We start from the raw sequence: 67,735 nt of genomic DNA on the forward strand, positions 1-67,735 counted from the left end.
TAGATATGTATTATTTTTGGCAATGGCTTTGCATTGGAATACACGAATAAAGATTTAGCTTGTGTTGGTATTTCCCCTTGTAATAACAAATATCGCATATCTGGATAGTTTTGTTGTGCATGATTTCTATGAAAGGGTTTAAATATGCTAGTTATGGAGATTACTGTAGAGCCACTGCAATACATTGAAAATACTCAGTGGGTTTAAATCTTTATGATACGCCTTGAACATAAAATATTAAATATTAAAATGTGAGCCTTCACAAGTTTTTTTTTTTTCATATTTTTATTGACAGAAATAAGCTGAAAGACTACTATGCACAGCTTATTTTAATAGAGGTGCATTATTATTTGAACAGATCGGCCAGCATTTAGGTCAATTGATTGACCCCACTTGGTCCTATAAGAGGGATCTTAATGGATGTGTTGCAGTAATGCCATAGGGTCCCAATAACACTAATCTGCACTACAGAAGCAGTCAGTAAAGAATAATGGGATAGCGGGATACACTATCTAAGGTAGCGGAAGAATAGCCACTTAAGACATTCTTGACATTGGTGGTTTAGAAATTCTAAATTAGGACAATCCCTATCTCGGTGATTCCAGATTAGATAAGAATCTAAATCAGGAGATTGTTCTGTAAAGTGGCCCAGGATCTCTCACCTCCCTGCCCAGAATAGGGGGTCACTGTGTGGGGAACTGTGACCCTATGCTGTAAGGGTTAAAGATATAAAATAGCTTTGCTTTCTAGAATAATTGAGGTCATGTTTGTTTCTATGTAAAAAGGGCATTGATCTGTGTGTGTATGTGTTGCATGTGTGCTTGCATACATTTCACAGAAATGATCTAGGCATGTGTATAGTTTAAATACTTTACATATTTATAGGAGTGAAGGGGTTTTTATAAAAATAAATATACTATATACTTCCTTAACTGCTTGGGCATGACTGAGTGGCCACTGCTGGTGTACTGCAGTGCCTTTGTAGTACCTTTGTGGACGTGGATAACTCTTAGGGGTTAACAGCACAGACGGAGTGACTCATAATGGCAGAGCAGAGGTATCCACACACTGCTTGCTGAAGTGAGGATCGTGTTTCAGAGGGGGGCATTGCTTTATGGAGAATGTCAGTCAGACCCTGAACGGTTTTCACTGGGCCATCGCAGTACCGGCTCCAGCACAGTCTCTGAAATGGAACTCCAGGTGTTTCCGTCTGACAGACATGCGAGTCAGACGATGTCTGGAATTAATTCATTTGGGGGAAAATTCTACAGCAAGACTGTCCAATCACAGTCCTGGAGAGCCATTCCAATTCAGATTTAACAGGTAAAATGATATAATTAAGTACTTCAGGGCTGGAGGTGTAGTCTTAAATCTGAAGCTACCGGAACGCTACTAAAATATAGATTTTCTTAAACAAGAACCTTTATACAAATTCACATTTTATTTGTATACAGGACTTCTAGTAACACATATACAGTAATAGGTAATACGTTTATCTAATTTCTACAAGTATTTTGTAATAGAAGTTCCTAATGCTCTTTTCATTGCGTCAAGAGGACTCCTGTCCGAATCAGACAGTCGTGTGGGAGATGTGAGTCATGTGACTTTACTTGCCTATTATGCGTCTCGACTACTGCACTGCCGCCTATAGGAAATAGTACTGGAATGGCGTTCCGGCGTATTCCAGCTTGGTTACACCACTGAGTGGAACCAGCTTTGGACCCCCATGTTCTGCAGGGTTGTCATGGCAAAATGCAACATCTCCTTTCCTGTGATGTCCACATTAATGGAAAGCTTTATGAATGAATTTATCCAAGGAAGTGTCAGACTCAGGCAGGTCTGAATTGTCTACGTTCATCATTCGTCCAGGAGATCAGCTGAAACGGTAACAAGGGGGGCTTTTTTCATTTTCATAATTATTTCATGCAAAAGAAAAGCGCCAGGCTAAGCTGTTGAGTCATTAAAGAAGAGTGTGTCACGGAACGCCGTTCCAGTCGCTGTGTCTCCCATGATTCCAGACAAGTGATTGGTTTAGAAAGCCTGCTTGTTCAATGCAATGTTTTGGCAGAGTTTTGTTTTTACATGGAAATGATTTAACATCCTCCCATGTGTAAATGAAATGGCCTGAGCTGTTGGCACATTGCCATGTGCTAATGAGGTCAAGAGATTCTGCACAGTGGAGGGTAAGCTATTCTTGCAGGGGGAATGAAAAGCAATTTTGCGACCTTATAAATTTAAATTGCATATAACTTTATTTCCTTGTCAAATTAGCCACAGAAATTTATGTATATACACACACAAACACACACACACACACACACACCCCCAACAATTCTCTGTAAGGCCTCCCTTTATGTACTGGGATTAAGATAGAAATGCTATATATGGTAGGGTGTCAACCCCTTCCTGGTATTCAACCATGAGCATATATGTATTTACAACATTATTCATATTATTGTTCCTATTTATAGTCATATCCAAATTATTATTATTATTATTATTATTATTATTATTATTATTATTATTATTTATAGGAATTTGTTGTACAAATGGGATGATATGCTTTTATTCATAGTGCTAAGCTAAAACTATAAGGAACTAACTGAAGCAGACGACTATTGAGACTTGTGCCTTCTACTGTACTGTACAGTGCACGAGTTCAACTGCCTGCCATTTTAACTTTAAAAAGTACATTTTATTTTCAGATAATGAGTCACTGAAGGGGAAAATTGAAACAAGCTTGACCTACTAAAAAGAAAAATATAATAAATAAACCTGCTTGGCCTCCTACAGCCACGTAATGAAAGGCTTTTTTGTGGTGACTAAACCCCCGCCCTTCCTGGACTGGATGCCTTGATCCTGACAGCAGCTCTTAAACTGGACCAGAGCTTTCATTGGCTGCCCTGCTCTCTGCTGCATATCCAAGACCCTCCAACAGACTGTGAACTGCGACCTTACGACCTTTGCCCCACTTGCCCATGCCAAACCTCCATCAGATTACAGCCCTGAGAAAGGATACCCACCCCCCACCCCCCTCTGTAAACAGGGCCCAGCCTCTCTCCCAGAGGAGAAAACTGCTCCCACACAGAAATTGGACTGTGACCTCATCAGAACTTCAGAGGAGGGCGGAGCTGGGCCTGGTTGGTGGGTCAATGTTGCAGAGTAGGGTGGTATTGGGAGACACTGTGCCTCATACAGACACATACACTGTATCTCATACAGACACACACTGTACCTCATACAGACACATACACTGTATCTCATACAGACACACACATTGTATCTCACAGTTGCTTCTGGGTGGCCAGCAGACCTTCAGCTGTCATTACAGCTCCTCCTGAAAGAAACAGGGAACAAGACCTGGGTGCAGTCCCTCTCTCTGTATGTTGGTATACCTTCACACACAAAAAACCCTTGATTTCATAAAACATTTGACCAATGAACTGATTTATGGGTTATTATATTGGATTGTGTGCAGACCTAGTATTTTTTAAAAACATGTATTGGTACAGATAAACATCTAGAATCATCTACCAAAAAGACAAAATCTCTCTTCTCCATGGGTGTCCCATAAGTCAAGCATCGTAAGCCACATGTCACATGATGCCGATCAGGATGTTCTCTGTTAAACCAGATGGCCACACCCTGTTGACTATCTGCACCACACATTAAAATGATCTGAACTCGTTCCTCTCTGCTTAAAGACATTTCACACCTGAAATAGAGAGAGCAGGACCAATTTAATCAGTTATGACTGTGATTCCTGGCTTATGGGACTCTCTGTAGAAAGAAAGAAAGAAAGCAAGCTCTTGTGCTCTCCGTCTTTCTCTCCCTCTCGGCTCCCCTGTTTGTTTTAGATTAACAGGTGTGATCTTGTTGGTTCCTTGCTGCAGTTGGGTGTCACTTGTCTGAATCCCTCCTGGCCTCTTTGAAGTGTCTCCTGTGATGTGTGTGGAGCGGAGCGATCCCTCCGTAAACGAGAGGGGCTCCTGGTGTCTGAGATGGCCAGGTTTGTTGCAGCTGTTGGTCAGCGAGGCAGAGGTGTCACCTGGACCCCATGTGAACAGGATGCACTTGTGTCAATATTTGTCATGGCACCCCTGTCTGTGCGTGCCCCTCCGAGACTCGGAGTCAATCACAGGCCTCTATTAACATTCAATCCAAAGATGTTCACTGGAACGTAAAAGAAACTTAGTCACATACAAGTTAATATGCTAGTTAATTCACTCTCTGTTTGGATTGGTCTTCCCTGTCTCATTGATTTAAGACCCCTGGGCTTACTGCTACAACACTACCTCTATTATATTTCAAAGGCCCATTCATGTATAAAGCTCTCTTTAAAATGTTTCCACATTCCAAAAACATTTGGTATTAATCAACAGGTCATTAAACTATGACATCAGAAAGGTCTGCAGTTATTGTGTTCAGCATGTGTGGAGTGTGACAAGTAGACTGAGGGGCATGCAAACAGACACGATCAGCGCTCTGTCTATTAATTACTAAGCAAGCGCTCAGCCAGCATCATTCTCATCATGCTTGGATTGAAGGACCACACAACGCTCTACCCCATTGTGTGAAAACAAGGCCTCCATTTGGTTTAAACAAACAGGGATCCTGAAGAATGGGTGCACGAGGATTGCAAGTCCAGGAGCCAGGGATTGGGGCTCACAAAATCCGTTTTCACTTTTGGGAGAAAGCTGACTTTTATCCCCAAGCTTTTACTTAGTCTTAGCAGAGCCCCAGACAACAGGTCAAACACGATGCAGACTGTGAATCGGATTCTTAAAACAGCGACAACTTGAAAAGTAACTAAGTGGCAGCATAAAAAATGATAACACAATGTCATTTAAACAGCTTTAAGTTATTCGATTGCCTAGTTTAAACACCAAACACAAATCTGTTGCTGGAAAGGACCATGTCAGATATTAATATTGCTGACCCAATGTGTTATATTTGGAAAGTTTTTGTATGGTTGTTAAAAAAAAAAAAAAAAAAATAAAAACCAGCTAATAAACACACATTATTTGGTTGTGTTTTGCATTTTCCACGTGGGGAATTACTATAAACTTTTATAACAGAAGGTTATGAAAATATTGTTCTTGTTGCTGCACATTTTATGACACTACAAAGATAACATATGGCTATATACCCCTGTAGTGTTTTTAAAGTTTCGGCGCAGAAAATGAGTTCCCCATTACTGCTAGTTCTGAAGTGCGCCCTGTCAAACACACTGCAATCCATTATGCTATTAACAATTAAAACTCAAAGAGATTTAGGACAGATCAACGCTATAGCTGCTAAAAATCAGCATTTTATAAATAAAATTCCAAACATTAATTTATGGAAGAGCGGTAGCATTCCAGAATGTTTTATTATATTGTGATATTCATTGAGGCTGTTTTTTATAAGTGCAATTAAACACATGCTCTAGGTATTGTTCTGCCTTTACAGATCATGGGCTGCACATGTTGTAAACGCTGCTGTCCGGAGTTTGCAGGCTCACAATGTGCATTGATGATACCTATGTGTTAATCAACAGTGGAGGACAATACCGTTTACAGTGTTTGCTGTGCTGCAAACACTTTGAAAAAGGTTTGCAAATGTTTACAGACGGCGAGTAAACCATAACACAAACAGACAGCAGAGAATCGTTTTGCACGCTTGAGTAAACTCGACACCTTGGGCTGTGTGATTGGAAGGACGCGTTGGGCTTGAGCCTCGTTAATCATTCCTTCATTTAAAAATCTGCGGACCGTCAACCTTTACCAAGCCTGGTACCTTGCTTGCCCTTGCTTTGCTGTGCTTTGCTATAATTTTACCCTGGCACACTGCAGAAACGACAGGCATGTTGCCATTTTCTTCTTCTGAAGAAGGATTTCGTCAGTTTTCAGCACACACTCTACCTTGAAATTGAACTGTCCAAATCAGAGGGTGAGAAACTGGAGCATTCCTAAGAATCGCCTTCACTATTGTTACAGAAATGTCTAAACCTCCTTCAGGGGTCTAATTCGGTTCGTTTTGAAAGTGCATCTATTAAACCTGGAATGGGATTGCCCTGAGGACCAGAGGTGCACAGCCCTGATCTAAATACTGTCATTGCATTTACTGTTGTCATGTACTGCTATGGCCAAACGTTTTGAAATTGGATTGTCTAAATCAATTTCAAAACTTCCCAGCCTCCTGGGCTTTGATTTAAGACCCAGAGGCTTACTGCTACAATATTCCAAAGACCCCTCTCCTCTCCTTCCTTATTTCAAGGCTACAGTGTCGTAAAACAAGCCATGGATTAAGAGGACAGCTTTATTATAACCGGGTCCCTGCTTCTGACAGGCTGGGCTGGCCCTCACGTTTCTATCAGTCTTTACTTGTTTTCACAGGTCCTTCAAAGAGAACAGAGAATCTCGTGAGGAACGAGCTTGTTTGATGATCTCAGTATCCAATCCCTCGTGTTGCCCAGTGCAACAGGGCATTATCTATCTAACACAGAAAAGACTGTGTGTTTGGCTACAGTTTTTTACTGCAGGATAACTGATGCAACCCTACCCTAACACAAATATGAATGGACAACATACTAGTTATGCAAAAGAAAAATAGTGTATGTCCATTGAGAATGACATAGTCCTTAATTGTATATTCAATGCAAATAAATCAGTTAACACTTTCAACTCTTCAAATGTGCCCCCCATCCCCACAGTATTAACCCTTTATTGATTCACACCAGGCACTTATTTGAAAGTGTGACTGAAGAAACAACACACTACACTTAACTCATTGTAGTCTGGCAATACACATACAGTAATTGACATTATAGCTGATGTAAAGCAAGGATACATTTGGCTTTGCAAGGGCCTGTTAATGAGCATTTTTTTGAATGGGGAGCTGTGAGAGAAGAGGCCTGTTAATAATGCACAGATATCAGCTGTCCCAGTGCTCTCTACAGACCACACACACACCTTGCTGCCTGCAAGAGTCACTCCCCCTGCAGCTTGAGAACCGCAAGGCCAACAGCTGGACCAGCTGCTACCCCCAAAAAAGGCCCTACAACCCAGGCAGGGAGTCTGCCATTACATGGGTCTCCTTTCCTGCTTGAAGCATTTTTCATTTTAAAACGCGAAATCTGATCCCGATTAAAGAGAGTTCTCAGTTGTTTATCTTTCCAGGAAATCTGTCATTACTTCACTTCCTAGGTCAGTATCTTGGGGGTCAAAGCGTCTCAATGGCTGAAAAGACTGTAGGTTTTTGGAGCTGGGGGATTGTGAGTTCAAATGTTCTCAAGAGCCGCTGTGCATGCAGAAGACCTCTGTTCAGTCTCAGTATGTAACACTATATTGCCTGTCAACACTTCAAATACAAGCGAATATTACAGGATGCATCTTTAAATGCACTTACTCATATTTTTCTTATTTTTAATCACTCCAGTATAATAGCATAAGGAGAACCATGGAGGATCTATAACAGCCCTGGTGCCAATTCTGCCTCTGGAAAAGTCCAAAAGGATTTACAGCAATTGACGACTATATGCCTTCCTACCAATCTGGGGTTATGCACAGCAATACCATAACGTAGTTACTGGATGACCTAACCATTACAGGGGGGGAAGTAACAAAGAAACACAGAATTCAGGCTGAGCTGTATAAGACAAGGGCTCACCCTGCTGGCTGATAATGGTATTGCTTAATGTGAGTTTGTTTGGTAGAAGGCCCAGAGATGTAAAGGAAGACAAACTTTAGATCTGTATACCTTTTATGGACCAATCAGGTGGAAGTGGATTTTACAATGTGTCTGTGAGGTGAGGGACTGGGAGGAAGGCAGTGTAGTCTAGTGGTTTGAGCAGAGTGTCCTTGTGTGTCCTTGGTCCAGCAACGTAGTATTAGTTAACAGTTAACTTCAATGATTTTGTTTTGCAATTCTAACATCTAACGTCAGATTATGTCATCGCTTTGAACCAGACCACTTAGAATAAAGAGCTAGTCAGCTTCATACAATAACCAAGGACATGAATGGACCTGCTGGCTGCTCCTAGGCCTGCCCCGGCTTTGACCGGTCCTCGATGCTCTCACCCAGGGATTGACTGGGACCTCAGCGGGGCCCGGGGGTCCCGTGAGAATGGGTCTGTGATATCCGGAGCCCTCAGCATAAACGTGCCTGTGTCGTGGTTAAAGGAGAACACGATGTGAAAGATTGGTTTCCTGTCCACATTCCCTACCTCCCCAGCTCTGTTATTGTTGGCTGTAACAGCACTGCCAGGCTGTGAGACTGCAGCCAGACAGGCTCCCCTGGGATCCAGCAGACAGGCTGGGATATAGGTTAGCCTAGAGATTGAATGCACTCTTAAAGAGACAGGAATCCACCTGCCTGCTGCGTGCTTGCAAATATGGGAATCCTGCACTGGAAGCCAAATAACTCCAAAAGAAAAGAAACCAGGCGATTGATTACAGGCAAGTCAGGCCAATTTCATAACAGCAACAGACTCCAAGCAGAACACGAGTGATCTCACAAGGGCTGAAAGGGACACAGTGTCAAACAGGCCCCCAGGGCTCAGTGCTTACCTTTTGTGTCTTTAACAGCTGCCACTCACCTGATCCAATAGCGCTTTTGTAACATCAGACATGAATAATTAATCAAACCGAATGGAAGCAGGGACGGGGCTCCTCCTCCTCGCATGCTGGGTAGTAAATTCTTGGTGTTGTGTCAAGGCCCCAGCAGTCTTACTTATGGCAGATCTCACCCCCCGCCCCCTGATTCAGTAACTGCACTTTACAGTTCTTGTTTTGCAGATTTGTTTTTTGTTTTGGGATTAGACCAATTCAAAAACAAATAAGAAAACTAAACTCAAAATCAAGAAATGTTATCCGCCACCTTTTATCTTCGAAGATTGCCTGTTACAAAAGAGGGTTGATTTTCTATTCAATAAGCAAAAAATAATAATTGAAACTTCGAAAACAGTGAATTAGTGATGGGCCCCCCCTTATACCCCCCAAGTAGAGTACAATCTACAATTCACAACGTAGGCTTAATGATCCCAGCCCAGGACTCTGGAAAAGCAAAACACTGGCAGCAGCACTGTGTATAAACCCGTGCACAGTATAAGCACATGGGTCTTCAAACAAGCGACCATTGTAGCTGTTCGATGCTGCCCTGAATAGTTGCCAAGTCCGCTTATAATAAACGGGATTGGGCTTGTTTTGTCCTTGACGTCAACGGTTAAAAGTGGTTGTAGGCGTGGTTTTGGTGATTGACTGGTGTCACTGTATGCACGCCATTAGAGAAACAATATTGAATTTGTATAAACAGCCTCACCCTCCCTCTGGGCTTGTTTTGGGCTTGTTTCGAAAGGCAGAGCCGCTTTTTTTTTTCTCGTGAGAGTTGGCAACACGGCTGACCAGTTAATGAGATCGTATTTGTTTTCCTTTATTCATCTCTCCCTGCAAATTGGTTTCAGTCTGTAATTAACCATACACATCTCATCGCCGAGCTGTGAACAGGCACAGGAAAGAACACAATGTGCCTGGTACATTAGTGAGTGCACGTCCTGAGATAGTGTTTCCACCGCGTATATAACCGGTACTGGAGAGATGCCAAAGGAGGGAGAGGCATTCTAGGTAACAACAAACTGGTACCTGACACACGTTCTTCAAGAAACTCAGCAGCCCGTGTCGCAAACTGTAATCCTGTCCATGCTGAAACACAGCTGGAAAAGCTGGGTACGAGTCTTGGAATACGCGTGGAGCTGTCTGAGAGATCAGCTGCTGGTTTAGCACTGCAGATAATGGTTTGACATTAGATATGGCCATTGTTTGTGGACTTGCTCAACATTATACTCCTGGTCATACTTAAAAATATCCACCAGGGGGCGGGCCATCTTCACTCTGGAAAGAACAAATGAATTACTCCTGGTTTGTTTTGCTTTTAACCACGACCTTTGCTTTGAGGAAGATTGAATACTAAAACCAACAGATCCAGGCTTGGTAAAGTAGATAGCAAAAATAAATAAATAAATAAATAAAGAAATAATATAGCTAAAATGACAGTGTTCTACTTTTTTGTTTATGTGCTCAAGCCCTCATATTAATCGATAGAGAAATCCACACTTCTCATTTTCTAAGCAAATAAGCGTTTTGCATTGTTTAGTCTGTGATGTAAATGGTATTACACTGTGCTGTTTTAGCAGCATGTGTATAAAATTAAACGCATCCTCTGTATCGTGTGTGTCCTCATAAATACCACATCGCAATGGCAAGGTAATTGCTCTGCAGCAATGGGAAGCTACAATGAACCAAGTGTTTTTTTCTGTGTGTCTTGCTGGAAACAAAAGAAAACAACTAGGTGACAGTCTGTTTCGCGACACCAGGGTTTGATTTCCATATATTTAAAATGTTGCAAATGGCGGTGATGGTGTTTTTTAAAAAAAAAAGGTTAACACGCTACCTCAGAATTGAACTGTGCTGCAGATGTCTATTAGCTATGAAAAGCCATCTAAACACTAACAGGTTTTTTTTTTTTTTTTTTTTTTTTAAATATCAAAAAATAATATTTAGAATTGTTTTTGAAATCACCAGAACATTACTGATAAGAGCTATCGGCAATGCAATTGCAGATACCAGGATACTGAGCATTAACTGTTGTAAAAGCTTGCCATGACCGTGCAGGGAGCAGAGAGGTGTGTTTGAATGGATACAGTACCAGGGGCAGCAGCCCATGATAAATTCCCCTGCGAAGGCGGCGCTTGTCGGTTCAGCTGTTTGTTTGAGCTGAGCGTTTGGTCGAGAAGCACGCCGCGTCACCTTAGTTCCACGTCCGTGTCTCTCCGGTGTTTGGAGCAGGACAGGTACGCGCAGGTGAGCAGAACTTTCCATAAAAAAAAAAAAAAAAAAAAAAAAATCAGTATTTTCACTTTTTGTTTGTTTTTTTCGCTGTATAACATATGAACAAGTTAACGTTCCAAAGTAGTGTTCGTTTGAGTAGGAGAAACTTTTTTTTGTTTGTGTTTTTGTGTTGTTTGTTTTTGTAGAGAAAACGAATTCACTGAGAGTGATAGTCACCTGTGCTGGTCGTGGTGTTGTATAACTAACGAAGGAGGTAGCTGTAATGATACAGTGTAGTGTAAAAAACACGCAAACGCTGGATTTGGGACTCCATTTAACAACGTTTTAGCTTTTAAATAAATATATACCGTTTTTTTTTGTATACGGTAACAACTAAGATATAGTTTTCGCTTATTTTCAATCCTCATCTCGATACACTTAGTAATCAATATGTAAATACAATAAAGATGTTGTAAGGACAGCGGGGATTCGTGTAAAATATACGCCGCGGGTTTTTTTCTAAACATTTAAGTTTATGCTTGACAGGTGAATTGTATCTACATTAAATTTGAAAACAACATGTATTGATTTTCTAACAAAAAAGTGATATACATGATAAAATGAGAAACATAACGGTCCGGTAAGTACATGTATGCGCGAATAACAAGAACTCTCTTTTTGAAATGTATTTATTTATTTATTTTTTTTTTGGAGGGGGGGGGGGTACAAAGGTAATACGTTTTCAAGTCTGTTTGAGAAAGGTCGGATATTGGGGTGTATGACTGACTTTGGAATCCCCTTCATCCAGCCAGGAAATATTAGACTGGTTTTATTGTTTTGTTTACTCAACCTTTGTGGTGAGCCACATGAGATGCGACAGGTTGGTTCCCGTTCCGTGCTATTGATTTTTCAGTCTCACAAAAGGTGCTTTTAAGGTGGAATATGATTTTAAGGTATATTTCTGTAATTCCGTTAACTTCATGTAGCAGATCCCCCATTTAAGCATCTTTAATTCAGTGATCCCTAACCAGAAATTTCTTTCACCTGTACCGTAGGTCTGTAATGTCTGTGTGGGCCAGCCATTGCGAGTTTACATTTACAAAGCACAATCCCTTTAAATAGATGTCTTCCTTCTGATGCACTTAAATGGTCCTTGAACCTTGAATCTGTACTTTTCATAGGGATGGTAAAAAGACTCCCATTGCATAGCGGTTTCACCCATTCCAGGTTTTACTACGAACTTGATTAGCCACAGTGCATAGGTAATCAGCTGTGTCCTCTTAATAAATGTGTCAAACTGCTGCCCAAGTCCTTATTAACATCCCTGTTTCAGTGTTTGTTCAGGGTATAGTGGAGAGCTGCCGCTCACAGATGGAGTCTCTCTTGGACCGCTGGCTGTGGCGTCAGGAGTACTGGCTCCCGCCAGGCGTCACGTGGGCTGACATGGTAGAGACAGAGAGCGTCCAGTACCCGCAGCCTCGCGACCTGCTCATCACACTCCCCCTCTCCCTGGTCTTCATCGCTGCTCGCTACGGCTTTGAGAGGTAAGGATCTGCTGGATGTGACCGCCTCCCTCTGTGTTTGAGAGGCACCGCAGCAGAGGCCAAAAGCGTTCGACCCACAGGATGGGAATAAGACTCCTGTTGCATATCAGCTCGATCCATTCCTGGTTTTACTTCGAGTTTGAAAAGACACACCTGAGCTTGTTGCCCATACACCAGGGGCTAATCAGGCACGTATTAAAACCTGGAATGGGTGAAACTGTTGTTCGATAGGAGTTGCATTTCCATCCCTGATCCCTCAAACCACCTGTATTGCCTTGGTACACTGTAGAAGCATTGCAGAGTGTTGACCGGAATGTGTGTTGCACAGGAAGGATGCAGGTCAGCTGTATGTAGATGGGTTTCCGTCTGTCTTTTTGAATGCGATTTGGAATCGGATTAGTTAATTTCATCTACACCAGATCTTGATCAAATAGTTTTTCATTGGGACTCTCAGCTACTATTACTGGCTGGTAGAACACAAGCTCACCAAGTCGCAAGAAGGAATGAGGTAGGTTTTAAATTTACTTTAAAAAAAAAATCTGTGAGATTTTATTACAAGCAATGCAGTTTCTGTTCTGATTCAATGCAAGTGACTTTGTCAGACTCCTTTCTAGCAAAGAGCTGTTCAGTGTCATGCCTCGTCATGCAATACAGTATAATGTCTTCGTCTGCCAGTGCTATAAAATAGAAGTGCTTCTGTGTTTTTTTTTTTTTTTTTTTTTTTTTTTAGTTTTTTAAAATAAAATCCTATATGACTGTCTGCACCTTTTCCCAGTGTATCTAAGGCACTGACTCTGTCTTATTATTATTATTATTGTTATCATCTGTAAGTATATGTGTTAAATGAGTGCTAACAGTTTTCAAAAATCACATTTCTGATCTCTCATTAGCACCAACAACATTGTCCGTTGAGGAGATTAGATTTTGTACTTTTAATTTAGAACATGCAGGTATTAACAATAAGGACATGCACTATAGGAAGTAAAAGTTGCTGCTACTTCCTGATACTGGATCACTTCCTTTGCAGTAGGTCAACTTCACTTCAGTGGTCGAGCTGGCCAGGGAATCTGCTGTTGGGTTTTGGTTTTTTTTTTTTTGGTTTTTTTTAAATATCCAGAGTAACATCTTCAGCCAAAGTACAATTGTGAGTCATTTCAAAACCTGTGTTGGCTCTCCGTTCCGCAGCATGAGCCATGGGTACAGGAGGGAGTGATCACCTCCGGACTATGCATTAAAAACAAAAACAGAAATAAACAATAAGGAAGCTAAAATAGGGGGAGGGGGGTATTTGCATGGGGAAATATCCTGGGCACTGTATTGTCTAATTTCTATCTACCTGTAGTTCTAGTACACAAAAAAAAAGTTAAGTGTTTTCAAACATGAAAAACACTTGTTCGCCCCAGCACTGTCGCCTCAAAGGTTGTCCTGCAGTGTGTGTTGACAGATATTCAGATCGTAGGGCTTGCTGCTATTGTTTACTTCTGGTTGCCTCAGGTGTGTGTGTTGGAGATAGTGGAGTCCACTGGGAGTGGAGGAGCGGTTGGTGGAAACCACAGGCAGACCCAGCCAGCCCCTCTATCTGTAACCTGCAGCCAGGACCCCTGCTTGAGGCTGCTTTGGTCCACACAGTCCCTGTTTACACAGGCAGGGCTGATTAGTGCACTCGGCAGCTTTGGGATTCAGTTACACCAGCTCTCGCTCTCTCTCTCTCTCTCTCTCTCTCTCTCTCTCTCTCTCTCTCTCTCTCTCTCTCTCTCCCTCCTTTTTTTTTCTTTCTTTCTTTCTCTCTCTCTGGCCAGTGTGTGCAGCACAATCTTTGGAACAAATGCTGTGTACCATTGCAGGTTTTACTGTGAGCTTGATTAGCCCCAGTGTGTAGGTAACAAGCTCAGGTGTCTTGTCTTAAACTTGTAGTAAAACCAGGGAATGGATTAAACTGCTATGCAACAGGAGTCTTATTTCCATCCCTGAGTAACGCTGTGTCCCTCCCTTCTCCCGCAGGCTGGTGGCGCTGCCTCTGAGCCGGAAAATGGGAGTGAGGGACACCACCCGGCCGGTTCTGGCGGTCCAGAATGTGACCTTGGAGGTGTTTTACAAGCAGCAAAGCAGGAGCCCATCACAGGTCAGCATCGAACCCAGTTTGGGTACCAGGCACTGCTTCATCTCCCCACTGCACTGCTGCGCAGGGTGGTGTCTGCTGCAGGAGCCTGGATAGGACACTGTAGAAAAGGATGTGGTGTGCATTCTAGGATGTGGTGGTATTCTAGGAATCTGTGGTCTAGCCCCTAAGAGATTTTTGTAATCGCTCAGATAACCAACGCTAGCCCTTGCTGGGTTTTTCAAACTTGGTTTGGTCCCTGAGCATGAAGGGGTTAGCTTCTCAGTGCTGCTTAAGATCAAGCCTGACTTCAACTCTTTTTGCAAACCTCAGATTTGCATCAGGGGAGGACACAGGTCAGTACTGGCTTTGTGATGCGCAGACAGAGTGAATTTGCTTCAGTAGGATACTGTTTTCTTATTTAAACACCTTGGATCGCATCACTGTGAATCTGTGCACTCCTGGCTGCCCATGGTGTTCCTACACCTGGTTGAGAGTCAGTGTGCTGATTGGAGAAGCAGGGAGAGAGGAATAATAACAAACGTTGTCTTTTTAATCTGCCATGCTACTCATCCAGAACTAAACAGTCACACCACATCCTCTAGCATTCCAAATCAGGCATCTAACAGTTATCTACTGACATCAGATACAACTTGTGCCTACTGATCTCTGTAGAGTAATTAGTCGTGACAAAATGCAGAAGTGCTCTAAAGTAACGTGAGGAACTCTTTTGAAAAACTATATCTGAAGGTGATACCAGCTTTTGTTTTCCAAGGAGGTCATGAATCAAATATAGGACAAAAGCGATACAGCGAGTTAGAGAAGATCAAGCAGTTCAGTATTCGAGAAATGAGTACACGGCACTACAGTGCATCCGTTAAGGCATACATTTTGAATTGCTTTCTTGATTTGTAGAATGTATTTAGTGTGTACTTGTACAGAACTTGTGTAGGTTTATGTTCAGTGTTTTTACTATTGCGGAAGATTTGATACTATGTGTACACGTTTCACCTGTGTGTCTTTCCCAAACCCAAGTTTGTTTTGCCACAACCGAGTCCTCTAAGTGAAGTTTGTGTCTCCATTCAGAGTCAGTTCCACAGCCTATCTAAACAGTGTGACCTCTCCCAGAGACAAATCGAGAGGTGGTTCCGTCTCCGTAGAAACCAAGACAGGCCCAGCAACAGCAAGAAGTTCTGCGAGGCCTGGTGAGTTGCCCAAGAGTTTCTGAAATGACTCCAACACTGCAGGCTTGCACGTTAACCCTCGTCAAACTGGGAGATAAATTAGTCTTCATAATCTTCACAACTGTTCCTGCAGTTTTGTAATTGAGGACTACTTATTTCTTCCAACATAATGAAAACTGTATATTGGGTATGGTGTGGACTTCTTGCCTTCACATACATAACACAAGTTGTAACTCATTTGAAGTGCTGGCACGTTGAAGCAGGGATGAAAATAAGATGTCTTATTAAATTCATAGTAAACCCAAGAATGGATCAAACTGCTATGCAATGAGTCATATTTCCATCCCTGTTGGCGGTGGGGGAGAGCATTGGCTTTAGACTTCAAAAAAGAGCAGACTGTGATGCCTCTGTGAAGCATTTGTCCTTTTTCAGTCTCCTCAGTAGAACAGAAAGCAGTACGCTGAGCTGAGGCCTCTCTCAATGGAATTAGGGCTCTGCAATTCACTTGCCAGAGGGCAGCTTCAGGCTGAAGTGGTCTGTTAAAATAACAAGCTGCTTTAGAATCTGGGGGGGGAGGTTCAGTTCAGCAATGTGGGTTAAGGTTCAAACACACACCTGGGCTGCTTTTGTGTGCAAGTCTCTGTATTCTGCTTGACCTTGTCACTTTGTTTCCAGCTGGAGGTTTACCTTCTATATGATAGCCTTCCTCGCTGGCCTGGCTGTTTTGGTTGATGTGAGTATTCAAAAGCGTTATCAGCGCTGCGCAGAAGGAATCGGTTCAGTTTTTTTTCTAATTCTTTTAATTCGCATGCTCTAGTCAAATATTCAGAGATGTAGAGGTATGAGGTTCTGATTTACGTACAGACTCGGGGGTATTGGAGCTTACAGGCTCGCTTCCAGTCAGCTTTTGAAACGCTCAATGCCGAAGTTAATTGCCACTTGTAAAGGTGAGGGAAGGACACTGTATCTTGTTTTGAAATCGACACATTAATGAATGGCTTTATTTAATACCTGTCAGTGATAAATACTGCTTAAAGGCAGTTAGGAATATCAGCACAAACACCTACTGTTTTAACTGAAGCGAGTGCTTATAAATGTTCTTCAAACAGTCCCTAAAAATCAGTCCTTATAGCATGGTGAATTAGGCCCTGCATCCCAGTGGCATTCCAGCCCATTGCACACTGTGCCACAGTGCAAGCGTCAACTACATTAATGAAGCTGCTGCATTGGATCTCATTTCTCCTTTTGCATAATTCATGTGAAGTTAAATCTCCCTCTATTGAAGTGTTTTCTTAGACATGCACTCTGCTACTGTTTTATATATGGCACAGTCGGACTCGTTGCTCGGTATGTATTTGAAGGATCATATTCAGAACATTTCCAAACGCATCCTGCTTTTGCCTTGCAGAAACCCTGGTTTTGGGACCCAAGTGAATGCTGGGTTGGCTATCCGCAGCAAGTGAGTATTTGGATTGATTTATATTTAAATGTATTCCGTTTTTAAAATTAAAAAAAAAAAAAAAAACGAAAAAATCAATTGGCAAGGCTTTTTAATTTGTTGTGCTGAGTTGTCACTTGAGAACCAAGTTTTTTTTTTTTTTGTCCTGTAGGAATGATCATTAACACGGTTTCATAAGCATCTTCTGTTTGTAGCAGGTGTGTGTGTGTGTGTGTGTGTGTGTGTGTATGTATGTTATTTTTTTTTTATATGTAAAGGCCCCCTCTGGGGCCACATCTTGTTGTTTAGCTCCGAGGGATGATGCCTCCTCTGGTACAGCAGTGACTGGTCGGTGTCTCTTATCTCCCACGTTAGCTGAACTCAAATCCAAAGGAACCTCATGAGCACAAAATGTCAAGCCAGGCTCCACAAGACTCCGCATTGTTCTCACACAATGTGCTGTCCTCGCACAATGTGCTGTCCTCACACAATGCAAAAGCACTACAAAACCAGACGATGCATAAGAATACAGAACTTTGACTAGGTTCCCAAAGTGCTTCTAGCCCTAGCAGCCTGCCAGCTTCCAAGCTGTGATCTGCCTGTTTCTAGAGGCAGCGGTATAGCTTTGTAGAAATTGGCTCTGCTCGTCTAAATGGGTTAAAGATAAGTGCTTTTTCCATTCCCTGAATATTAGCTAGACTGCTACCAGGAAGTGTAATGTGATTTAGCGTATCATTTTTTTTTTTGTTTCGTTATTGATCTCCAGCCCCTACAGACCTCCCAGTACTGGTACTACATGACTGAACTGGCCTTTTACTGGTCTTTGCTGCTCAGAGTCTCGTTCGATGTCAAACGAAAGGTAAGTTCACATTTCTGTCATCCCCAATAAAACAAAGCCAGGAGATTTAAAGGCAGTCACAGGGAGGAAGGGGCGATTTAGAATTAGTCTCCGAGCTGTCGCGGGACTGAGCAAGCCAATGGAGCCAGGCTAAATTGGCCACTCTGGGATTGCTGTCGGTTCACTTCCATGCACGCAAGGGGAACCCCCAGCTTTTAAACCCCAACTGTTAAACATTGACAATGTTTAACAAACTATCTGTAGAGAAGATTAATGCATGCCATAAAAAAAAGAAATGTAGCCCTGGTTTATCACAGCTACTGCAGTATGAATTATCGGTTTGTTTTTACTCCCCCTGGAGTAAATGGAAGTGATGAGTGAGACTCCTGCTGTATTCTGCTGAACCCTGCACGGCTAGCTTTGGTTTCTTTTACTGTTTCAGTGCAGTAACTGTTTTCGCAGGATTTTAAGGAGCAGGTCATCCATCACATCGCCACCATTTTCCTGATGGGATTCTCGTACTGTGCTAATTACATCAGAGTGGGAACACTGGTGCTGCTGGTGCACGATGCCTCTGACTATCTCTTGGAAGTGAGTTGATATTTTTTATGCTGGGGAAATTGGCCTGTACACTAAGTATGAGGGTTGGGGAAGCAAAGGGTTTAGAGGTTATTGGGACCTGATTATACAGTAACTTGCTCCTGTTCAGCTCATCTTGCTGCACGGTCCGTCCAATCTTGAATCAAATGAAACCTGTAACTTGTTTCATTTTCATGGATTCCAGCCCCTGCTATTAAGAGAAGTTTTAAAACAACGAACCTCCTTCACAGGCACAGTTTGATCTTATTGTATGGTTTGCATTGTCTTGTTTCGGCAGCTGCAGAATGAAAAATTCATAGCGACATCTGTGACATTTTCTAAACATCAGACGTTCCAGTCCCCAGGCAACACCAGAACAGACTTCATACTTGGTGCATGCATTAACTCCTTTGAAACTAGTCCAGAAATAAAAGAACTCGCTGCAAAACGAATGCCTTGTGAATGCAAATTTTAAAAAAATTTATATAAATAATATCTCATTAAAATGCCTCTGTGTGCTTTAACTCAGTCAGCCAAGATGTTTAACTACGCCGGCTGGAGGAGGGTGTGTGACTCCCTGTTTTTCGTTTTCACTGCTGTCTTTCTGGTGACCCGGCTTGTGGTGTTTCCAGTCAAGTGAGTACCCAGCCCTCCCTGCCCCTCCAAGGTTGACTGGGATTTCCCCACCCTTGTTGCTGGCAGTGGTGTGTATATCTGGTGCTAGCAGACCATCACCCCTTCCTTACCCTTCCCCCCCCCTCTCTCTCTCTCTCTCTCTCTTTCTCTCTTTCTCAGAGTGCTCTACACCACTTGGTATCTCTCCATGGAGAACTTCCAGCCCTTCTTTGGCTATTACTTCTTCAACGCCCTGCTCCTGGTCCTGCAGCTCCTCCATGTTTTCTGGGCCTTGCTCATCCTACGCATGGTCTGGAAGTTTGTCGTCCAGGGCAGGGTGAGTACCAGTAGCACCCACCAGGGGGCAGTGCCCTACCTAGCATGGAGGCAACCACTGGGGAGAGGACAGGGGAGGGCTGGGGGTTCTAGAAAGTTTGGTGTGTATTTTTATTTTTTGTCTCCATTGTGTGTTGCCCTGCCTGATTCATGCAGCAGGGGGCAGGGCTTGTTCTTGCCCTGCTGTCCTGAGGGTCTGCTCTCTGATCCTGTAGGTTGAGCGAGATGAGAGGAGTGATGAGGAGGAGAATCACACAGAGGAGGAGGAGGAGGAGGAGGAGGAGACTCGCTGGGAGAGGAGGAAGTGCACCTTCGACTCCAAACTCCCCTCGCTGGCCAACAACTGCGTGCTCAACAACTTGACCAACCAGAGGAACGGTGCACCCAGCAGGCAGCCAAAAGCCCGGTAGTGCTAGAGCCCTCTTCTGGTGGGAGGCTGAATTGCTCCCATTCTTTTGTATTCATTTATTTTGTTGGCTTTTTACAAATTAAGGGGTTTTTTTGTGGCTAAATGCTGCAAAGGTATTAGGATTGCACAAGATATTTTAGTTATTATTATTATTATTGCTATTTACATTTTTGTCTTAGGTAAGGGTGTCCAAGATTATCACAGATCAAGATCTGTGAAATCAGCTGCCGAAAGCGCTAGAACTAGAGTAAGATACCCATTTATCATTTTGCAACAGTTACTGTATTATGCGTACTCGCCTGTCTGTCGTTTTATTAAATAAACATTGAAAAGGTTTTAATGCCATTCTCAACTGCAGATTTTTACAACAAAACTTTATAGCCCCCTGCACACTGCTGTATTGGCTATCTCGGTGCCTCCAAGAATGAGAATAGTGCACCCCCTTGTGTACATTCTGAGGAATTACAAGCACAGCCACCACAGGTCACTATGACCTGCTTCACAATGGCAGGGTTTTGTTCAATGAGATAATATTGAGCTCCACAGTTTCGTGTAGACTTGACTTTCCCGTTAAATGTAGGAAGTGATTACTAAATACGGCGATACAGTAAGATGAAAAGTGGCCGTCAGTTAAAATTCTAAGCAGCAGCCAACAGGAACTGGGCCGGAAGCATAAAACAGCTAGCATATGGTATTGATTTTAAATGCTTTTTTTTTATTATGATGTGTGTTTTTTTTGTTTTTTTTTTATAAAGCTAACAAATCACGAAAATGCACCAACAGAAAAATACAGCAGATGAACTGCATATCTAGTACATCATTTGAAACCCTTTTCTCTAATGCCTCCCATTGACACATGGCTTGATGACGATGGTGATGATTGCACTCCACACCAGCAGAGATCCTCTTGCTGATAATAAAGCTGACACTTGGCAATTGGTCTCAGGAGAGCCATGGAGTCTCCAACTGTGGAACTACTAGGGTGAGGCAGGGGGTGAAACTGATTAAACTTTTTGACTATGTGACTCACAACTTTTATAATTATAATAATAATAATAAATTATTTGATTCAGATATCTTTTGCATTGTTTTCTAATGAGCCCAAAAAGGGGAGTCTGCACCCAACAGAATATTAAGAGTTCATGCTATGTAATGTGTTTAACTTATTGCACGTGCTTGTGTCTGAACAATGCTCCACTTTCAACTGTTGCCCTCCCACATGTATGCTAATACAGCCTCGTGGATTTACTGAGACTGAATGACTGTGTTGTAACAGGGGGGCAATGATATTACTGTGATGGTACTCCCAATTGTACAAGCCTTTCTTTCCAAACCAAAACGAATGCAGAGCCTCATCACTCTAAATACACTGTTTAAACTGTAAAGCACCTTGCTCTATTAAGTGTACCGACGCACAGTCGCAGAGCTGCTGTACCACTCACCCGCCTGTAGTTGCTGGAGCTGTCTCGGGTCGGGTCGGGTCAGACTGAAGGGGGCGTGTCTGTCGTACCCCTGGTTGTAACATAATGATGGTCCAGTCAGAAGCGAGGCTGTGTCAGTGTGCTGCATGTCAGGAGGTGGAGCGGTTCAGTGCTGAGGTTTGTTCTCAAGACAGCCATTCCCAATCTTGTTGTTTTTTAATTTTAATAAAATATATTTTATTGCACAATTTCATTTTCTTTCTTTTTTTTTTAATTTTATTTGTGTCTAATTTCATGTCCTTGATTTTAGGGCTTCGAGGAAATGACAAACGGTAAAATCACTGGATTTGGTGGTTTTAAGATTTGCGCAGGCAGAAAAGAAAAATAGCAGTCTCTGTTTGCATGCTGGTCATTTAGTGCGCCAGCCTTTGTGTCATGGCTTTTTTTTAAATAAAGGGAAACCATTTACTACAACTGTGGCCAAAAGTTTTGCAAAACCCTATAGAATGAACTAGTTTTGCTTCATAAGTTAAGTTAGCATATTGAATTACATGCTGCTTTGTAGTTTTCTCTTAAGGAAAAATATGACGTTCTAACATAAAATATTGCACTTGTATTATGACTTCTGGTAGACTTTTGCGATATCATTTTGTAGTTTCTTTGATTATGTGATGCTAAATAATGTTAAAGGTTTTTGTTTTAATTATGTCTCAATCCTAAAATTTTAGGTGATGCAAAACTTTTGCCACAGCTGTTGGTTAGACCTCTGATTAAGCATTCAGACTGGGTGTCATATTAACCTTAGGCTTACAAACAGTTTGTAAAAAACAATATCCACTCAGGTGTTGGGAATGCATTTGTTTGAGCATCCTGCTTTCCTAATTGAAATCCAAGGATGAACAATCCTCCTTCTAATAGAACTTTAATCCAGAGTCCTCAGATGGTCAACACATGGAATACACATTATTCCTGGGTTCTGGCTTAAGGGCTCAGTTTGTCCAGGCCATTATAAATGGTTAACAAATCTGTGTATTTAGGCATTTCAATATTATCACCTTTGGTCCACAAAAACAGAACATGTATTTTTTTTTTTTTTTTTTTTTAATTAGAGTCCAGTTTTGTTACAGAATATTGAAACAATTAACTAAAATTATTAAAAAAAAAAAAAAAATTAAATTCTCACTGGGCTCAAGCAGATTGTGCAAACGATATCTAGTTCTTTTCAATTTTGCTTCCGTCAGAAATCACAAACTAAAACACACTGTCTGCCTGCTGAACACGCCCACACACAACTTAAGCCTTGTACTCATATTTATACCACGCTTAACGGGTTCTCTTGTAAACCCAACATAATTGCAAGCGTATCTACAGGGTTATTCACCGCCTCAACATCTTCAAACAAGCAAGATTCACCAGGAGTGTAAGCCACAAAAAATACAATTCTTTACAGGTATTTCTATAGGATTTTGATCCCACCATACAAGATTCCTTGGGGTATGTAGATCTAAATGCAGAGCTATCTGATTAGAAAAAACTAGAGCAGGTCTCCTTTTGGGACTGAAATCCAGGGAACACCGTGTTTACCAGGATGGAATACAATAAGGGATTCTGTGATGGAAGACTAGGAGTTCACTGGACTTGGATAGGGATTTGGTTGGTTGATATCCCTGGATGATGACTAGTGATAAAGAGAGGGAGATGTTTTTGCACGGGAATGTTACACTCCGCTGTGATCGCTGGGGCAGGGGCGGCTCCACACACCCCCTAACCATCCTGCTGCTGAACAAAAGGGTTGGGAATTGCCTCCATGCCATCATGAGGGCTAATGAGCACCACAGAGGTCCCTCTGCACACCACCAGCCCCAGCTGCCTGGTGTCCTCGGTCAGCTTGAACTGATCGTCAGGGTCTGAAAAGGAGATGCGGCGCTCAGTGTCAATTTGGCTACGCACAAGAAACTTGAAAAAGTACAGTTACGTTGTTTCTTACAAGTTTTGTGATGTGAATGCCCGATTTCATAGCGCCCAGTTAACACTAATCTTGGACTACCTAATGTTTCCTGAGGCAACGTATATAATCTGGGTATGAGGAATCAGAAGCAATACTTTCATTTCCATATAGCATAAAAATATCCTGATACATCTGGTCCAATCAGAGGTTTAAAACATTTCTAGTGACATGTTAGCAGGATATTTTCATCTCTCTGACATATTTATATAAAAATATATAAACGGCTGGTTTCACAAACCCTGATTAGTACAAATCCTGGACTACCCAATATTAATTTAGGTAAAGTAAATCAACATTAGTCTGTGAAACCAGCCAATACACATTTAACTCTGTGGACACACATATAATAAGGCTGGGATGGAAATAAGAAGTTTCATAGAAGTTTCACCCATTCCAAGCTTGACTAGCCCCAGTGTGTATGTAACAAGCTCAGGTGTGTTATTAAAAACTCACAGTATAACGAGGAATAGATCCAACTGCTGTGCAATGGGAGTCTCATTTCCATCTGAGGTTAACTGAGCTGTCTAGTAGTCAATATCAAGAAGGGGATTATTGATCTCTGTATTGATGGGTACATCTGCTACACTTCCTTCCAGCTAAGTGGCAGCACTCACCTCTCATGTACTCAATAGTGCCGTCCAGCACCAGGTTCAACAGGGGGTCAAACCCTTTCAGGATCCCACTGGCTGTGGAAGCGAAGAGAGAAAAACGGGAGTTTTTAGTCAGGTAGAAGTAGAACTAAAAACAGGTTGGAAAGGTGAGGATCGAGCTCTCGCCAGAAGCAGCTCCTTGCCAACCCAGCAGAGCACGACTGCAGTGTACAAACTGGGGAAGCTTGTGCAGACAGGCACTACAACAGCCACATTAACTGCTGCTTAAAACCAGGCAACTCTAAACAATGTGTGTGATTATCAGGGGTGGGGTAGGGCAGGGTCACCCCAATTTCATTTCCAATTCCGTTTAATAATCGATTCCAAATTCCAACTCCCATTTAAATCAATACCCATTCTCTTTTTAATGGATCATTGAAGGAATTGATTCAAAGGGAATGGGAATCGATTTTTAAACAGGTATTGGAATTGAAAAAAAAAAAAAGGAACTGACCATCAACCTTGTGATTATTTGATTTCACCCTCCCCTGTACAGATGGTTAGATAAATGCAAGCGTGGAAACCACATTTAACATGAGAGGGTGCTGAGACTCGTTTAGGATAAACGCACCTTCTCGTCCACCCTGAAACTTCACTCGAATGGTCTTATCGATGTATTTCGACAAGTCAAATATACTCTCCTTCTTCTTCTTCTCTTTATCCTGAAATACAGAGAACAACGAAAAATCAAAGCTAGTTATATATCATTTAGAATCGTCTTCCAACAACAGTATCCGCATTGTCAAAGCAAGCTGAAGCATGGGTACGAAAGTCACGGTTTTGGTTTGAATGCTGTACTGTATAGATTTACTACTTAGTAAATTGTTTAAATCATAAAAGAAAATCAGACCGCCTGCTTTTTCCTGATCAGGTTTATTTATTTCAAAAGACAAATATAACTACTGTTGCTATGCAATTGTGCGAGTCCTGCAGGAGCCCGCAAGCTGAATTACCATTGATTTGAAGTGTTTTACCGGCGCGCTACGATACGCTATAGGTATCATTTTTGCGCTTCATTGGCGATAATCTATTTTTCATACTCCAGATATATCAATACACCTTCAACAATACTTAATAACCCGGCCGGAGAAAATGAATGAAGTTGTAAAAGTGCACATCACAGGCCACACTCACCGCCATGTTTCAACTCCAAACTCCTCCCTTCGGCCTCGCAACTCTGACCTCACGCAAGGGAAATCTGTTTAAGACTGTAAACATGCTTTTCTCTAAAAACCGAAAAATGGGCCAGAGATAATTTAAATACAATACATAATAGTATTCGGTGTTATAAAACTTGCTATGGTGAAACCGAGTGAATTTATTATTAATATATATATTTTTTTTAATTCTACCGAACACCCCTATCTCTGATATTGAATGACCCAACACCATAGTCCGTTCTACAGTTGATCGACGTGAAAGTAGTCCAATCACGGAGGGAAGAAAACACTCCCCAGAGAGGGCGGAGCTATAATGACGGATTGATGTAGGAATCGACAAATCAAAAGGCGGCTGGCGTGACGCCCTGCCGAGTTAAGCCAATGTAAGAGTGCTGCAGCGCCGCGTGGGCGGGGTTACGCTGTGGACGGGATCTTTGCCGGAGGCACAATAACACACGCTGCCGGGAGCATGATGAGAGGCGCGGTGACCCTGCTGCTGGGGGCGATGCTCTTTGACCAGGTGAGCGTCTCCGCGATTGGTTTCGGGACGAACCCCGAACCAAGAACCCCTGGGGGGGGAAGGGGGGCGGTGTATCATGGCCGGGGGTGCGTTTTAAAAACGACCGGTATTCGGGCCTAACAACAAAGCGGTACATTTTGTTTTTTTTCATGCCGGTACGATTCAACTGTTTCACACAAGCTGGTGTAATTCACGTCGTGGGGTCTTGGATTTCCAGTTTACCGCATTTTAAGTGCACGCATGTCGGTCAGGGTATAAGTGAGATTGGATTTGTGATTGTGAGCCACTAGCCAGCACAGTCAAAGCTGCTTGCTTGCTGTGCGCACATCATGTTATTATTCATCGCCAAATTAACTGACAAACTGTTTTTTTTTTGTTCACCTATAAGCCTACCCTTAAACGTTAACGACTAGCAGCATTCAGCATACTACTTTAGCAAGATCATTTTTACGTAGCTGCCACAAGCTAGCGTTTGTTTCAAGAGTTGCAGCTGTACTAACGTCGTTTTGGATAGTAAAAAGTGACCTTATTGATTGTTGTTGGCAATCGTAGGCATGTTATAACACCAACATTATTAGTGTCCATACTGTACAATCGTAGGCATGTTATAACACCAACATTATTAGTGTCCATACTGTACAATCGTAGGCATGTTATTTCACCAACATTATTAGTGTCCATACTGTACAATCGTAGGCATGTTATAACACCAACATTATTAGTGTCCATACTGTACAGTGAAACCCGACACCAAAGAGATTTTGTTACAGCATACGCAAGGCGCCTCTCGATTTCATTTTATGAAAAGTAACATTCAAGGGTTTGTGGGGTGAAAAGGGCAAGCGACTTTAAATATAGGTTCCACAGCAGTTTAATCACTTTTTCAGATTTCTGTGTGAAATTGTGCATTTCGCCAAACCCATTTAGCACCTGCCTTGGGACTGCTTACCTTAATACCGGTAAGCTAGTCTAATCGAAACCAGACATACTAAAATTACAATGTTAACAAAGTTTGCTACCAGATTGGACCATGTATACCTGAATAGCTGGACCCAAGTTAGACTGCTAAAACCAGATTTATCTTAGTTCTTACCTTTTGCCATAGTAAAGGTACCTACCTACTGGCTGCAGTGGTGGAGCTTCCCAGCTTTCCAATAAGCAGGTGTCAGTATAACTTGACAGTTGGGTGTGATAAGAGGTTGGGTTTAAGTAGTACTATGAAGATGTAAAGAAGAATACCTTGCGTTTTAGGTGCTGGGGGAGTATGGGATGGCACATGTCAGCGACCAGGGGAAGAACAAGGGGAAGGATTACTGCATTCTCTTCAACTCCCAGTGGGCTCACCTACCTCAGGATCTCGGCAAAGCAGTGAGTACACTGCTAAAGAACAAAAAAACGTAACCTGAATGTTTCCACTGAGCTTCCACATCTCTTTTCCAGGAACCCCCAGTTCTGTCCCCCCTTTTATTAGTATGTTGCATCTGTATGTCTACTTTCAGGCATTTAATAGTCTATAATCTATGTTTGCATGAAGAAGAGTTATTTTTTGTACACTGCCCCCCATATCCTCACTCCCTGACCCCTTTCACAGTTTTCCCCTTGTTGCTCTCTATTTCTGTAGTCCCGGCTCCAGATCCATGACCTGACTGCATCAGTTCTCTGCTCCCCCTCCGAGGTCCCTGCGGGCGGGTTCACGAACCGCATTCCCATGGTGCTGCGTGGAAACTGCACTTTCTACGAGAAAGTGAGGCTCGCGCAGATCAATGGCGCCAAGGGGCTACTCATCGTGAGCAGAGATAGACTGGTAAGTGAGCCCCACAGGCCAGAGATCTTCCTTTGCTTAAATAATTGCAGACATCTATGTATTCTTCTGCTATGAAATGGTTTTAAATGTCGGGTTTTAAAAGTCATTTTTGGGAGTCTTAGTAGTAGGCTCTTATCTGCCTTGGCTATGTCCCTCTTTTTATTAGTTTCAGTTTCCTCGCAGGTTGGAGGACTTTGGGAGGTAAATAACTTGTCTCAGCCATCATTTATTTAACTGCATTGAACAGCTACCTCACTGTCCAAAGCTTTACATGGGTGTGGGGAAAGTATTTCATGAGCCTTGGTGGTCATATTTTTGTCTGACAGACCCCCCCTGCAGGAAACAGGAGTCAGTATGAGGAGATTGACATCCCTGTTGCCCTGCTCAGCTACACAGACATGTTGGACATCAGCAAGGTAACCCTGTCTTTATTGCTACTAATTACAGCCTTGTGCACCTGAAGGATCTTTTTCCTAGTTCATTATTTCCAATTACGGTAACGAAACCGAGAAATAAGAGTCCTTTCTTGTTGCAGACCTTCGGAAAGGGGAGAGATGTAGCTATGTATGCGCCACATGAGCCAGTTTTCGACTACAACATGGTCATCATTTTCCTGATGGCGGTGGGGACCGTGGCTGTCGGGGGATACTGGGCTGGGAGCCGGGACGTCAAGAAGTAAGTGGTGGGCAGGGTAGCAGGAGGGTTCTGTACTGGAGGGGCGCGGTTGGTATCGATGAACCCAGGTCGGGTCCTGATTTTGTGTTATCGTCTGCAGGAGATACATGAAGCACAAGAGGGACGATGGAGCAGAGACTCAGGACGAAGAAACAGTCGATGTGACGCCCATCATGATCTGCGTGTTTGTTGTCATGTGCTGTTCCATGCTGGTACTGCTGTACTTCTTTTACGATCACCTCGGTAAGATAGAGGCTGTGTCTGGAGCAGAGTCAAGTTTACATTAAGTTTCAGATTAAAGTCTAACACTCCCTTCATACTGTCCCATCAGTGTACATGATCATCGGAATATTCTGCCTGGCGGCATCTATAGGACTCTACAGCTGCCTGTCTCCCTTTGTGCGAAGAATCCCTTTTGGGAAGTGCAGGTTGGTCTGACTGCCTAAAAAATGTTGTCTGGATTAACTCCATTATTTTCTGAGCTCGTCCAGAGAGCAAACGTCTTTTCTGTCCTTGGTGTGCATTGCAGAATCCCAGAAAATAACCTGCCTTACTGCCACAAGCGGCCACAGGTGCGAATGCTGTTGCTGTCTGTGTTCTGCGTGACGGTCAGTGTCATCTGGGGAGTCTTCCGAAATGAGGATCAGTAAGTACAGCAGGTGGATGGGTTTGGAAACACAGGGATCCACATTAACAGCGTCGTGCTGATGTGCTGAGACCCGCGCACAATGAGTTGATATGTTTTTAACCCTCTGTAGATGGGCTTGGGTGCTGCAGGACACGCTGGGAATCGCATTCTGCCTCTACATGCTAAAGACAATCAGGCTGCCCACTTTCAAGGTAGAGACCGTCCCAAGGAGATTCTGCCTTTGCCGTGGTTGATGAAGTGGGCCAAGTCCCTAGTCTGCTAACCCTCGTTCTGTATTTCTCTTTGTTTGCAGGCCTGCACGTTACTGCTTCTCGTCCTGTTTGTGTATGATGTTTTCTTTGTGTTTGTTACTCCATTCCTTACAAAGGTGAGTGGAAATTACCTACAGTACCGGTCTGATGATAATCTCTTTGTAGGTAGACTGCAGGCCATGTTAAATACTAGAAACTGAGCAGGATGTGTATTTATTATTCAAAAAAGAAAAGGGAATGTCTGTGCCCTTGTGTTAACAGCCTTGCTGTCGTGTCTGTCTATTTGCAGAGTGGGGAGAGTGTCATGGTAGAAGTGGCTGCTGGTCCCTCAGATTCATCCACCCATGAAAAGGTAAGTGATGGAAAACTGAAAATGCCTGCAAAATTTGCCCATGCATACAGACTCACTGGGCTTTGAGGGCCATACATACAGCGTCAAGACACTTAGTGAAAACGTGCGCTTACGGGATGAAACTGTTTAGTATTACTCGGATTCAGATTCCAGCCTTCATCGCCAGCAGACGGTTCATTTTATATGTTATGCTGCAGCTCCCGATGGTGCTAAAGGTCCCTCGTCTGAACTTTTCTCCGTTGGCCTTGTGTGATCGTCCCTTCTCTCTGTTGGGTTTTGGGGACATCCTGGTACCAGGTAAGAACTGCTTTTCGATTAACCCTTTGTTAATTCTGTATACCTGCTAGGTATTTTTGTGTGTGTTTCAGTTTATATGACTCCAAGCTTGCTGTTGGGAATCAGAGTGACACTAATCCTCTCACTCTTCTCCCCTCCTAGGCCTGCTGGTTGCCTATTGTCACAGGTTTGACATCCAGGTGCAGTCATCGCAGGTCTACTTTGTCGCCTGTACAGTAGGTACGCAAACGCCTGTCTACTGGATGCTAAGTAACACGTATATCACACTGTTAGAAAGGCTATACTGCAACATATTAAAATTAACAACTTAAACTACGGTATTTTTTGGAAGAATTGGCTTTAGTAATTTTACATTTAATTAGTTATGTCAGTAATCTTAAACATTCCAGCATAAGGTCATCAGGCCTCTATTTTACTCCCCCCTCCCTTGTCTCCCCTACAGCATATGGAATCGGCTTGCTCATCACTTTCGTTGCTCTAGCCCTAATGCAGATGGGGCAGCCAGCCCTGCTATACCTGGTGCCCTGCACTCTCCTCACCAGCCTTGGGGTGGCGCTGTGGCGCAGGGAGCTAGCCATGTTCTGGACTGGTAGTGGCTTTGTGGTGAATACCAGTTTGATATGAGTGCCTTCGGAAAATTCTAATAATTTTAACAGTAACTAAAATTAAAGTTGAGTAAAACAAATTAAAAAAAAAAAAAATAATAAAATAACAACTTTGCAGTGTTTTCCAGGCTTTTCTGTCAGCTTTGCTTGAGCTGAAGGACTGGTTTCAAGTCCCAGCTCCAGTTCCTGCTTGTTGCTCTAATGGTGTAGAAGCAAATTCATTGTCTTATCCATAATTTATGTTGAGTACCGTTTTCACTGCCTGTCTTGGCATATGGCACTCAGCTTTGCATTTCTGATTTTTGTTCACCTTTCGAATATAAAACAGAGAGAAATGTTAAACTGGCAGAATGTGCTGTATCTCCCATTCAGTCCCTGTATGTATAATTGTACTGTGTTAAGTTTCCCATCTATGTATCTATTTTATAATGCATGACTTTTTTTTTTTTTCAAAGTTTTGGCATGGCAACTTCATTAAAAAAATACCTTCAAAAACATTTATAAATGAGTAAAGTATTAGTGGGGTTGTATTACTTAAGCTGTTGAAGTGTAGGGAGTAGGTTATAACATTTTCGGAGAAATCTTAAGCCTAGACTGATCCTACTCCTGATATTCACCTTGAGATCCCAGATGAGATCACTGTGGGCCTCATTCAGACTTGGCTGTGAAACTGTGCGAAGTTGCAGCCCGGCAGTGTTTATATTTCTGAAGGGCTTCGGAAATTGCAGTGTATGTTTCTGAGTGCGGCATTTCCAGTGTTGATATTCAGTCTTACTTGCGTTGCAGTGAAATTTCTTGCTAGCTGGTGTTCATTCCCTCAATTTGACCATTCCATAAATTTATATAAGTGTTCTGTATATCCTAGCCAGCAAATCAGAATGGATAGTGTTACTGTAGGGCATAGGCTAATGTATTATTAGATTTAGCAATCTGTTAACTTTGTACTAAATTGGGTTTCTCATATTCACAGAAAGAGATGCCCCAGCCCCCACTCGCCATGACACCAATCAACTGCAAACGGTCATCCGACCCGCCTACCAAGGAACAGCTAGCCAGTCCTGCGCTGCAAGCTGCTGAAGAAGCCACCAATCAGAGCGAAGAAAAGTCTCCCGGAGAGGCGAAGAACCAATCAGATTAGTGGAAGATGAATCAGGATGCCCCCCTTTTTAAATGTTATTTTTGTTTTCTCTTTATTTTTGTATACAACTTTGGTTCATGTAAAGAACTTGTCTGGGTGTGAGCAGTACCATGGGATGTAATCATGAGAACTCTGCACTTGTCTTAGAAAGAAGAGAGGGAGTTATGGAAGGGCACCTAACTCAATCACTGAATTCACTCCATTAAAATTGTTAATCTGTAAGCTATTTCAGCTGGAAGGCTTGGGCATTAACACTAAATGTGTGTGTTGGAACACAGACACCATTTCCAGCTTACTTTCCCAGTGGCATGGATATTAATAAACATAAGGCACACTAGGAGCATGGCGTAGGAAATAAATTGGTGTTTGGGTGGTGCTAAATAGAAATCTTGCTAGAACCAAAGGGGGTGTGAATGGGTTTTAAAATTGTTTACATGGTTCAATCGACAGAGAGGGTGGAAGGGATTGACTTTGAGCTCAATGAAGTAATGTGCTAATTTCCACGAAGCTTGGATCAACAGTTGACATGCCAGACTTCTGGCAAAGCAGAGGGACTTGGCACACAGTAAATGAATGCCCTCCAGAGATGAGGTTCAGGTTTTCAGTCAGAACTACCCTTCGCTAATGTTTCAGTGATGACATTGAGAGGGGGTTGCACAACACTAAGAAGCATGTGGTGCTGGTGTATATATTTACATTCTGCTTGTAAACGAGTGCTTTCATCAACAGCCAGGTGATCCGTGGTTTCATTGCAATTGTAATGGAATATGTTACCATTTTCAGTTGTACAAAAGAAAAAGGAATCTTTGTAGCAGAGGTTCTGGCTGCCATCATCAAAACTACCTGCACCAATTGTAAACCAGCGTGCAGAGAAATGTCCAGGCTCTTGGGATTGAATACAGCTAGCTCTGAATGTCTATACTACTGTGCAGTGTACAGAATTCAGACAGATTTAGATTACATATTTGTTTGTTGTGCAGGCTAGGAGTTAGAGATTTTGAGGTCAGCAACTGTTTTTTGTTAATCCGTAGAGCAGAATAGATGGGAGGGTTCATTCTGAAATTGCCACACATTTTCTGTGACAGCTGCTACTGCACTATGCCTTCCAAGTGAACTAGCCTGTAGGCAACACAGACTAAGGCTGGGTTCTCCTTAACTAAGATGCCATTTACGATACAATTCATGTAATAATGGAAACAGGTTTACCCCAATACTGCCTTGACGTTAGTACATGAAACTCACTTGCAAGTGTTCACTTAACACCAGTCTAATGGGTATCTGGTGTGATGAATCAGAAATCCAGAAGCCTTGTCCTTGGAATAAGAAGCTTGTCTTGTGTTAGGCGTGACCCTAGGGACATGAGGCACTTTCTGGTACTGCTGCAGTTATAATTAAAACGGAGAGGGAGACGGCTGAGTTTTTATACCTCAAACGAGGACAGAGTAAAATAAACAAATAAATAAGCTAATGTGTAGAGTGTTTCATTTCCAATTGCTTTTACTTTTAAAATGTATTTAAAGTTTCAGGCCTTGTCCTAGAAGTAAGGACAGTGTGCTGTGCCACAACAATATTCAAGCATAGGGCTTTAAATTCTCTTTTAGTTCTCCTCACTGACATGCTCAGGTGTAGCTCATGAAAGCCTTGGTCACTGGCAAGCTACTGTACAGGAGGCTGCTGGTCATTGTATTGTAGATTGATGGTGTAGTGTGCGACCTCTACTGGTAATGAGGTCTTTTGTTTTTTTAAACTACATACTACAAGACTGCAAGTGTTTGAGAAGAAACAAACATCCAATAGGTTTGTTGTAGCTATAGACAAGCCATTTGATCTCAAGAGCACAAGATTTTCATAAGTGTTTGAAATGAGCTCTATGGAGTAAACATGACTATCCCTGCTATACTTTGTGTTTCTAGGCATGTTTTATTGGTGCGTCTCTGCCCTGGGTAAATACTGTGTTTGGGGAGTAGAGTTAACGATTGTGTCCCAGTGGACTGATTTCAAGGTTTAACAGCGAATCCCTGGTACTTCTATATGTATGCTAGGATCTCCAAGAACGCAAAATAGTTTGTAATGTGATAGAGAGGTCTTTTCACATCAGAACAGCCAGATTATCCTGGCTATAGGGAGATTCCTAACTGGGTGAGGTCTTCAGCAGTGGAGCTAAAGGGATCAGGGTGTATAATCTGCAAGCAGGCATTTTTAACTTTCAGTGCACACTCCAAACTTCAACACCGTCTAACCCTTGTGTTGTTCTTCGTTATTCTGAATCTTTTACTCACACTTTCAGTGCCCGGGTATTTAGTTGTTATGCCCCCTGTGTAATGGAATTTTGTTCCTGGTATTAAATGTTCTTTTTTTATTATTATTTTATTAGTTTTTGAACCAGCATAACCACCTCTTAACCAGTATGACCAGGCTAAACAGCTGGGATTCTGATACAGGTTACCTTTCTGTATGAAGTCAGCAGGAAGGAAGCACTGTCTTTTCAATACCTGTAGCCTTAGTCATGTCTTCATTTATTACTGGTATATTCCACGGCATAAAGATAAATGACTTCTCAAGTTACAGAAGCTGAATGGTGTATATGAACTGTCTACTGTACTTGTTGTAAGACTAGATAAGCATTTTAGTAGATGTTGTCTTTAAGACCAGCAGGCACTCTCCTCTTTTTACTGCGCTCTGCTACCCCTGTCTTGATTGGGATCTTGAAACCTGCCTCCGCTCACACTGGCAAGTAATGCAGCGATTACGGGTTCAAAGCGCCTTCCTGGCACCCAAACAAAGAAGGGCTTGTCATTCTAACTGCCTCCACTCTGATCCTGCCACTGGGGACGGACCTCTGAAAAGCAGCTTTGTCCCTCCAGTCTCAAGCTAGGCTAATACCATCGCAATCCCTTACAACCAGACTGAGTTTGGAGATACAGCTGCAGTGCATTGAGTTTCCTTTAAAGCATTCCAGTGCAGAAATACACTATAGTATTAGCTATACATTAAATGGCACTGGTTCAGACCATTATAAAGACAGATCCACAGCTTCCCAGTATATTTAATACTGAAATGGAACCTTAGAATGGAATACCGTTTACCCTTTTATGTTCCTTTTTTTGGTGATAATTTCATTAGACGGCTTGTGTTTTAGCAATGAGAAACAATCTGTAGTACAGTGGACAGTTAGCAAACACTCCAGTGTCCAAGCTTCAGGTTAAAGGGTCATTGCAAAATCAGGTAAAAAAAACAATTGCAAGATAATTAAGGATGAGAGCAGTATAAAGATGATTAGTGAATCTCTTGTAACGCACATGTGTGCAGGCTGTTCATTCCATGATTTTAATTGTTAAATTGAAACAATTAATCCTCCAGCTCCATGTCCTGAAGCAGTGGATTCATTAGACCAGTTTAACCTGGAATAGACCTCCAGGACTTCTCGCCTGCAAACAGAGCGTGACGTTGCTGTAGTTTTTCTCTATCTTGAAACCTACTGGGCGTCGCCAGGAAAAAAGGGCTGCGTCCGCTAAAGCCAGGGTAAAGCCTTTGAGGGAGCTGGGCCTCCTTTCGCCACAATGAGCAGACGATTTGGCCAACCACAAAATTTCCTTCCTGGAAAGTGTCACAGATTGATTTTAATTTGAGCCCCTGTTCATGCTGTAGCGGTTCCATCATTATGCACTTGCAGCAGTTAAAAGCTGTACCAGAATGCAGTGGTGAGACCACCTTGTTTACACAACTGCCTTGGAGGCTGTAGATAAGCAAGAACCAAAAACTAATCATTCCAGCCCCCAGTGTGACCCCCTCTGTGACCCCCTTGTGTGTGGCTTACTAATTGAAAATGTGACAGTCATGCATTGAGCTGAATCCCTCCCACCTCTCTCACTGACTGTGTGCTTTAGGGGTGTGTTTGATCCTTGGATTCTGAGACACAATACCAGGGCACTTTACTGGGATTCAATGATAATAACACCTGTTGATTTTGTTTATTCAGGTTGAGTTAGTTAGTTTAGTTGCAATGTTTAACAAACAGATGCAAGACAGCTCTTCTGAAGATCAGAGATTAGCGAGAGAGGGATTATCCTTTCATCTGCAATAAAGGGTGTTGAGTTGTTCTGGCTAAACGCTCCTGTTACATAAGTAATAAAAGATTTTTTGCCATGTAATGCCATGCCGGTACAGTATTCCATGCTTGATTCCCTTTGTCAAGGTTTTCTGTTCCTGATGCATAGTATTCCTACACTGTGATGTCTTTTAGACTTTCTTGCAAGAGATATTGAAAATAACTGGGAGAAAAAGTAATTTTTGACACAAATATTTTTTCCATTGCTTTATATGGAAAAAAATGGCATCCTCAAAATGAGGCTATCATGTATTTGCATCTTCCATATGTTCCCATGTAAAGACTAGAATTTTTTTTTTTTTTTTGTATCTGTCCCCATATGAGGTTGCTATGCATAAAATATTTAACCTTCACGATGATGGTCTTCCATGTTCTATTGTAGTTCTTGTGCTTTCCTCTGCCTTGTCAATATGGACACTTCCTCGAGAGGTGCCCATACTGAGGAGCAGTCAACTAGGCATCAGCTATAGAGCCCTGTATGAGCTGTGGGGACAGCCTGTAGTGCTGGATCCTTGTTACCCCTCATTTGATCCCAATTGCTACCTGGTTTTGGAACAGACATGTGTACTTGGCTTATTGTTTATGGTTGTAGAAAAGGCTAAACTATGTGGTCCCAGTGCTTAGAAGTACTTTATTCTGTTAAAAGATATGACTGGGGAAAAAAAGACATTCTTGTTATAGGCTGGGGCCCAGGGTTTAAAAATGGAAATATCTGCACAAGAAAAGGTAAAATGACTGAGAATTGACTTAGTTCTTAAAACCTAAATAACTACGGTAACAAAATAAAAGCCATTAAAAAAAAAAAAAAAAAAAAAAAAAAAAAAAAGCTTTTTTATTTTTATCACAAAATGATAGTGTCTTCGACTCTTCTAGTAGATTATTCACTAACTGAAGTGATCTGGAGTGGGGTGCGTGGGGTCTCAATGTATTTGAGAGGTCAGTTCAACACTACCTCACAGTCCCGGTGCTTTAACAGTATGCACGCCCACTTACAGGTAGAACAAAAGTAACTGCCTGAAAACTTTAACAGTCTGTCGGCAAGACTTTCAGTAGGAGGGTGATTCTCACCTGCTGCTTCTTTTGAAGAGAAGGAATTCCTTAGCTTAAGTGACCAGTTGACGCTATCTCACCTTCGCTTCGGCACTCGGCAGCAACGGGTAAGTGGGTGAATTCATGATGATCTGCTATTTGTCAAGTTCCACAAACTAGTATGGTCTCTAGCTAATTGCATTAAATTGACAAAATACACGTCTCTGATTGATGGGCCTAATTATTAATAATTGATATTTAACGCAGATGCATTGATATTAATTTGATATTATTTATTTATGTATTTATGTATTTATTTATGTATTTATTAGCCTTAAAATTGTGATAAAAACAACAGCAACACCACGGCTTTGTTTATTGTTCTCAAACAAGCGTCATGCACTTAAGTCTTCTCTTCACTTAAATGGATCATTTCATAGTTATAAAACTGCCCCAATGCTTTGAAATTGCAATGTCTTATTTAACGCTGATTTATCAGTTTATTTTTTATTAAACCTCTTCAGTTAGCGATTTTGGGTGGGGGGGCTTATTATTCAACAAGGCCTGAGACGAATCGAGCCCAGTTACCACAGCGACCGACGTTAGTAATAATACCCGTTTTACAAAATAGGAAACATTTAACGATTGCCAAAACAGTTAGAAAATAAAGTACCACGATACAAACACTATTTGGCTGTTGTATTTTCTCAACCCCAAAGTTTCGCATGAGAAACAGGCACTGTAATAATTTAGCATTTTATTTTGGCATTATCCGTTTAAACTTTGTGTTTTGCAGTGTTTATCACCAATTTTTACACTGGTTTTAAAGCGAGTTTGATTGGTCTCTTCTTTTGCTAGAGTTTACTAAAGTTTTCTAAGCTTTTACCATGGTAGACCACAGTAAAACGTAAAATTTTACATGGAACACCTACTCGTACTGGCACATGTATAGCAACCCACCAAATAAAAAGCTTACAAAAAAACATAAACATTGCCGTGCAATAGTTTGTACAATAGTGATGGTACAATAGACGTTTTTATGACTGTATGGAACAGTACACTATTAAGATATAGTCTACTGCAGCTAACTGGCCATTCATGGTTGACCTGAGTCTCTAGTAATAGGATCCTGGTTAGAGATAAGGTTGCTATTGTTAAGACAGGGGGGCTAAAGATAGTCCTTGTCCTTCACCTGCAAGCTTGAATGCATGCTATTTGCCAAAGACCTTCTGTATGTAGCAAAATTGCCACTATGTAAACGCACTGGTTTCCCAAGAGAGGGAGGGACAGGAAGCGTCCTGAGCCATACGATGTGGGCAGCGCTGGGAGACGAGAGTTGCATGAAAGCGCTGTATAAATGAAGACCCTGGCTAACCCTGTCTTCTGTAATCACTTTTACTGCGGCCACTGTTCCTGGATCTTTTACTCTTCATCCAAGAAGGAATTGCCCTTTCACAGACAATTAAACCCTAGTTAAATCTAATTTTCCAGAGCAGCCTGGGAGAAAATAAGGTTTACAGTGAGGCTACGGCCAGGGGTTCATTTGTAAACACAAAGGTATCGGATCTATTAATTATAACTGATTCTAGACCTAATGTAGTGACTTTGATTCACAGCAGCTCCCATTTATGCTTCAAGTTCTTATCTGCTTGTTGGTTTCGTTATTGTTGGTGTCAGAAGCTGCATGCCCACCTTTGCCTAGCCGTGTTTTAACATAATCATATAATAATCTTTTTTTTTTTAGTCATGCGGTTCACCATTTAAAAACTGTTTAATTCTCAAATTTAAAAAGGTACCAGATCTGGGATCTGGTACGAATCCGGTGCACAAATGAACCCCATTCTAGGACCCATTCTATTCCTGGAATCCACCTGCCTGATTTGAGTTTGGGATCTGTCGATTTTGGAAAGCAGGTAACGAACTGCATGTGATTTTCTGGAGCAGGCAGTGGAGTGTAGTGCATTTGTCCCCGGAGCGCGATGGATCCGAAGAAGGACCTGGACAAGCAGCTGGTGATCGACGAGCTGCCAAGGAGCTTCAGAGACACGCGCTGCTGCAAGGTGATGACGGCAGCCATCATCCTGATCGTCATAGCCGTCGCCACCTTCATCGGCATTGTGATTGGTGAGTAGACAGCATCCTGGCAATCTTTCAGATCAAAGGAGTGCTCTGTGCTGCTCTAATGAAGGGCTATGGCCGCAACACATTATCTTTTCTAATTAAATTGTTCTTTGTAAATAAAATACAAATGTTTCTACTTTTTTTGTTGATATCTTGTGCCTTTTAGCACCCCCCAAAAAAGTTACATACATTTTTTACAGCATGCCATCTTTTAACTTTACCAAGTAAGAAGGAGAAGAGCTTCTCATTTGTCTCTTTCGATAGTCACTTGCTACTTTCAATACATAACATCACATAACTAGTACATTTCACTGTTTCTTATTGGTGGGCGGGTTGGCACAGGACTTGTAAGAAGATAAGTAGACAATCGTTTCAGCTCATGTCCGCATCAGTGTACTGCGTGCAAAAACATTTGTCCAAGTGTCTTACTTTCTTATAAGATCTAGCTTCTGTTTTGATTGAGCATTTTGAAGTTACGGATGAGGCTCTCGGTCTCTCTCTTTGCGGCCGCCCTTTTCCCTTAGGCGAGTCCAGTGTGTTTGAATTGAGTCCCCTCGCCTGGGAGCTTGTACCGTATGAATTTATGGAGCTCTGCGTCGTTTCCTTTTCTTGCAGCGTACGTGGCTAAACAACAGTGCAGTTACTCTGAGACCGTGGAGCTGAGAGGCATCACGTACGCTCCCAGTTTACAGGACGAGACGTCGACGTATTCTGTTGTCCTTTCATCGGTGCTGAGGAGAAAGGTGAGGGGTGGGTTCTGAAAGGGTGTGGATACAGTGTAGAGCAAAGGGAGGGTGAAGAAGGCCATTCCAGGTCAAGTCTTTGTATCTAAAATTGTAACCAATGAAACCTCAATCCAGGTGCTGACTTACATTGACTCTGCGCTTGTGGTCCTGCTATTAAGGAATTTTTTGTTTTGTTTTCCTGTTCCAGATAAGAAACATCTTCTTGGCTTCATCGGTGGCAGAGTACTATGTTGATACGGACATGCTACAGTATGGGTAAGCAAAGGGAGTTTTACAAAAAAATAAATAAACAATAAGCCAAGTACACATGTCTTTTGGGGATCGCCCTCCTCAGTAAAGTCACGCTCTCCTTACAGCGACAGTAACGGCAGTGTGGCTGCTTCCTTCCGGCTAATCTTCAGCGTGGACAGGATACACGCTTTCTCCAGGCTCTTTGCCCAGGATACCCTGCGACTGGGCCTGGACTCCTTTCTCCGGGAGCAGCCCTTGGGGGTCTTACAATTTGGGGAGATCACCTCCGCCATCCTACTTGGTAAGCAGATCCCAGATCACCCCTGCAGTGCAATAAGAAAAAGTAACCTCTCAGGATTTTGACAGGCTGCACTGTTTTTATTAGTGACATAACCTTTTGTATGTAAAATTGTACTCGCTAACCACATTGAAATGTAACTTGTCCACAGCTGCTTAGATTATTAGATTCAGATGGCTTTGTGGGGCACAAGTAAAAATATTTACAGTTACTGTACCTTCATAATGCTCCTTCTGATGGTAATAACAGTCTTTTTATTTCACAGGAGCGAGCGGAAAGTCTTTTTTTAATATAGGGAGCTCAGGTGAGTCACACATATGGTTAAAAGTAATTACCAGGCTTTTCCCGAGCATGTTTTTTTTTTAATGAATTGTTACAGATCATTAAATCTATAAAGCCTGTTGATCTGCCATCAACATAGTGAGGCTCATGTGCAAAAACTGTGAAAAAATAACAATTAGAATATTTGCTTGGAAATCTCACGCAAAACTAAACGGTCAACACCTTAAAGGTAGTTTTACTGTGTGTGTATTTACTGTGTGTGTTTTTTTATTATGTGTGTGTTCACTGTGTCTCTCATACTGTGTGTGTGTTTCACTGTGTGTGTTTTACTGTTTGTTCACTGTGTGTGTTTCAGTGCCTGTGTGTGTCTCATCATGTGTGTCTGCATCCACAGAAACCTGCCCTGTCAACACCTTCACCTGCCAGAACAGCGAGTGTGTCCTAAAGACGAACCTTGAGTGCGATTACAAAGCCGACTGTGCTGATGGGTCTGACGAGTCCGACTGCAGTAAGTGTCCCTCTCTGTCTGGAGCGAGTCTTTTCACCACAGATTCATCTTCCCTGCTAAAAAAAAGTAAAATAACAAAGAAATGATGCCCCCAAGAGTTTTCCAGACACTGTAGAGCCTGCCCGAGATGATCTCCTTTGTGATGGTTCTTTCCAGAGTGTGGTACCAGGCCCGCCATGTCCATCCGCATTGTGGGGGGCATCGACGCTGAGCGAGGGGAGTTCCCCTGGCAAGTGAGTCTGAGGCAGAAAGGATACCACATGTGCGGGGCCTCTGTACTCAACACGAGGTGGATCGTCACTGCTGCTCACTGTTTCGAAAGGTGAGGGACCAATCCACACTGCTGGAGATCTCTGCTAATGAGCACAGAATTGATTTCCTCAAGCTCAAAAACAAGCCGGACCAGCCCTCCCCCCCACCCCCACTAGATCACACTGCATCCCAGTCTGTCAGCTCTAACCAGTAGGTCACACTGTATCCCAGTCTGTCAGCTCTAACCAGTAGGTCACAGGGGATCCCAGTCTCTCTGCTCTCAACACTGAAAGTTGTCTTGCTTACCTTTCCTGTTCTGTAGGTTTGACGACCCCAAGGGCTGGAAGGCCCTGTTTGGGACGAACCTGGCCACGGGCACAGAGTCTGGCGCGGTGGAGGTGCACATCAAAACCATCATCAGCCACCCCCAGTACAACAGCCAGACCTCGGACTACGACGTCGCCATGCTGGAACTGGAGACCCCCCTGACCTTGGGGACCCTCATCCAGCCTGTGTGCCTGCCCTCCCCCTCGCACAGCTTCCCCCCAGGCAAGCGCTGCACTGTGAGCGGCTGGGGGCAGCTCAGAGAGGACAACAGTGAGTCAGCAGGCTTGTTATGTAATTACATAATTATTCAACCATGGTTTCAACTAGATGTCTTTCTCAATGGTTTCTGCTTGTTGAAGTGTGTGACGTGGATCATCACTTTTATCTGTACAGCAAATTATACAAAACATCCTTCAAAACATGTTTATAAGCATATTATACACCCTTTTGCAAAGAGTCTAGTTGTGGAGGTCACTGTGATTGACACCATGGACAAAAACAGTTGCCCACCAAATCCTGCGTGCTATGTCTTCATTTTGTTTTGTCGTGCTTGAAAACCATTGAAGTTAAGTCGCCCCTCTCCCGTGCCTGTTTACAGACCACTTGCCCAACTCTCTCCAGAAGGCGGTCGTGGCCATCATCGACACAGCGCTCTGCAACGCTTCCTCTGCCTACAGCGGCTCCATCACCGACCGCATGCTGTGCGCAGGCTTCATGGAGGGCAAGATCGACTCCTGCCAGGTATCCCTTGCCAGTGCAGGGATGGAAATAAGACTCCCGTTGCATAGCAGTTTGATCCATTCCTGGTTTTACTATGACTTTAATAAGACACACCTGAGCTTGTTGCCTATGCACTGTGGCTAATCAAGCACTTAGTAAAACCTGCAATGGGTGAAGCTGCTATGTAATAGGAGTCATATTTCCATCTCTGCAGGGTAATGGATTGGTTTCTGGAACCAGTGAATTAATGGAGAAGCAGAGGGTGAAATGTGGTGCAGCGCTGCCTTTATTTCTAACAGTACCTCATACAGAAACTGTAGTCATGGACTAATCGTGAATTAACCAAATTGTTCAATAATCAAATTTAAAAATAGCGAGGCAGCACTGTCCATGCTAGAACAAATGTTGGTTAGTATGATGATCATGAAGAAAGCTTTAGTGTTGGTTCATTTACTGATGTTTCTTTAGAAAACAGAATGTTCGCTATGTGAGAAAAAGCTGCACTCAGCGACTTGTGGTAATACCACTGTAAAGAGAAATAGAATCGAGGCTGGTCCATGTTAGCTGTACCGTCACAGGCTGTTGTCTGCAGCATATCTCACATAGCAAGTACCCTTTGTACAGGACAAGGAATGGTGTGTAACAAGAGAATTACATATACAGCTACATTGTGTTTGATGAGTTTTGCAGAGAGCAGGTGCATGTCGCCCCGTGACTAGCGCGGCTGTGCTGTGTGTTGCAGGGTGATTCGGGCGGCCCCCTGGTTTGTGAAGAGGCTCCGGGTCGCTTCTTCCTGGCTGGGATTGTGAGCTGGGGAATGGGCTGTGCCGAGGTCAACCACCCAGGGGTCTACTCCAGAGTAACATATTTGAGAAGCTGGATACTCAGCCATAGTAACCAAACAGAAATCAGTCCGACGCCAACATCTACCACAGCGACTGCTACTACTGCCACAACTCCAACCACCAAGACACCCTCTACCACATCAGGTAACACAGCACCCCCTGGCCACCACTGATCATAGTGCATTTTACAAATGGAGCAGACAACAACATGGTCATGTTCTCTCTCTTGGCAGTGGTAAACTGCACCAGCAAGTTCCTGTGTGAAAAGGATGTGTGCATCAGCAAAGTGAACCCAGAGTGCGACGGATTCATTGACTGCGGCAGCGAAGCTGATGAGGAGAATTGCGGTGAGTAGACTGACACGTTTCACAAAGAACTTTTATTTGCTAATCTTCCTCTCTTTGAAAGTTCCTTTCTAAAAGCTTCCTAATGTAAAAGCCCAGTGTAATAAAGCACAGTGAAAGCATGGTAAAGCATTTTTAAGAATAGCAAAGAGTAAACTCTGGTAAATGCATGGTATATGGGAAAAGCATGGAAAAACTGCATTGGTTAAAAAAAAACAGTGCAGTGGTAATCTTTTTCTAAGGGTGTTTAGCAGCTCAGCTGTCCTTCTTGTTGCAGACTGCGGGGATAGGCCTGTGATTGGCTTCCAGAAGATTGTGGGCGGGGTCAGTGCACAGCGAGGGGAGTGGCCATGGCAGGTCAGCCTGCAGTTCCAGCGCACGCACCTCTGCGGGGCCACGCTGATCCACAGCAAGTGGCTGCTCACTGCCGCACACTGCTTCGCAAAGTACGCTAGAATTAGAGAGCTGGGAATGGAGGGCTTATCTTTATTTTTCATGTAATAATCTTGTGCCAGCTGCTCAGCCATGTCTGTGTTGCATTGCTCTGCAGTAAACTGGCCCCGAGAAGCTGGACGGCCAGCCTGGGCTCGCTCGCCTCCTCTGGGAAGGGGGGGGTCCGGGTCACCCTGCGGAGGATCATCCTTCACCCACGATATAACAGCACCAGCATGGACCTGGACGTGGCGTTAGTGGAGCTCTCAGCGCCAGCCCCGCCCGACATCACAATCCTGCCTGTCTGCCTGCCCTCGCCCTGGCACCGCTTCCCAGAAAGGACCGAGTGCTTCATCAGCGGCTGGGGCACCACGGAGGAGGGAGGTGAGGCAGCACTCACACGGGGAGAGGAGAGGGGAGAGAAGGGGCACCACACACACACACACACACACAAACTGGGAAACAGAGGGTTGGGGGCGGGGGGGGGCAACACATACATGAAGGACATCTGCAGCAAAGGGAGATTAAGGACGTCGGGGGGGGGGGGCTCACCTCCATGAAGGACATCTGCAGGGGGGAGTCTTTGGAGAAATGTACAAATGTTTTTCACAAAGTGTTTACGAAATGCTTTACTGATCTAGACGTTTGTCTAACGATGCTACTAAAATAAAATATCTTTTTAATGAGATATAGATCTATATATATATATATATATATATATAATATAGATATATATATATATATATATATATATATATATTATATAATATGAGTGCTTTAAATCCAAATGTTAGATTTGGTTTGCTGTTGTAAATGCTGGGACCCTCTTGAAGACAAGATGCAGCACAAGCAAACTGAAGGCTGACAGAAGCCCTGATTAACCCTTTCCTCTCTGCTCTCCCTCAGGCTCGCCAGCCAAGTCGTTACAGACGGCTTCGATCGATATCATCAGCCAGTCAGAGTGCCGGCAATCCTACGCCAACGGGCTCACCAGCAACATGATCTGCGCTGGCTTCATGGAGGGGGGCACAGACTCCTGCACGGTAAGGGAGGGGCGCAGATTTCCATCTGGAGCCAATCTGTCTCAAGGTACAAAAAAAAAGTAAATATAGTGTGTGTGTGTGTGTGTGTGTATATATATATATATATATATATATATATATATATATATATAAAATATTCAACAAGACAATTCTGCCATAAATCTTTTAAAGTATTAAGATATGTAAAGAGTATTTTAGTATTACTACACACACCCCCATTGCTTAGTTACAGACGACTGCATGCATTTCTTTGCCTGCGTGCCATGTGTTTATGCGCTGTCCCCCTGCCCTGTGCGTTTGTCTCTGAACTCAGGGCGATTCGGGGGGGCCCCTGTCCTGCCGGGAGCCCTCGGGACGCTGGTTCGTGGCCGGAATCACCAGCTGGGGCCGCGGATGTGCCAGGAACTCCTTCCCTGGGGTGTACGTGCGTGTGACGGAGGTGCGAGAGTGGATTCAGAAGTACCTGCTCTACTAGCGCCGTCAGCTTTATAACCAGACAGAACACCACAGATAGAATTGGGAAGTAAAGGTCCACTGCAAATGTCTTGAACGCCATCTCTCCCTGTGCTGTACCCTCAGCACAGCACCCCTGCTTTTCATTCTTGTGTTGTTTAAAGGACTCTTAATCAGCACCAGAATGACATCAGGGCAGGAGAGCACAGAGAAGCAGTTAGTGTGAAACACACAGGGGGTTTGCGAGAGGGAATCATTTGGAGAATTAAGAAGTGGTAATTGCAGTAACCCAGACTTGAATCTTGTATTTACTTATAGGTCAAACAGTTGTACAGAGGCACAAACTTAAGACAAGGCGAAAAAAATCAGCCCATAATGAAGTATATTTTCCTCTTAAATATAATGAATTCCTTGGTGAACTTCTTTCTCCAATATTATAATCATGTGTGCACCATACTGAAAGCAGAATGAAGAATGCTTTTTAAATACCACAGCACTAGACACAAACTTTTTGTATACTTGAAGACATGTTTTATCTATTCAGGAAACTGGTAGACAAAGTCTGTGTGGTTGTAATTGTTTTTTACCACGCTTATTTCCATGGCTATGCTGTGCAGTGTACCCTGGCTTACCATGTTTATTAGAATGCTTTAGCATACCTTGCTATACTTTACAATGCTTGTATTGTTCTTTATTACACTTTGCTATGCTTTTACTATGGGAAACTTTTATAAGGGTATTTTACTGGATCCAGTATCTCTGAACCAGTCTGATCAAAATGACAGTTCACATTATTCTTGCAGAAACCGCTTTCACCTCCAAAGCAAGGTTCAGTAACATCCCTAGACTGGGCACCTGGGCCAGAAGATTCAGAGACTCGTTTTAAAACTGGCAAATCAACCCAGTGTAAATATTTTAATTAAAATTAACTATGAATACAATAAAATACTGTTTTAATGCAAGTTAAAGATTTAAAAATTTAAGTAAAATGACACCTCAATCAGCTGAGATTTCCTGGTGCAACCAATTTAAAAAAATAAATCAGGTTACTATTCCCACTTTCTTTGTGTGTTTTATTTTTCCTCACGTATTACACATTTGAGTTCACCGTAACTTCACAGTAAAACAATGACAGAGAGAACTAACCAGTTTCTTTATTAATGGTACCAGCAGCAACACAGAAATGCACATGGTCTTGCTGTCCAGATAATGGCTTTTAATGATCTTTACACCTGAAGAAACCTTTACGTTATGTGAACCCCGTCCGATCGCTTCACCTGATTTGTTAAATGCAATGAGAACAAGTGAAAACAGGTCTTTTCTAGACTAGGCTTATTCATTTTAGTTTGGATCCGCCACTGTTCAACAAAACAGAACCCCATTACAGTACTGACAACCCAAACCACCCTTCATTTTATCCTATAGACGAAGCAGGCAGAGACCAAAGAGGGATCGGGGTTGGAGGAACATAACGAGATATATCCCATGACTGTCGTTCACATAAAGCAAATTTGAGGAACCAAAAACGTTTCCCCTTTTCACTTTTTGTGAACATCATTTAAAACCAAACAAACGTATCGACGGGATTTTCACTCCACCTCCTTTACAAATGGAATGTCAGGACCGTCATACATTCCTACAAGACAAGGGGAGGGAGAAGAGCCGCAAAGGCAATCCAAAAAAACAAGCTAGAAAATAACACTCAGAAAGGTGGCAGCACATTTTGCCCCGCTGGTCAACGGGTGTACATTCCCTAACACAGACCTGAAGCAGTTTGAGGGGTATACCAATCCTCATCACTGCTGGAAGCTACACTGCCACAGATCAAAAGACACAGCTGGATGCCGGTGGCCAGCAATCACAGTTAAAACCAAGGGCTACCTAGTCCAGGTTGGTGTCCTAGTTCATTGTAAATGGCCCCTTGCTTGGTAAACCTTGCTCCCATGTCTTTTTCTTCGGTTTTCGGGAGAAGCAGGGAGGGCTGCGGTCGGCTGCATCGTTAAATGCGCGCTCTCTCCCGCTGCAGTCTGGAGTTGTAAGCCCGGGAGACGGTGTTCCACGCATCCATGTAGCGATCCATACACATGGCGATGCATTTCTGCAACAGAGCGACACAGACATGCATCTTTACTGGAACATAACAGCATTGTCTACATTGTGAGTCAGTGCAACAACCTTAGTCATGGATAAAAAAAAGCTCCCTTTGCACAGCGGTTTGATCCATTCCTGGTTTTATGCCGAATTGAATAAGACACAGCTAGGCTTGCTAGAATGAACACATTTTGCTTCATAATCTGCTCAAATAATGCTATGCCAACACTGAATTCCATACCGCTTTATAGTTTTCCCATATACTTGGAAAAATGTGACATTTCAAACTCTAACATGAAACACTGTACTATTGTTATGGCTTCCGGTAGACTTTGGCAATATCACTTTGTAGTTTCAATGATTATATGATGTTAAATAACATTTTCAATTATGTCTCACTCCTAAAATTCCAGGTGATGCAAAACTTTTGGCCATAGCTGTACACTGTGGCTTATCAAGCTGGGTGTGAAACCTGGAATGGGTGCAACTGCTTCGCAATGGGAGTTATTACCAGCCCTGTGTAGTAAGGGGTGGGGATTTTACAAGAGTAGCTTTGTAGTAAGGTATCTATATTTCACATATACTAGTGCTCTCAATAGAAGACACAAGACTGATAGCTTTTCAGCATGAGCCAGATGCAATTTGATTGGGCAGGTAGTTCAGAGGGGAATATTCCAATGCACAGCTAGTTACTGGTTTGTAAAGACACACTGATACACTACCTGCTCCGAATTGTCCAGCGAACCACCTGGTTTGCCCACGCACTTCTTAAAGCATTTGTCTGTCATCCGCTGCAACAGGGAGAGAGACATGAAAAAATGACTTTCTACATCATCAGCAGAACAAAGGCATTTCAGCTTCGTGAGCAGGGCCCTATCACTAGGGGCAGTAGGGCAGACTAGGATATCCCCCAAAACAAGTTATTATATATTTCCACTTCGTTTTATAAATGAATTCCCATTCCCTTTCAAATAAATGCCAACTCATGATCAAAATTGCAATATGCAGTATTCTGCTCAAATGAGCAACACAATAACAATTTTGCAGTACTTTGGCAGACATAATGACAACCGCTGACTGCAGATAAAAGATGCACTCAACGTGTTTGAAGATGTAACTGCTGAACGACAGTTACAGCCACAAATTAATTACTGAAGCTGATTAGCGGCGCTGCCACTGACACTTCGACCCCAGACGGACGGACAGACAGACCGCCCACAATTTTGAGCAGAGCGGCCCTACCATTTCAAAGTACCTGCAAAAGCTCTTGCGCGTTGGCCACGGCAATCTGCACCTTCACTTGCTCCATTATCGTGCCTGGGTCCATCTTTCCGGACTCAGCGGCTCCCGAGGAGAAATCAGAACCAAAACTGTCCATAATGGTTCACTTTGACAGCTACTAACAAGATTACTGCAGGGTTCAGAGAGACTGAAAGTCACACGTCAAAACTGCACCAGTTGTACAAGCAAGCGCCCTTTGCCCTTGAAACACACAGGGCGTCCAACGCTGCCAACTTCCTGCCGCGATGGGACCTGGGAGCAAGCACTTCGGGGGACAGTGGGTCATTTAAATTGATGCGTGGGTGGGGTTGAGGGCTCGTCACTCTCAGCACAGGCTCGATCCTATTTCACAACGCATGTGTAAAGTGCACCGTATGACAGATGATATTACATTACATTTACAAAGCAAACCCTGGTGCTTTACAATGCTTTCACTGTTCTTGTTACATGTTGCTATGCTTTTACTATGGGACATTTTTATAAGGGTCACTTCTATAGGCTATGAAGCTCCACAGAGTACTGGAGGTATTCGACCACAGAGTGAAACTAACACAGAGCCAGTGGAGCATTCTGTTTATCTCATTTATTATTCATTTATTCATTTATTCTAAATAATTCCCTTTATAGAAATTAATACAAAAACAATTATACTGTGTACTAGAATCCACAACACTTTTAATGCTGTCCACATTGAAAAATGACTGCTTAGCACTACTGCTTTTTATAAAGAAAGTATCAATACTGAATATAGCATACCTCAGAAACATCAGATGTCAGGTGTTCCTCTATCAGCAAAATTTATGTGGCTTGTAACCACTATGTCTTATATCTGGAAATCTAAAAGCTGTGGTATGAATAGAAGACTCATTCAAAACAGATCTGCAGATCATGTTAATTTTAGAATAAGATCATTCAGCATGTGAAGAAGTAAACAAGAACGGCAGTGACCACCTCTGAAAAAAACAGCTGACCTAACATCCAAGTGTTGAGCTCAGAGCATTGTATTTTATTAGTAGAAGCAATTAACTCAACTAGCCCATCACTACAGAAGCAAATTACTACCTTTAGCTCCAGTCTGGATTAACCCCTAACCCAGATTCAATCAAGGGTTATATTTGAATCATGTTGCACAAAACTTTCAACCCAGGTTTTATATTTAATTCTTGTGTAAAATGAATCCAAGATGAAACATTTCTTAATCTGAGATTTACTGCTCCTGGTTTACATATTTTTGTGGCACGATGTAACTGTGATTAAAACACGATCCCAGATGAACTAATCCTAGATTAGCACAACATTTTTATTTAATCCAGGTTGGTGCAATGAATCAGAAGTCTCATATTCATGATGAAAAAAATACCCTGTGGGGAAACAGAAACCTGTTTGAACGGCCTTCAGTAGAGAAAGCATTGCTAAGAGCCATGCTGAACTTAACCTAAGAAAAAAGTTTCAGGGATATAATGAAAAGCGGAAACCAAATAACATGATTGATAGAGGGATGGAAATAAGACTCCTGTTGTTTAGCAGTTTGATCCATTCCTAGCTTTCTTATGAGTCTAATAAGAAATGCCTGAGCTTCCTGCCTGTACACTGGGGCGATTCCCAGTCTTATTTCCACCCCTGTGATACATGGGTAAGAAAATAATTGGATTTGTACACCCCATTTATTCCACATTCAAAGTTAAAAGATATATATTGTCCCATGCTTACCGGGCACAGTGGGTTTTAATAACCTTGAAGTGAACAAATATGGAAACTGTTTCTGAGAATTGACTATCCTACACATTAGCATATCAGAGCACTATCAAACACCAAGAGTGATAAAAGATCTGTGACCCAGCCTGTTTTCAAACCGCACAACATAAAGATAAAACAATCTGCTGGTAACATTTTCAACAACAAGGACCAGTGAATTACATTTTCAAGTTTTTTTATTTGCCCTTCTTTTTTATTGCTTGCATTCATTCTTCGTGAATCTTTTTGTAATCGTTCAAATATTATGGTTGTTGGGTTTTTTTTTTTTACTGTCTATACATGTCTGCTTGAAATGCATGTAACCCAGGCCAGATCAGGCAGTCTTTATAGAAGTTAGCGCTCATCAAGTTGATGGCAATACACTATTGGGCCACTTCATAGGGCTATGAGGCTTGCTGGTGCAGTGGTTAGAGAAAGGGACATGTTACTAGGAGGTTCCCAGTTCGATCCCAGCTCAGCCACTGTCATTTAACCTCTTTGTGCTCTGTCCTTCAGATGTTAAATCGAGGTCCTATTTTAAATGACTCTGCAGCAGTTGTGATGCATAGTTCACCTCTGTAAGTCACTTTGGATAAAAGCATCTGCTAAATGACATAATAAAATAATAACATGCAGTATTGAGCAAACTCTATGACAATTGTTGTGTATAAAGTTAAAAGGCATATTTACGTAGATCAAAAATAAAGACAGTCCATTCAAGTTACATCTTCATAGTTGCACCCTGACTTTATGGTTTCTGCAGCCATTCCGAGTGACTAGATCATGCTGACTCTTACTGAGCCTAAAAATAATTGGCTGTTCTAAACTGGGAGAAAGTTAACAAAAAATAAAATAAAATAAAATTTTGACAACTACTAAATTAAAAAAAAAAATAGAAGTAATTGATGAACAGAGGAACACCATGTTAAAAACTTTATCAAAAAGCTGAGAGCAGGTTTGCAGACTGCTGATGTGCGTGATTATTTGCATATAATACAGTGGTACATGATTGTACATTCTGTATAGGAATCAATATTGTTACTAGTAGGCTTGTGTACATTCCTGTGCTAACCAGCACTTGTATATTGTTGCTATATATGATATTTCACCATTTTCATCATACCCACCAGGATACCTGCAGTTACACATCATGTTCAATCTCTGGACGCATTCTTGCATTAATGCACTATTATAATTTACAAATCATCTCTAAATTAAGAACACAGTTACACTGAATGCTGGTCTGTACTGAACCTTGGTGTTTAACAATATTGCAAACTACAATAAACTGCCATACCTGATAGTGGGTTCAGGGGCAGTAGATACAGGGATGTGATCATGTTTGTGCATCTTCATTTCGATCCCTAAAGCAGTTGATTCAATGAAGCAATAGCTTTTGCATTGGTTAAACAGCCTAGGAAACACACATTTTCATTATTAAATATAGTTGATTCAGTAACCAGCAGAGTCAATGGCATGAGCGTCACTGAATCTTTAACAGTCCACAGTACAGAACTGCTTTACGCAGTTGTATATTAATTCTTAGCTTGTAGCTTCCAGGTTGTAAAAGTCTTCATTAAATCCTTACATGGGAATAAATGATTACTGGTGGGATTGAATTTGTTGACGCCCCCTATTAGAAGTCACCAAGAGTTCTGTATATAAGAGTCTTGCTACAGGCTTACACTGGAGTCACTGTCCAGACCCAACTCAGGTTTCTACAGTACTGACTACCGGTAAGTATAACCTCACATCTTCACAGAACGGTAAGGGATGGCTTTTAATTCTTTTAGGATTCAGCTCTCGTTCTGTGTTATAAGTATTAGTAGCAGAGCAGGTGTGGATTTGACAGACTTATTGTTCAACAGAATGCATTAGAATAGTCTTAGAACTGCACCAGAGTGTGGAGTCCCTGATGAGGCTGATCACATATATTGTGTAAGACATGCCTTCATACCCTCTAACTTGCCCTCCAGCGGAATGTGAGGAGTGTTAATCCAATAATGAATGCATACATGTGATCAGCATCATTTATTACAAAGGAACATGACATGAATGAAGGTAATTAAATCCACATGGATTAACAGGGCTGGATTCAAAATGAATGACTTCAGAGCTCATGCTGTGATTTTCAGCTGGAATTCGTCAGTCATTTGCGGCCATTACTTTAAATTGTTTGCAAATGGAAACATTAGAGAATACCTTTTTCAGTGCTTAAAATGTTCAATTATGGTTCTATGTGTGTTTAAAGTGCTCTGAATTGCACAATATATTAATGGAATTCTTTAATGCAGCAGGTTCTAGACTCATGTACAGTTAATGATTTTATTAATGCGTTTGCACAAAGTCTTCAAAACATTTTTCTTTGATCAGGAAAAAATTACTTCAATAGGTGTTCGTGCTACTTTTACAGCTACAGACAATGCAAGTACTAACCATTTGCTTCTGTACAGGATTATAAAGTAATATAAATGCCTTGTCTAGTTTTCACTCTGAGGAAGGTCATCCTATAGTTTTTTCTTCCTTTATTTTTTTGTATGCGTGTATTTCTTGTGTCTAGTTTTGCCATGTCACGTATGTGTGCGCGCTATGAGTGACTTGCGTTCCTTTTCCAGTTCCAGACAATGCAGGTGTTCGTGGTGTTCCTGGTTGCCGTGGTCACCGCTGTGGCTGCAGCCTCCTCGTTCTTGAAGGACCCCGCGCTGGAGGACAGCTGGCAGGAGTGGAAGGTGCTGCATGGGAAGCAGTATTCAGAGGTACAGCACTGAAGCTCTGACACGAGCTCAACGAACGCTTCAGCTAGTTTTCACTCACAGGAAAGTTCATTTGATCAACCTATGAGCCACAGCTTATGTTTGAGCATTTTTCAGCAACAGGGAATCTACCTAAAAAAAAAACAAACAAACAAAAACAAACCAAGAATCAGAACCCTGCCTGTGACAAATTTCATTAACCCCTTTCTTCTAGATAATGATATAGAAAAATATACTGCTCAACACAATGTCGTTAAAATGATTGCTGTCACATCCAAATCATATGTCTATTTTGAGTTGAATTATCATCATGTCTCTATTTTGAGTTGAATTATCCCTTGCAAGGCATTACAGATATGAACAGAAAACCATACCTGCTTTCTAATGTTGCTTACACATTTGTTTTCTTGTCTTTAAGCAATAAAGCCAATGCATTGATTATTACTTGTCCTATACGATTGTGAATTTGCTTGTTGATTGTGCCTATAGTTAGAGGTGGTTGGTTATTTGATTCCTGAGTTCTGATGCTGCTTCCTTGGTCTGTAGGAGACCGAGAGCTACAGGAGGATGGTTTGGGAAGAGAACTGGCGTTTGATCAAGCAGCACAACCAGGAGTATGCTGCAGGGAAACACTCCTACAAGATGGGGATGAACCACTTCGGAGATCTGGTACCACACGCAGAGGGATTTCCTAGAGAGACTACCCTATGCATTGGCTCTTTGAATTAGGGATCATACAATACAGTTTTGGGATCTGTTTTCTAGTTAAATGTGGCAAAGTCCATTCTTAAGAAACAGCAATTACATTGTTTTGTCACCAGATGGCACAATGTGCTATGCAAATAGTATTAGTACAAAGAGAATGCATACAGTATGAGCCATGCTATTTGGGTTCCCTGCACATCTCCTTTATTAACGAGCTGTCTTATTCCTTCAGACCGACCAGGAGTTCAATAAGATGAATGGTTTCCGCCCGGCTCCTGCCCTGAGGAGGCTGCCTGTGTTTAACTTGACCGGCAGCTCCACGCCTCCAAAATCTGTTGACTGGCGAGAAAAAGGTTACGTCACCCACGTGAAGGACCAGGGGGTATCTAACTTAATTTTATCTAACCTTACACACTTCATACTTGGGTGTGAGCTGCATCTGAAGTGACTCAATGAGCTCTAAGCAAATGTGTCTTGACATGACTAGTCAACACTGTACAACTTCCATGTGCGAGAGGGGGTATCAGATGGGTGATGTCATAGCATCTCTGAAGGTCCTCACAACCCCTGTCATTTGTCCTATGACTGGGATGCATTGTCACGTTGCCAACCATACTAGCTGCATTCATTTAAATCTGTTTCTCTCCTCCCAGGAATGTGGCTCCTGCTGGGCCTTTTCTGCTACAGGGGCCATTGAGGGACAACATTTCAAGAAGACAGGCCGGCTGGTGTCACTGAGTGAACAGAGCCTTGTGGACTGCACCACATCGTATACATATAGGAACTGTGGCTGTCATGGGGGATTTGTGAAAATAGCATTCCAGTATGTGAAGCATCAAGGGATCACCTCTGAGCAGAGCTACCCTTACACTGGAAAGGTACAGTAACAAGGGGGGTTTAAATGTAGGGCCAATTATGCCACTTCACGAATTGCAAATGAATGACAGGAGAACATGATGCATTACGTTATTCACCATTCACTTTGAAAAAGTATCACTGCTCTATTCTTCTCTCTCCAAGGATTACCAGCGATGCCAGGACACCAATGAAATGAAAGTTACCAGCATTTCTGACTACAAAACGATAAGTCGTAATGATGAAGCAAGTCTGAGAGATGCTGTAGGTACTGTTGGACCTATCTCCGTTGCTGTTGATGCTTCTACCTTTAAGTACTACAAATCAGGTGAGTTTATGTTTGCTCTGAGTTCTGTAGAGCCAATACTGGAGCACACATCTTTAACTCACTTGTTATTTCTCTGTTCTCACAAGGAATTTACTTCAACCCACGGTGCACCCAATCTGTTAACCATGCTGTTCTGGCAGTAGGGTATGGCATGGAGGGGAACAATGAATTCTGGATCCTTAAGAACAGGTTAGTAAAAATACTGGTTAAATTACCAACCAGCTTACCACACTGCAAACATAATAAGGGCTGCTGGCACAGTATTCTGGAAAAATGCAGCACTGAGAATACAACAGTGGCGATACATCAAGAGAGATGAGTTGTACAATATCTTGTATAAGATGCATGGTTGAGACAGTGATATTAGCTGGTGTGTGAACAGATCCCTGCTTTGTCTTCAGTGTGCTACATCGTATCCTTTCAACCTTTTTGTTTTTCCTGATCCAGAGGGGAAACGTTTTCTCTCTTCATATCTAAATGCTTTAACTACTCATTGTTATCTCATGACCACATTGATTTTTCTGCACCGCAAGCTTGTTCAGAGCAAAGGTATCAGTTTAATATATAGAGGTCCACATTTTCCAAATGCAATCTTGCATATCAGTATTGTAATATTAGACACCAAAGGTAGAGCAGTGCAGCTTGTTCCAGCCTCTTACCACTTCTACTCTCCCATTGAAGTAGTATAGCTACTCTACCTGCTGCAGATTGAGCCCAAATTCAATGTTAATTATGATGCGATTTCTGTATTTCTTTCAATAAAGCTATTAGCATTCTTTACTGTTTCTGGTATCTTTATTTACAATCATAAATCACAGGACTGTAAAACACCTGCATTGCACAGCACTCACTCTCCCACCACAGTCAGCCTCAAGAAGTCTTTTCAGAAGCAAGTATTTAATGCAATGATCTAAGATTAAACAAACATAGAGAATGCATTCTGCAGCACAACAAGCTCTGTCAAATCCACACCTACTCTGCTACTAATACTTATAACACAGAACGAGAGCTGAATCCTAAAAGAATTAAAAGCCATCCCTTACCGTTCTGTGAAGATGTGAGGTTATACTTACCGGTAGTCAGTACTGTAGAAACCTGAGTTGGGTCTGGACAGTGACTCCAGTGTAAGCCTGTAGCAAGACTCTTATATACAGAACTCTTGGTGACTTCTAATAGGGGGTGTCAACAAATTCAACCCCACCAGTAATCATTTATTGCCATGTAAGGATTTAATGAAGACTTTTACAACCTGGAAGCTACAAGCTAAGAATTAATACACAACTGCGTAAAGCAGTTCTGTACTGTGGACTGTTAAAGATTCAGTGACGCTCATGCCATTGACTCTGCTGGTTACTGAATCAACTATATTTAATAATGAAAATGTGTGTTTCCTAGGCTGTTTAACCAATACAAAAGCTATTGCTTCATTGAATCAACTGCTTTAGGGATCGAAATGAAGATGCACAAACATGATCACATCCCTGTATCTACTGCCCCTGAACCCACTATTAGGTATGGCAGTTTACTGTAGTTTGCAATATTGTTAAACACCAAGGTTCAGTACAGACCAACATTCAGTGTAACTGTGTTCTTAATTTAGAGATGATTTGTAAATTATAATAGTGCATTAATGCAGGAATGTGTGCAGAGATTAAAGGGCCAGTTAGATTCAATTATTGTGGTTGGCATAAAACTATTTTAATATCCCTATTCTGTATGTACAAAAAAATGGCTTTATTCACAAAGCTGCCTTATTTGAGGGAGGGGGGGGGGGGGGTTGAAAAATGACCGTTCTGCCTGTGTAACTCTAAAACCTTCCCCTCTCTTCAACGTGTGACCTCCAGAGTTCTTGTTCAGGATCAGTCCAACTCTAGGTACTGAGAAAATACACCTCAAATGCACAGTGCAATTAAAGAAATGAAATCAACACAAAAACTGTGTGGCTAATTAAATATAAAACCTCTATACAGAACCAATGTGTCAAAAGGGGACAGAAATTATAGTTGCACACCCTCAAGTGGTCCAAAACAATGTCTTTTCACAAGTACAGCTTTTACAAGTGGTCGGATAAGGACATTTCAGCTGGAATAGTTAGTAGGCCTGGTAAAGAATTCAGATTCTCTCTGATCTGAACCTGTTGGGATCTTACAACCGGTCAATACAGATGATTGTTCAGAGTACTAAACATAATCCATTCTAAATATGCCTTGTGCAATTTTCATCAAAGATCAGTACTAACTGTTTGAACACAAATAAAAATAAAACAGAGAATTCTGTGTTTCCAGATTTAACTTAAATCTTGTATTTTTTTTCCCCAGATTTATAAATGTTGTGAAAATAAATAAATATGTATATGTGCACATTCAGATATAATTTATAAATCCAGTTACAACATTTAACATAAATATTTAACTCGCCAGCTAAAACTGGCGTTTGGAAGCAAATGAGCTCCGCCCGCTTTGCACTTTCACACGATTTGATTGGCTCTGTAATGCAGATTGGGAAATATGAAAATTTCAGCATTACAAGAGCCAATCAAATCACATGAAAGCACAAAGCGGGCGGAACTCATTTGCATACAAACTCCAGATTTAGCTGGCCAGTTAAGTATTTAGCTAAATGTTAAACTAGTGTACAATTGACATTTTCACTTGCCAGTGTGAGTACCATGAAAACCAATTGCATTCATAACGCAATCATACACTATCATACCAAATGGTTTTCAAGATATAGCCTCCAGCAGCAACAGGGCAGTAGGTCACCCAGATGGCATTGTTTGTTAAAACAGTATCCATGGAATTAGAATGTTGTGACTGTGCAGGATGTCATGCTGTATTATGACATCACTAGGTGTCCTTGGAAACCTACTTTTGATATTATTGAGACTTGGATGAAGAAAATGGATGAAAAGGTAAGACATTTTGTTTTCTCTTTATTAATAGCTAATATTTGATTAAACAGTTAAAAAATTTAATAAAGCTATCTAAACTAACATATTCAAATTGAGACATATATTATATATATATATATATATAATAATCTATATATATATATATATATATATATATATAATATATTTAGTTAATACTATATATTATATATATATATATATATATAATTTTTATATATATATATATATATATATATATATATATATATATATATATATATATATATATATATATATACACACACAGACACAATATTTCATGTTGGAATTCAAAATGTCACATTTTTCCATTTTTGTCAGTTTTTCATTAAGTATATGAAAAACTGCAAAGCTGTATGTAATTCAATATGTTAACGTAACATTTTTCAGCAGGTTTCATTTGACTTTAGAAGCAAAATTAGGTAATTGTATCAGGTGACGCAAAACTTTTGGCCAGAGCTGTGTGGAGAACACAGTTTGTGACTGCAGCCCAGGCTGCTGACTCCAGGGTGATGCCGGCAGTTTCATAACCTTGTAAAAAATGTTATGCTCTGTTCCCATAGGAAGAACAAACCACCTCTGATGTAAAGAGCCACCACCGTGCATCGCTGGAGCTCATGGAACAAGCACTGTTCAAGCAGCTGGCTCTCAAGGATCACAAAATAGAAAAACTCAAAGCAGAGCTAGCCAAAGAGGAGCCTGATGACAAGGTTAGTTTTCATCCTTGCTTACCTGCAGCAGTAAACACTTGGATTGACTGGTATTGATGATGAGATTAGGGTAACACTTTATATGAAACGTCTCTAATTACTGTGTATTTACATAGTAGTTACCTAGTAAATACATGTGCACTTAAACATCATTACAATGTTATTATGCATATTTACAATGTATTTTTTGTTTTGCATGACCCCAATCCTAACCCTAACCCTAAGCCTATCCTTAACTCCTGACTGTATGACTCATCCTGGTTTTACCAGGTCAGCCACTCAAGGACCTTGTGACATACTTTTACAGACACATTTATGTCTATAAATTGGTGCATCTATGTAACGAAACAGTTTTGTTTTTCTATATAGGTAACAGAAGACTTCTCTCTGTTAACCCCTGATGACACATTGTCATCACTCTCGAGCCTGCTCAGTGATGACTATGCAAGTGTTCACGGTGAGTAGGATCTGAAAAAGAGATGGGGCACGGTGACCTTTCCACTCCAGGCTTCTGTTCCAATCATATTCTTAATTGCATGGTAGAACAATTAATTGCATGGTGCTTTTCCAGACACATCAGTAGTGGTTCAAGTCCTTTTTCACTGCTGTGCTTTGTAGATGAAAGCCCTGTCCCAAGGACCAAGGTGTTGTCACAGCTGGATACAGCACAAGAGGACACTGATGAAGAACGCTGGAGCCTTCCTGTCCAACGAGAACCAGGCATTGCAGACAGCGTGGACAGCAGGGACAGCATGGGCCTCCGGTCACTCGAACCCAAGGAGCAGCTGTCTCGAGAACAACAGGTATGCTGTGGCAAGTTTACCCATGCAATAGAATACTGTAGCATTCAGTAGTAAACTATGGTTTTAGCACTACTATGTAATCTAATTACTATTACAACTACCATTGCTATTGATATTGGTATTGGTATTGGTATTGGTATTGGTATTGGTATTGGTATTGGTATTGGTATTGGTATTGGTATTGATATTGGTATTGGCATTGGTATTGATATTGGTATAGCTTTATTTGGACATTGACTATTTGTTATGGGAACTGAAGTTCATCATTAATAGGCCTGCATATCTGAAGCTGCTCTATGCTTACAAGGCAGTGCTCCACCGAATTGTTCCATTGCATGTGTCACTTATTTTAATGAAACATATACAGCAGTGTGTTCTTTTAGGATCAGCTCCTGCTTCACATGGGACTCAATGACAGGTTGATGAAGGCAGAGCTGGGGTGGCTGCAGACAGACCTGGCCAAGCAGGAGGCAGAGCTGGCTGAACAGAGGAAAGAACTGGAGGGCCTCAGAGAGCTGAGGAACCTAGTGGTCCAGGAGCACATGCAGGCCGAGGGGCGAGGAGTCTCCCCAGACAGCTGGCGTCCTGGGCACAGCATGGACAGCAGACCCCCTGCCAGCCAGGCTGCTCAGAGCACCCTCAACAACAACAAGAGCTATCCTAGCCCGCCTGAGCCAATCAGGAGAGCAGTGAGTCTGGGAGGCATGGAGGGGCTTTCCCCCTCACCGTGTGTCGTCCTTCAGTCCCAACGCATCCCTATAGTGGTCAATAACAAAGCTGATGGGAGCTCTCCTAGCTCACCAGAGCTGGCCAACAGGAATCATGCAAACTTGAAAGACCTGCAGAAGCTTCCTGGTGCTCCCATCTTGGGTAACAGCGGCCGTCAGAACATCAGGAGCCTGGACTGGATTCCCAGGACCTCCTCCATGGCTCCGGGGTTTGTACCGTCCGCAGACAGAGCCAGTCTGATTGGAGGAATGGCACACCTCCTAGCTCAGCTTACACAGTCCCTGCAGCAAGATACAGAGGAACAGCAGAAGTACCAGGAGGCTCTGGATGTAGCCAAAGAAGAAGGTTGGAAAATGGAATGCGAGCTTCGCAGTGAAGGTAAGGGTCCAGAACCTTAACAGTGCATTCATTTTTATTTCACAAAGAAATTCCGTTTTCTCACTGTTACATTATATCAGACCAGAAATTGGAGGTTGCAAGTGACAAAGAAACTTTATCGATGATATATTATCTGGTAGTTCTAAAACAGCATTAAAATTAAGACATAAAATGGACTTGTATGGGCTCCCAAGTGACGCATCTGGTAAAGGCACTTCTATTGCCGACCAAAGATGGGAGTTCCCAGAGGGAGCATACAATTGGCTGATCGCCACCCAGGGGGCGGAAGAGCCTAGATCAGCCAGGGTGTCCTCTGCTCACTGCACACCAGCAATCCCTGTAGTCTGGCCAGGCACCTGTAAGCTGGCCAGAGCTGTGTTGTCCTCCAATGCTGTAGCTCTGAGGTGGTTGCACAGTGAGTCTACAGTTTAAAAAAAAGTGGTCAGCTGATGGCTTCGGAGGACAGCGTGTGTTCTTCTTCGCCACTCCCGGTCAGCACGGGGGTCGTAGCGGTGAGCTGAGCCTAAAAATAACTGGATATGCCAAATTGGGAGAAAATAATTGGCAATTACTAAATAAAAAAAAAGAAAAAAGAAATGGACTTGTATGTGTTATTCTCTATTTTTAAAAAATAATAATTTCATTTCATTTTGGGTGCTGCATTAAATTCACTAAGTGTTTAAACTACTAAAGTTTAATATTTAATGTGTACAAAGTGAGTTTATTTGATTTGTTAATTCTTGAAATATTTGTGTAATTTATATAACAAACTTGGATAACAATTTTTACCAGCATAGCTGTTAATTTTACATTTGCATTGTGGTGAAGTTGTTCCTAGATCATAATCATATATATATATATATATATATATATATATATATATATATATATATATATATATATATATATATAAATTTTTTTGTCACAATCATTTAATTTCTATGTTCAAACTATACAGATTGCATGCAGTTCAAGCAATTATAAATGTGGCAGTTTCAGTCTACTTCAGTCCATCCACGGGCAGAACTTTCCACTTTCATCTCTCTCTCTCTCTCTCTCTCTCTCTCTCTCTCTCTCTCTCTCTCTCTCTCTCTGTTTTTAGTTGAATCGCTCAAGAAAAATCTGTTGGACAAACAGGGAGCAGCAGAATTCCTACTAAACTCTCTCAGGATGGAGCAGGAGAGAGCAGCGGACCTCGACTTGAACCTGACCAGAGAGAGGACCAACACAACTGACCTGCAGGAGCGACTATCCACCACCAAGGAGGACCTGCAGCAATCCTGGGCAGGCAAAGAAGTAAGTGCAAACTAGACTTTCGATTTTAGATGTGACCTTGAATGGCAAAAGAGTAAAAAAAACAATAACATTTTTAGGTTAAAAATACAATTGCAGCTTATTTGTACAGTTTGTACAGAGCATTTGCACACACTGAGGTCACCCTAGCTCCAGTGGGAATGCTAGATAAGCACATTTTGTCATTTGTTTTTGAAGCTGACACTTCTGTTTATTCTTGAAGGAACTGCAGATCTCCCTGGAGCAGGAAAAGAAGAAGGCTGGCCAGCTCTCTGCAGCCCTGGAACAAGAGCGGTCGATCAGCTCCACCCTCCGTGAGGCACTAAAGACAGAAAGATCACACTGCCAGGATCTGGTGTCTGAACAGAAGAACAACCAGTTACAGATTGACCAGCTCTCTGCAGCCCTGGAACAGGAGAGGTTGACAAACGCCAACCTCTGGGAGGAGCTGGTGAAAGACCGATCACACTGCGAGGACCTTATCTCTCAGCAGGAGAGCAAGGCATCCCAGATTGAGAAGCTTTCTGCAGAACTGGAAGAGGAGAGAGCATCCAACTCAGGCCACTGTGAGGAGCTGGAGGCAGAGCGGTGTCGCTGTGAGGCTGTCATCTCTGAAGAGCGCAGCAGACTGATCCAGATTGAGCAGCTGTCTGCAGAACTTGAAGAAGAGAACATCAGCCTCTACAATGGGCTAGAGATTGAGCACTCACGCTGCCAGGAACTCAAATCCCAGCTTGAACGGGTCTCTGCAGAGCTCTCAGAAGCAAGCATTTCCAACACCAAGCATTGTGAGTCTCGCTGCCAGGACCTTGTTTCTGAGCAGAGGAGCAAGGACTCTGAGATTGTCCAGCTCTCTGCAGCTCTGGAGCAAGAGAAGACATCCAACAGCACCCTCCATGAAAAGCTACAAGCAAAGCAGTCTTATTTTGATACTCTGATTGCTGAAGAGCGTAACAGACTGATCCAAATTGAGGAGCTCTCTGCAAAACTAGAACAAGAGAACAACAGCCTCTACAATGAGCTAGAGATTGGGCACTCACGCTGCCAGGAACTCCAATCCCAGCTTGAACGGGTCTCTGCAGAGCTCTCAGAAGCAAGGATGACCAACATCAACTTCAGCAAGAGCCTACAGACAAAGCAATCTTGTGGTGAGGATCTAGTCTCTAAAGAGCCCAGCAAACAGTCATTGTCTTTGAAGGACTACAAGATTAGGGATGAGCAGCTCTCTGCCGCCCTGGAACAGGAGAGGTTGACAAACGCCAACCTCTGGGAGGAGCTGGTGAAAGAGCGATCACATCGCGAGGACCTTATCTCTCAGCAGGAGAGCAAGGCGTCCCAGATTGAGCAGCTCTCTACAGAACTGGAAGAGGAGAGAGCATCCAACACAGACCTATGTAAGGAGCTGGAGGCAGAGCGGTGTCATTGTGATGCTGTCATCTCTGAAGAACGCAGCAGACTGATCCAGATTGAGCAGCTGTCTGCAGAACTGGAACAAGAGAACATCAGGCTCTACAATGAGCTAGAGAGTGAGCACTTACGCTGCCAGGAATTCGAATCCCAGCTTGAACAGGTCTCTGCAGAGCTTTCAGAAGCAAGGACTTCCAACACCAAGCATTATGAGGATCTGCATGCAGAGCAGTCTCGCTGCCAGGACCTTGTTTCTGAGCAAAGGAGCAAGGACTCTGAGATTGTCCAGCTCTCTGCAGCTCTGGAGCAGGAGAAGACGTCCAGTGCCAACCTCCGTGATAAGCTGCACACAGACCAGGCCCTCTACCAGGGCCTGGTTTCTGAAGGTCAGATAAAACAGTCCCAGATTGACCAGCCTTCTGCAGCTCTTGAGCAGGAGAGGACCAGCTTCAACAAGGAGCTGGAGAGGGAGCACTCTCGCTACCTGGCCCTCATTTCTGAGGAGAAGAACAGGCAGAATGAGATACACCAGCTCTCTGCTTTACTGCAGCAGGAGATGTCCAAGAAGGATGATATCTTGGAGCATCTGAAGACAGAGCAGTCTCGATGCCAGGCTCTTATCTCTGAAGAGAAGAACAAACAGTCCCAGATCGATCAGCTCTCCGCTGCTTTAATGGAGCTGAGGGTGGCGGTAAAGTCCAAGAAAAATATGGAGGAAGAAAGTGTCCACAGGTGGCAACAGATCATCACTGAGCACCAGGATTTCATAAAGCAGTTACGGTCCACCCTGGCCAAGGAGAGAAAGCGTAGAGAGAAGCTGGAGGCCATCATTGAAGACGAGGAGCGGATGAGCAAGGAGAATTCTCAGATCCACACCCTGCTGACACAAGCCCGAGAGCAGAAGGTCTGTCTGGACAGGGAGAGGCAGCAGGGAGTCCTTCTGAGGGCAATGCTCCAGCAACTCCAAAATCAGGCCCAAGAGCAGATCTCCAATCTTGAGATGGAGAGGCAGCAGGGAGTCAGGCTGAGGAACGAGCTTGAGAAGGTCAAGAGTCAGCTCCGGGCCATGCAGGAGATAGACAGGCAGAGAGATGAACGAACAAGGCTGGGGAAGGACAAGGAACTATCTGTCATCAGCGAGCTGCAGTGGGAGGGGTTGGGCTGCCTGGCCTTCATCTCTAAGCAGCAGAGCAAGCTGTCCCAGATCACAGAGGAGCTCAAGGCTTCCAACCTCCTCAAGGAACTGAAGACTGAGCCATCTCTCTGTGAGGCCCTGCAGGTGACTGGGCTTCAGCACCTACTGGACACAGAGCAAGGCCACCCCATTGAGCTCAGAGAACATCACAGGAGAATGGAGTGGGCAGAGAAGGAGGTGGTGGCAAGGAGTGAGAGACAAAAACAGGTAAGGTGGTAGGAGTAATTGCAATATACAGCCATCAGGTGGCACTAAAGGCTATTAGAATCAATAAGCCTGCTGTTCTGTTTTGGATTTTTTATTTCTATCTTCCTGTTTTCTCAATTGATTGGTGGTATTGTAACAAGGTTATGCAATGCCGTTATGGATTCTGACCCTTGTAGGTGAGATTAAAAGCTCTATAACCACACATGCTCGCAAGCCTGGCTCTTTTGAATAGGGCACTTGCTTGCTTATAAAACACTCATTAGTATTAAGCCTTAGTAATAAAAAAATAATAGTAATAATAATATGAAAGCTAAAGATTTGAGAAATAACAGGCAGTGTAATCTAATTGTGTCTCATTGGTTTTACTTTACAGGAGCAGCAAAAGCAGCTATACTATCAGCACCTGCAGGCTGGCAATGCAAGACTGTCACTGAAGCACCCAAAAAAGGTTTTGCTTCTTGAGCAAGGCATGTCTCCAGGCTTGGAGAGAGCGCTGACGCCCCTCATTGCACAGCCAGTGACCAGTCTCAGGGTCCCTGCACAGCACCTTCGCCCCTTGCAAAAATTCAGATCAGCAGCCAGGGCACTAATTGCAGTATCTAGGTTAGAAAGTGCATGAAGATAGGAAGGGCAGTGCATGTTATTTTTATGTTGTTCCAATACTTACCAGTTGCAATCACTTAAAGTTAAGAAAAAAGGAAAACTTTCAGGTAGACAGAGGCTTTGGATAAAAGCTATTCTTTGTTAAAGTTTTACCTGAGAATTGGGTGCTTAAAAGCTATGGAATGCTGAGTCTTGATATGACTACAAGCAAGCAGCTATGTATATTAATTAATTATAATTCTCATCTTAACTAATGTATGATTCTTCTTTAGATTCACTTTGAATATCATTTTCTGCTGCAAGTAAAGTGCGTTGGTGTTTATTACTTCTATAATTTTTTTTTCATCATGCACACAGGATGAAATTATTGGCAAACAGAATAAAGATAACTTCAAAAGGGCAGCACCTGGTTCCTTCAATAGACAGTGCTGGGATAGAAATGTTCTTACAGCAATCTGCAGCTGTGCACCCCACTTCTATCAAAGATATTGGGGGGGCCAAGGGTGCAAGCCTTCTGCCAGGGACTTACGTCACACAGATGCATAACTGCCATCTTCACAACAGGTAAAAACAAGGGTGCAAAATGCAGGGGTGATATTTTGTTTGTGTTTTAAATTGCAGTTGTCAGCATTGAGGAACACTGCACAGTTCTGCCACATGGTTTGCTTATCCCACTGTGTTGAATCTTATTACAAGGCAATTTACTAAAACGTTTCAAAGATAGCCTGTCGTCTGCACTGCTGTAATGAGACAGAAGGGCTGAGCTAGTTTAGTAAAGTATAAAAAGGATCATTTAACGGATAGGTTTTGATTGCAATATTATACACGGGCTATACCCAAATGTATTTCATGTTTCATATCGTTATTTATTTATTGAATTAGTTACGCAAACTTTAAGTAACCTTTTCATTTTAACCACAGCGTGTCTGCGTATCTATTCACTCATATTTGTGATTTGTTTATCGTACACTACCAGGTGGCTGGAATATTTGACAACTTAACAAATCCATCCCTTTGTTTCACGTCACTTTTTTTTCCTTCTATCTTTTATGATATTTAGGTCCTGCCAACGTCAGACAACGTCAAACGAGAGACACACAACTACCTTCACTGAGAACCTAACCGGCTCGCTGGTTGAAAACGTCCGTCGCTTAGAGACTATCCAGAAATGCTTAGAGGACCTGCAGTCAGGCAAAACTATTCAAACAGCGCTCCACAGCCATGAAAGCATTCTCTGTACATTGATAAACAGCGGCATCTAGCGGCTAAATAATGATTTCACAAACCAGTACAGTAAAAACCTCTTAGATCCCCACATTCCATTATCTGTTTTGAATGTGGCTGTTAATTCATTTTGGTATACCTTTCTTTTTAGTAGAAAACAGACTTTTTTTTTTTATTGTGTTTTATAGCATTACCTCAGGTGCCTTTGGTGAGATCTGACCGCGCTCCTGTAGAAGAACGAACAGCCTTATCCTTCCCCTTTCTTTACCCAGGGTTATTATAGTTGAATTAATATACATACAAATAAATATATTTATATAGAGAAAAAAACACTACGAGATTCCAAATCGCACTAAAGTATAGATGTATATAACAAATATAGCAATTTTGCATGATGTTATTTGCACCCAGAACAACGGTAATTAATGGCAGGTGGTGTACGCTGCGACACACATTAAAACACATGCACACATTTCCCCACTATTACACTGGGTACCCTACACAGTCATCAATAAACCATTCTTTTTTTCTACAGAGAAAATTACGAAGTCATATTATCGGGTGTAATTAAAAATCTCTTTATGATAAAAGCTGAAGATGTATTTATTTATTTTGTATAAATTGTTTAAAATTAGTTTTCTGTAACGTTATTGGTGAATGCATATTAGCAAGGGGTTTTAAATAGGCCATAAACTATTAAATTAATAATTGAAAGTACAAACCTAGCAAGCTAAGTGCACTTTGAAAGGATTGTGTTATAACCCATACACAGTAAGAAGAAATATTTCAGCACGGTCTGAATAAACAAAACACAACTATAGTATACTTTACATGATCCCAAAGGTGGCATTGTGCATTATTTTATTACCTTTGCTATTAATTAGGTTAATTACAGAGCTGTGCAGAACAGAACACCTATAGTAATTTAAATATACTGTAACAAAATCGTACGACTCAGTTTGCAAAGTTTAGAATTGGCAAGAATCTTGAGCAAGAGTATTCAAGACTTGGTCGGGGTTTAATTTGATTAATTAAAAATAATAATAATAAGGGCATGGGTGGACCAAATAGCTTGTTTATGACCAACCAATTTTAAACGTGGTATACGTCCTAAGAAAAGGGGACAGCACTATGTACCCTGTTTGTCAAACCTCATACAAAGAACGGAGTGTGGCGATTCAAAACCAGACCCGGTATTGCATTCTCTTGCTTTAACAATAGATGGCGCCGTTTCTCAAAGTTTCAGGGTAGCGCATCGCACGTCTACATTTATTCATACATACAGTATTATTGCAGAATGGTGTTTGCTTTACCAAATCGACACATCGACTTTAGTTAGCATGTTGTGTATTCATTGCTAACATGTGTCGTGTTCGGTTTGAATATTTGAACCAG

The 67,735-nt window shown here is 42.2% G+C and overlaps 5 protein-coding genes across 8 annotated transcripts; 3 read left to right on the plus strand and 2 right to left on the minus strand.

Moving 5' to 3' along the window:
* Positions 1-10,730: 10,730 nt before the first annotated feature.
* LOC121301462 (ceramide synthase 2-like) lies at positions 10,731-21,512 on the plus strand. Its single transcript, XM_041230888.1, has 12 exons — positions 10,731-10,838; positions 12,139-12,349; positions 14,351-14,471; positions 15,534-15,652; positions 16,307-16,364; positions 17,040-17,090; positions 17,836-17,928; positions 18,370-18,498; positions 19,016-19,122; positions 19,282-19,438; positions 19,653-19,843; positions 20,602-21,512. Exons 2-12 carry the CDS (start codon positions 12,177-12,179, stop codon positions 20,603-20,605), a joined length of 1,203 nt encoding a protein of 400 aa, XP_041086822.1. The 5' UTR covers positions 10,731-10,838; positions 12,139-12,176; the 3' UTR covers positions 20,606-21,512.
* An 837-nt stretch (positions 21,513-22,349) lies between these two features.
* On the minus strand, positions 22,350-25,093 carry LOC121301463 (U6 snRNA-associated Sm-like protein LSm7). 2 transcript variants are annotated; one of them, XM_041230890.1, is made up of 4 exons: positions 25,060-25,093; positions 24,497-24,587; positions 23,890-23,961; positions 22,350-23,174 (listed from the first exon to the last, which is right to left on the minus strand). In XM_041230890.1, the coding sequence occupies exons 1-4, from the start codon at positions 25,063-25,065 to the stop codon at positions 23,032-23,034; spliced, it is 312 nt and encodes a 103-aa protein (XP_041086824.1). In that variant the 5' UTR covers positions 25,066-25,093; the 3' UTR covers positions 22,350-23,031. The 2 variants fall into 2 exon arrangements, with proteins under 2 accessions (XP_041086824.1, XP_041086823.1); XM_041230889.1 differs by lacking the exon at positions 25,060-25,093 and adding an exon at positions 24,879-24,980.
* Positions 25,094-25,508: 415 nt separating this feature from the next.
* LOC121301526 (signal peptide peptidase-like 2B) lies at positions 25,509-32,840 on the plus strand. 3 transcript variants are annotated; one of them, XM_041231004.1, is made up of 15 exons: positions 25,509-25,605; positions 26,857-26,973; positions 27,227-27,409; positions 27,736-27,825; positions 27,945-28,084; positions 28,185-28,327; positions 28,416-28,512; positions 28,614-28,730; positions 28,843-28,924; positions 29,026-29,100; positions 29,274-29,336; positions 29,534-29,633; positions 29,775-29,852; positions 30,076-30,236; positions 31,209-32,840. In XM_041231004.1, the coding sequence occupies exons 1-15, from the start codon at positions 25,555-25,557 to the stop codon at positions 31,374-31,376; spliced, it is 1,665 nt and encodes a 554-aa protein (XP_041086938.1). In that variant the 5' UTR covers positions 25,509-25,554; the 3' UTR covers positions 31,377-32,840. The 3 variants fall into 3 exon arrangements, with proteins under 3 accessions (XP_041086938.1, XP_041086939.1, XP_041086940.1); XM_041231005.1 differs by having other exon boundaries at positions 30,076-30,303; positions 31,209-31,297; XM_041231006.1 differs by lacking the exon at positions 30,076-30,236.
* Positions 32,841-38,454: 5,614 nt separating this feature from the next.
* Positions 38,455-46,116, plus strand: LOC121301128 (transmembrane protease serine 9-like). The gene is made up of 15 exons (XM_041230249.1): positions 38,455-38,637; positions 39,250-39,377; positions 39,568-39,635; positions 39,737-39,912; positions 40,175-40,213; positions 40,586-40,699; positions 40,856-41,021; positions 41,274-41,548; positions 41,877-42,019; positions 42,741-42,987; positions 43,077-43,190; positions 43,465-43,633; positions 43,738-44,003; positions 44,526-44,662; positions 44,976-46,116. Exons 1-15 carry the CDS (start codon positions 38,493-38,495, stop codon positions 45,135-45,137), a joined length of 2,349 nt encoding a protein of 782 aa, XP_041086183.1. The 5' UTR covers positions 38,455-38,492; the 3' UTR covers positions 45,138-46,116.
* Positions 46,117-46,253: 137 nt separating this feature from the next.
* On the minus strand, positions 46,254-48,710 carry LOC121301126 (mitochondrial import inner membrane translocase subunit Tim13-like). Its single transcript, XM_041230248.1, has 3 exons — positions 48,462-48,710; positions 47,929-47,997; positions 46,254-47,213 (listed from the first exon to the last, which is right to left on the minus strand). Exons 1-3 carry the CDS (start codon positions 48,582-48,584, stop codon positions 47,115-47,117), a joined length of 291 nt encoding a protein of 96 aa, XP_041086182.1. The 5' UTR covers positions 48,585-48,710; the 3' UTR covers positions 46,254-47,114.
* Positions 48,711-67,735: the final 19,025 nt, after the last annotated feature.

Source organism: Polyodon spathula, chromosome 27 (assembly GCF_017654505.1).
Source record: "Polyodon spathula isolate WHYD16114869_AA chromosome 27, ASM1765450v1, whole genome shotgun sequence".
NCBI lineage: Eukaryota > Metazoa > Chordata > Actinopteri > Acipenseriformes > Polyodontidae > Polyodon > Polyodon spathula.

What these genes read in the sequence shown, in the direction of transcription:
- LOC121301462 (XM_041230888.1), top strand. Translation starts at nt 12,177, where the DNA reads ATGGAGTCTCTCTTGGACCGCTGGCTGTGGCGTCAGGAGTACTGGCTC. An exon ending in CGTTCGATGTCAAACGAAAG is followed by an intron (nt 17,929 to 18,369) that starts GTAAGTTCACAT and finishes CTGTTTTCGCAG; the next exon opens with GATTTTAAGGAGCAGGTCAT. An exon ending in AGTTTGTCGTCCAGGGCAGG is followed by an intron (nt 19,439 to 19,652) that starts GTGAGTACCAGT and finishes CTGATCCTGTAG; the next exon opens with GTTGAGCGAGATGAGAGGAG.
- LOC121301463 (XM_041230889.1), bottom strand. Translation starts at nt 24,929, where the DNA reads ATGATACCTATAGCGTATCGTAGCGCGCCGGTAAAACACTTCAAATCA. An exon ending in GTTTCAGGGTGGACGAGAAG is followed by an intron (nt 23,962 to 24,496) that starts GTGCGTTTATCC and finishes TCGCTTCCACAG; the next exon opens with CCAGTGGGATCCTGAAAGGG. An exon ending in CACTATTGAGTACATGAGAG is followed by an intron (nt 23,175 to 23,889) that starts GTGAGTGCTGCC and finishes TCTCCTTTTCAG; the next exon opens with ACCCTGACGATCAGTTCAAG.
- LOC121301526 (XM_041231004.1), top strand. Translation starts at nt 25,555, where the DNA reads ATGATGAGAGGCGCGGTGACCCTGCTGCTGGGGGCGATGCTCTTTGAC. An exon ending in TCGTGAGCAGAGATAGACTG is followed by an intron (nt 27,410 to 27,735) that starts GTAAGTGAGCCC and finishes TTTGTCTGACAG; the next exon opens with ACCCCCCCTGCAGGAAACAG. An exon ending in ATCCCTTTTGGGAAGTGCAG is followed by an intron (nt 28,513 to 28,613) that starts GTTGGTCTGACT and finishes TGTGCATTGCAG; the next exon opens with AATCCCAGAAAATAACCTGC.
- LOC121301128 (XM_041230249.1), top strand. Translation starts at nt 38,493, where the DNA reads ATGGATCCGAAGAAGGACCTGGACAAGCAGCTGGTGATCGACGAGCTG. An exon ending in GACACCCTCTACCACATCAG is followed by an intron (nt 42,988 to 43,076) that starts GTAACACAGCAC and finishes CTCTCTTGGCAG; the next exon opens with TGGTAAACTGCACCAGCAAG. An exon ending in AGCTGATGAGGAGAATTGCG is followed by an intron (nt 43,191 to 43,464) that starts GTGAGTAGACTG and finishes TTCTTGTTGCAG; the next exon opens with ACTGCGGGGATAGGCCTGTG.
- LOC121301126 (XM_041230248.1), bottom strand. Translation starts at nt 48,584, where the DNA reads ATGGACAGTTTTGGTTCTGATTTCTCCTCGGGAGCCGCTGAGTCCGGA. An exon ending in ACGCGCAAGAGCTTTTGCAG is followed by an intron (nt 47,998 to 48,461) that starts GTACTTTGAAAT and finishes TCCCTGTTGCAG; the next exon opens with CGGATGACAGACAAATGCTT. An exon ending in CGCTGGACAATTCGGAGCAG is followed by an intron (nt 47,214 to 47,928) that starts GTAGTGTATCAG and finishes GCTCTGTTGCAG; the next exon opens with AAATGCATCGCCATGTGTAT.